Below are 72,089 nucleotides of genomic sequence, written 5' to 3' on the forward strand. Positions count from 1 at the left end.
TAACAGCACGAACAGGGTCAAGTGGCGCAGGTGGGATGGTCTAGACCCTACCAAACTGTCTAAGAACCCTTTCAGGATGATAGGGTTCAACTACATCCAGACACTTCAAACAGTCGCTGTAGAATGTGGTCTCATGACATGGGTGATGTTGACGGTAATCTCAATATGGATCCCAAGTAACCTAAGAGAGAAACACAAATGAAATCATGATGAGTGACATGGAACGAGAACACGTAATTGAACTAACATTAATTGTTATACCTCATCAAATGCCAATATGTCAAGCTTCTTCTGTAATGCCTATAGGTGTAATACCGTTGAACTAGCTTCCCGACGAGGAGTCCATCGATGCACATTAGGCAATTGTATAGTATATTCCATGTTTTAGTGAGGTCTAAATAGCCGGATAAGCTCATAAATCCATGCCTCCAACAATGTCATGTAACCAGCCATCTGTCGAATCGCTGATCTCATGGCAAATCCCAACTGTCTGTATAAATATGCTAATGCAGCTGCACCCCAAGCATATGTATGAATATCAGTCACATCCATTAACAACTGCAAGTACACAACAGGAACTCTCATCCCACTCTTGTCGCTAAACAGTGTACATCCCAATAGAAATAGTAGATGCGCTTTGGCGGCACAAACTATGGACTCCTCGGTGTCTGAATCTTTACAACCATTGAATTTGCTCTGTAACCACTCCAGCTTTATTGATTGTCCCCTAGCAGATGATAGCTCCTCAGTTGCTTCAGCATCATCAACTTCCAATGCAGCTACCACAAGTGCATGTGCCTGTTGATCTGTCAAAGCACTAACTAATCTACCAATGATAGGGATCCCCAAGATGGTACCCACATCATCCAATGTCATTGTCATCTCACCAACTGTCAAATGGAAAGTATTTGTCTCTGGTTGCCATCGCTCAACAAATGCAGAAATGACAATCCTATTCACGAACCGATATGTGCAATAGACCAAAAAAGATAGGCTTGACTGTTGCATAATGTCTCTAAACCTTCTATTGTCGGTTCTTGACCACCACCGCCACTCAAGAATCTTGGACGCATGATTATAACACCTTAAGGGGTTCCTCTCCTGCAAGGTAATTAATAATTAACATAAATAATGTGGTTCAATAAATAATTAAATTAATGAAACATGGTAAAAAATATATACTACCTTCTGATCCCATATAACTGCTGCAATATGTGCCTTGAAGCTCTTCAATATTGATGGATCTGATGGCCCCTCAGGAAACGGACCAGTGAATACCTCTTTAACTTGATCAACATCAGCAGCATCATCGTCATCCCCTGAACCATTATCAATCACATCCTCTTCCAAGATTTGAGGTGCTTCCTCCAACACAACATCATCACCCCAACCTCTATCCCGACCCCGACCTCGACCTTGGGCACGAGCAGGATTTGTTAATGCACGACGCCGTCTGTCTGAGGCACTGGGTGGAATACGCGAAGGGTCATCCATTTTTTAAAATGAAACAAAAAATAATAAAGTTAACAGAAGTAACACAAATCATTTATCTTAAAATACTCACACCTATGAAGCACCAACACTTCAAGAAAGGTGCCATAGCGGTGTCAAATGTGGGGACACAACAAGGATATGTATGGGACACGCCACATGGCATGTCCCTTTATTTAATTGAATTGCTTCTAAGGGACATGACAAGGATATATAAACACATTTAATTAATGCTCATTTTTGGTGTGCAACCACTGCTACATTCATTGTATTTTTTTTATTAATTAATTAGTAAATTGAATTGTTAAATGATGGCCAACTATCTCCCACCAAATTCAAACAAGAACTACTCACCTAATAATACTATATATCTAAAGGTGACACTAAATCTTGTGACCAAAGAGTTCATATTCAAACATATATTATTATATGTGAAAAATTGCAGACAAATTGGTTTTGACAAGCAAGAAAGTCTCAACAACACAATTCGCGTGAATTTTTCCTATATGTTTTCATTTCAATTTTGCCCAATGTTTTCAAGAGCACAAGTCATGTTTTCTAGTCATAGATGTTATTTTCATGACAACAACAGTTGAATAAAACTTTTAAGTATCATCTTCACTTTCCAGCTTTTATAAGATTTTCACCATAAAATCTTTTCAAAATCATCGAGGTGGCAGTCTTGTTGATATTAGTAAGAAAACTAATGGATCTGAGATGTCGTGTTAGTAGTAAAATAATCCCACGTCAAATGTTGGTTTTCTTTAGCAATATAAGAATGATTCATGTCAAAGTGACAATCATTTTCTTTTCCTTTTAATTTTCCTTTTAGTTTTATTTTTATTTTTATTTTTATGCACCACATCAATCGATATCATTCACAATGTACTAGCAGTATAGTTAACATAGTTGTGATAGTGAAGAAAAAGAGAGAGAGAGAGAGAGAGAGAGAGAGAGAGAGAGAGAGAGAGAAAAAAAACACTTTATAGCAAAATTGGCCGAAATTGGCTATGAAAGGCTATATCCTTTGTAAATTCGGTCGTGATTCGTGAATCAGTTATCAATCAATATGTATTGTGAACAAGTTGAGATTTTCATTCTCATCATTATGTTTAGGTGTAGGGACCTGCATTTTTTAAACTATGATTTCTTCCTGTTAATTATATGTTTTATGTTTTTTGCAAAATTAGCAACAGTGTAAATCCCAAATTACACTTCACCACGAATTTTTTTTTCATTTTTTTTTTTAAATTATTAAAGTATTTTCTTTATATGCCTACAAAGTGAGACTATTTTTTCACACTAGAGAAAACCATGCACATAGACACACTGCCATCTATTTAATAGAAAGTCAACAACAATGCGAGTAACACAAAAAACATAACATAGACTTGAATACAGAGAACACCTAAATGGATAAGATTTTAAAAAATTTATCGATGAAGTCTGTTTTTCAAAAATCTTATCCATTTATTTATTTTCTTTGTTCGATTCTACATTTAGTTTTTGTGTTCATCAACTTCTATAAAGATATATTGGCTATATCAATTTATTAGAAACTTTCCCAGTGTGTGGGAAATTAAAGGGGGGGGGGAACCATATATTGTTCGACAGTAAAGAATCGAACAAAGCATTATAGTTCAACATTCTAGGTCCGAACAAGTTCAACAATAACAAGCGGGACAAAATGATTTTGTTCGAAAGTCAAGTATCAAACGAGCCTGTACAGCTTTTGGGGTTCGAAATTACAGTGTCAAACGGTTTGGAACTGATTCATTCATGGCAATGGTAAAAGTAAAAAGTACATAAAACCCTAAAATCTAAGCCAAATGAGAACTCACCTAATGCTTTACTTGAGCACCAACAGCGTCTTTACCATTGCTTTACTCTATGTTGAGCACCAACACAGTGTTCACCGGTTGAAACAGAGAATGAGGGGGGGGGGGAGATGGAAGAAGGCGGGTGTATAGGGGTGTGTGAGTAAGTGAGGGTAAATATGGGAGTTTGTGTGTACATTGTTGTGGATGGGTGTGTGAGTATGGGTAAATATGCAAATTTGTGGTGTGTGATGAGCAAAATATATATATTTACCAAATTATTAAAGGTGTGCCTTTAGAAGTGGTTTGTCTTGAGATAAATTATGGTGTGTAAATAGAGGCACCCGAAAAATTAACTTAATGACAATTATATCCTAATTAAAAATTACTATAATAGACATCTATCAACACCCCTAATATTATATACATAAATTCTTTATACACATTGAGAGGGAGATTAATGATATGGAATTTGTGCCGGACAGATTTGGGCCGGACAGAGTTGTGCCAGACAGATTTTGGCCAAACAGGTGTTGGGCCAAGTTGTGTGGCCCGGCCTTGAAGGAAGCTGCTCGGTTAAGGCAGCGCGTTGATTGACCGAACTGCAAGGATCCGTGGTTACAAAGCCGGTCAGGTGAAAAGTCCAGCGCCAGGAAAGGCAAGGTTGGACCGAGGTACCTGTTTGCTCGGCAGGTAGGTCGACCACAGACAAGCGTAAGTAGTCCCGAGCTCGGCTTTGCCGAGATGCCGCCGAGTCCGGTCCTCATCTGAGCTTAGCTGTTGGAGTACTTGGGCATGAAGCGCAGCATGGCAGACGATGGTCGAGATGAAACTGCCCGGCTGCCGAGCTCCCAGGAGAATGGGCAGGCAGTTGGGTTAGGTAGTGCTCAGCAAGGTTTATGTTGACAGATGGGATAGCAGTGCCACGTGTTGAGAGGTCACTGGGAGTAGATTTGGGGCGCAGAAGGTATATAATCACGTCTGCGCCCCCCATACGCGGACAGATGAACATTTGGTGAGACATACACTAAACACTCAACACTCTCCCTTCTCTCTATCTATCCCCTGGTGTGTGTTCTAACTTGACCGTCGGAGGGGTTTTCCAGCCACACACCGCCGGGTAGCTCACTGCCTTTGTGTACGCAGGTGATCGGATAGAAGCGGAGCTTGGAAGAAAGGAGTACGGGCTTGCCTGAATATTTGCTCCCCGTACACACATCTTTTAGGAACAAAAATATCTCAATATACACATTTTTAAGTGCCAAAATTCATAATTTTGTTCGGCTATAGAGTGCCAAATTATTTCCTTTTTTTCGGCTTTTTAGTGCCGAATTATTCTATTATTTTCAGCTTTGTACAACCGAATGAAAATTGTTTTCTTCAGATCACATCCACTAAAGAAACTGAGGTTCGATCGGATATTATGGTGGATTTTACTAGTCATTTTACTGCTAAACAGGTAACGTTTAACATGAAATTCGTAAGTTCATAATTTTTATTAATTAGTTTGTTTAGTTTGTTCTTATGAAAGTTGTGTGACATTATATATAGGTTTTCGACAGCAAAGATGAATTGCTCACTTGGGTACGTGATATTGGAAGGGCAAATGGCTTTGTTATTGTTATAAGGACGTCGGACTATGGTGGCGGTACCAAGAGACCAAAATTTTATCTTGCTTGTGAGCGGAGTGGGAAGTATAGATCACGTAAAAAGATGAAAGATGGCTCAAAAGACTTATTGGGACAAACTGGTACAGAGAAGTGCGAATGTCCATTTGATTTGAAGGCATAAAAGTTGAAAACAAACGACGAATAGATATTGAATGTCGTTTGTGGATTGCATAATCATCGAGCTGCGGAGCATCTCCGAGGACATTCATATTCAGGGAGATTGTCAGCTAATGAAAAGTCGTTGTTAGTAGATATGTCAAAGAGCCTAGTAAGACCAAAAGAGATACTCATTACACTCAAACAGAGGGATGCCCTTAATATGAGCACAATGAAGACAGTTTATAATGTACGACATCGATGTAGGGTTCTACAGAAAGCTGGTAGATCCTAGATGCAACAACTACTGGGTGAATTAGCAAAACATAAGTACATTGAGCGTTATTAATGTGAGGAAGGCTCTATGACTGTCACAGACTTGTTTTGGGCACATCTAGTGAGTTTGGATTTGCTTCGTACATTCCGTCGTGTGTTGATTATGGATTGCACATATAAGACAAATAGATATCGGCTTCCTCTTCTTGAAATTGTGGGAGTGACATCAACTCATATGACATTCTCCGTGGCTATCGCATACTTACAAACTAAGCGGGTTGATAATTATGCATGGGCGTTACAAACAATGCGTGATCTTATAGACAACAGTGTTTTACCTAAAGTCATTGTCACAGACAGAGAGCTTGCTTTGATGAATACCAATGACAACACTTTTTCGAATGCTCGACATTTGTTATGTCGTTGGCATATTAATAAGAATGTATTGACGAAATGCAAGAATTTGAGACAAAAGAAAAATGGGACAAGTTTAACACTGCATGGAACTATGTGGTATTGCCATCGATTGAAGAGGAATATAATGATCACCTTGCAACACTGCATAAGGATTTCAGTAACTATTCGGAGGCAATCAAGTATGTTACAGTGAGTTGGTTGAATCCATATCAAGAAAAATTCATTGTGGTACATACAAACACGTGTATGCATTTTGGCAATGTTACAACCAATCAGTAATATTTGTTTTTTTTTTATTTCTTATAAATCATATTGCTATTTTTAATTATTATGCTTGACTATTTTTGTTTAGATCCATATGAACAGGGTTGAGAGTGATCATGCTAGATTGAAGAGGCAATTAGGCTCAATTCAACAACATTTGAGATTTCATTTGAAAAAATACATTGTCTACTTGAGTTGCAGCACATTCAAGTTAAAGCATCATTCGAGAAGAGTTTGACAACTATGCAACATCAATTCAAACATTCTCAATTCAGAGAGCTCCAGGGTAATGTGTCTATTTGTGCATTGAAGTACGTGTTGGCAGAGAGTAAGAGAGCAAATTCAGTTGGAATTGATGTTGCAACATGTAGGTGTGTTCTTAGGCGCACACATGGTTTATCTTGTGCTCACGAGATTGCAGATTACATGAGAAAAGGCCGTCCTATTCCACTCAGTAGCATACATGTACATTGGATGTGGCTTACTATATGTGTGCATAATCCGAAGGTTGAGAAATTGGAATTGACTTGTATTCCAGAACTTGAGATGATTTTGAAGCGGTTCAATGAGTCTGATATTGCCATGAAATTAGATATATAGAAGAAGTTGAGGAAAATTACAAATCCAACAAGCACTTTTCTTATTGAGCTTGATGTGAAACCTAATCCACATCGAGGACATAAGAAAACTGATATATCTTGTCGTCGTGACCCGTGTGCATTTGAGTTGGTTGACGATGGCCATGATAGCCAGAGCACATTAGCTTCCAGTCAGTCAAAGAAAAAGAGAGCTTCGAAAGTGCTTGATAAGAAGCAGAATGTGAAGACAAAGACATATCGTACAAGAACAAGTTTACCGAGTGCATATGCTGGTAACTTCCCACCTATGTTAATACCATTCATAAAGTTGATGAAGGATGTAGATGATGATGGGAATTGTGGTTTTAGAGCTATTGCGAGTTTACTTGTTCTTGGAAAGAATGACTGGGTGAAAGTTAGGCGTGATCTGCTATTTGAATTGAACAATTACAAAGATGAATACGTCGTACTATACGGGTCGCATGAGAGGGTTGAGGAGCTGACATACATCCTTTCATATTTTGAAGATAGCGCAAGCTTTGATAGTTGGATGACTATGCCTGACATAGGACATCTTATTGCATTATTTTATAATGTAGTCTTGTACCACTTGTCATTGTAACAGTGTCTGACTTTCTTACCTTTGAGATCACCACCAGTAACCCTAGCTGATTGCCGTGAGATTGCCATTGGATTTGTCAATGGAAATCATTTTGTGCAGGTATAAGTTATGAAAATAACGGTACATTGTTGTTTAATATTTGTGTAATTGCAAATTTGATGGATTTGGTAAAGATGTGTAAAATTTTTGGATGTACGTGCAGGTATTTTTAAAGGCCGGTCATCCAGTTCCTCCCATTGCTGTGCTTTGGCGAGTTCACCATCACCCTTGTGCATCAGAATGAGAGAATGCATATGTTAGCTACATTCAAAAATTCAAAGATAACATAGGACCTAATGTAGCTACTCGGGAGACATTTGATGTAGTTGACATAGATTGATGTATTAGAGAGTAGTCATGAGAGATTTAAGACTTTAGAGAGCAGTCATTAGTTTTTATGATTTACTAGTTCACATAGATTGATGTAATGGTCATTTTTTTTAAATACAATATCATATGAGTTATAGTTCTCTTATTTATGGAATAGATGTCATATTATTTTTACATTGTCTGAACGCAAAACGAAATGAAAATAATATTAACCAAGTGCAACTACTGTTAAAGATTTTTCATTTTAAACAATAAGTATGTAAGAAGAACTAGTAATATTAACTAGTAGTTCAATCCATCAACATCATCACAACATACATGCCTCCGTATACATAATCCAAGAAGTACATAATCCAAAGATGATAATAATATTTGTCTTCTTATACCCACTAGCACCATCAGAAACCATCTGTGCTAGCATTATGAACTACTATCAACTACGTGACCGGCGAGTGTAATGTGCTCCAAAACGATGTGTAGAAGAACAGCTGGGTATAGACCGACCCTGAGCGGATGTGTTAGGCACAGCTTCACTAATGTGTTGATCTTGAAGAAACTATTCAATTGCATCAATTGCATAGTAAAGTCTATCAGGATGTTAAACAATGTCCTCATAGCTAGCCTCAACGAAAGGATGAGTAATCTGATATATCTGTGACATACGCTACATTACAAGAACAAATACAACATTATACACAAACCTATAATAGTTTACATAAATAATTTGTAATAGTGCTCCTAAAAAAAAAAAGAATCTGTGCATCTTGGCTAAGATACTGATAATGATGAATATTTGGGTCCACCTGAGAATGACGCGCAGGGTTTTGAACATACATATGGGTAATGGTTTTGTACCAATCCATGTAACCAGGAACACAATCCCAAGGCTGTTGTACCAATGTACTCCTCCTCCGATCAGATAACACATGGTTATCCCACGCCTCCCAAATGATGTCTAAGTATGCATACATAACATTGTAGCGTGGAGCTGTGGCTGCTCGAGAGGCACGCATAGGGCCAAGTGGTGGATTAGGGATTGTTTGCACTCTGCCAAACTGTCTCAAAACTCTATCAGGGTGATATGGTTCAACTACTTCCAAACACTTTAGGCAATCATGGTAGAACGTAACTAGGTGACATGGACGGACATCTCTGTGACTCTGGTACGGGTCCTAAATAACCTACAAACAATAATAATTGTAAGATATGACAACTATAAATTTTGTATGATATTGAGTTTCAAATTTTGAAGGACTTTCTAACTTACATCATGTACACTCAACCTATCAAGCTTCTGTCGAAAAGCCTGCAACTATGTCTCTTCACCAAACTCTCTCCGAGAAGTCCAACGGTAAACATGTGGCATGTCTCGAGTGTAATTCATATTCAAGTGTGGTCGGAATCCACGAAAGTACTCATAAATCCATCCCTCAAGAAGTGTCATGTAACCGGCTATTTGTTTTATGCCGGACCTACTAGCGTGCCCCATCTGTCTATATAAGTATGCCAATATAGCAACACCCCAAGCATATGAAGATACAATCGTCAAATCGGACAACAAACTCAAATAAACAGCGGGGACCCTAGTACTAGTCTTGTCACTGAAAAGTGTACAACCCAACAAAAATAGCAAGTATGCTCTACCTGCACATGCAATTCTTTCCAATGAATCATTGTCTGTGACATTATGAAAGTATGCCATCAGCCACTCAAGCCTCACTGAATTGTTTCCAACACTAGACATCTCATGTCTAACCTCTTGCTCATTAATTTCCAAGGTATTAACTACTATTGTAATGGCCCACCTTTCTGACAACTTACGCACACTAATAGATTTGCCTACAATGGGAAGCCCTAGGATAGTGGCGACATCGTCCAATGTGATAGTCATCTCTCCAACAGTCAAATGGAAGGTGTTTGTCTCCGATTGTCATCTCTCAACAAAACTAGACATTACAATTTTGTTGACAAAACGGTACGTGCAACGAGCTAATTATGCAAGTTCTGATATCTCCACAATGTTTACAAATGTAGCTTTGTTTCCTTATTCCTGCCATAGCCACGAACAAATCTTAGACGAGTGATTATGACACTTCAAGGGCCCCCTTTCATCAGCACCATTCCAAATAGCTGCAGCAACATGACTTTTAAAACTTTTAAGGATTGATGGGTCAGTTGGCCCTCCCAGAAATGGCTGAGTAAGGATATCTTCATCAACAATGTTAGCATCATCACTAGTAGGGTCATCATCCATAACTGGTGCATCTTGTATAGGATCATCATCCATGGCAATGTGTGTGTCATCATAATGCACTCGAGCACGTCTATGTCCACGTCTCTCTAATTCCCGGAGTCTTCTATTCAAAGTTGTTACTGATTGACGTTGACTGGGACTGGCATCCATCTGCATAAGGAAAATTGTTCTCATCAACCCAATATAATGAAACAGTATAAACACTCTCAGAAAGGGATAACATCAATGCGAGTAATAAGTAACCTAACCATGCCACCTTAATGAAATCTAATATGCAGTTATAGACCATTAAATTGAAATTTTGGGTGATGTGAACTTAAGAAAATAAGTTAAGGACATAACCTTACTACTGATGAAAGAGTGAGACTAAGATTTGTTGAAAAATTATAATGTAAACATGGATATAGCAAAACTATTTGTATTCTATACAGACCATTCACCAATTAGTTTGGTAATGTTCACAACATGCCAAAAACATATTAACTTCACTTCGGCCAATTTACCAAGGCAGCAGGGTCATTAATCAATACCAACATCATTTTTCAAACAATCAAAGGACTGCCCATCACTTGTCTTTGTACATTCTATTTGATTGTAAATTTGTTGTAGCTGTAAGTATACAACCAAACACCAAATTTGGCCCCAATTTCAATGTTTTGAAAGGACAAACCCCTAATGTTCTATGTAATGCAATTGTTTTGTTCAGCTATTAAGGTAACAGCATTTTTGAAGACCTATGTTTAACTACTTAAGCTAACAATATAATGTGAAAATACCAATACTGCACAAATTTTTGTTTCTATTGTTATGCATTGAATTTTGCAAAAAATAAATAAATACATAAACATACCCATAAAATAAAATTGTTGGAAAAACTTACAGTAAAACCAATCTTGGTAGCCTATGTAACTTATGTAACTTGGTGATTCGGAACTATTGGACCGAAAAAATATACTAAATTCGGCAGAAAAACTTCAAAATTTTGTATTTTGTTCGGTTTTGATAAGTCGAAAATGTACCCATTATTCAGTTATTAAGTTCTGATTTAAAAAAATTCGGAAACCCAGTCCCGAAAGCTCCAACCCGGACAGCCATGGAAAAATCAATGTTTTATATGCCAATGGAGTGCAGATATATCCGAAAATGATAAATGTAATAACAAAATGATAAATGTAATATGAAAATCGAAAGATTTCTTACCTTAAACAAAGGATTCAATAGTTTTGAGTGGAGATTCAATGGATCTCTTCTAGTTCTTCAATGAAGGTGAAGAAAGTTCAAAACTTTTTCTTTTTTGTTTTCTCTGTTTCAATGAAGTCAATGTCTTCACAAAAGTGGGTGGACTATAAATTTCAATTAAGATCAATTAAAGTGTGTGCATTTTAAGATAAAGTGTGTGTACCATTTATGAAACATGGATGTAATTGTAATTTTAAGGGTGTGAATTGAGAAAATTAGTTCATAATCAAATTAATAGGGGTGTGTAGTGAGAAAAGATTTGCCTTGAGTTTATTAGGTGGGTGGAAATAGAATTTACCATTCTAATTAGATTGCACAGTTCATTACCATTACATTAATCCGTATCAATTTATACCGTTTTATTTGTTAATTGCAATTTAAATTTTAAAATTTATAATCCATTTTCAAAATCGTTTCTCTCCACTATAATTGATACATATATATTTTTTAACTTATAATGAATTATCAAAATAAAAATGTGTGAAAGAGATTTAATATATGAAATTTATTACAAATTAGTAGTTATATACATGAAAGATATTATGTAAATTAGTTTGTATTATATATATGAAAAATATTATGTAAATTAGTGTTATATATTATGCAAAAACCTGATAATTGGTTAGAATATTGTTCAATCTGCCAATCCGCTCAAAATCGCTCAAACCACAATTTGCTAATTCGCTAATCCGACATTCATTTTATAATTTTAATCTCAAACCGTCCGAACTGTATCGCGCGCACCCCTTGTCTCAACCCAAGTCACTAATAATTCCCAAAACCCCTACTTATTTGATTACTTGCATCATGTAATGATTTAAATTAGTGTTGATTATAAATAATTAAGTAAATTACAAATACACTTCTTAAGATCTACTTATAAATATGCCATTGTCAAAATTTTTCATTTAATAAAATTGACACAAAATATATATATATATATATATCTAAGGGTAAATTATAGTTACCTCCCTTAAGATTTCTGAAAATTACAGAGACCTCTCATGAGATTTTAATAATTACAATAATCTCTCCTATTTTTGTTGATATTACCAAGATTCTCCCAAAAGTTGACTATCGTTACACTAAGGCCTCGTTTGGCAGCTTTTTGTTTTAGCCAAAAAGTAAAAAAGTCACTACGGAAGGTGAAAATTACCCTTACAAGGAAAGCGAGATGATAAGCCCAATCAGTTGCAATCTGCGAAGAGAAACAATTTGTCAGTAATCACTCCCGACCTAAGTTAGTCAAGAGGACCCTCCGACGATCAAGTCAGTACATTGATTGGCTATAGGTAATTTCTAAATAAATATTTTCATTGAAACATGATTTTTGCCTACATTCAATCTCCCATTTTTGTTGTGTCCATTTATCTATTTATAGATGTTCTAGTTCAAACCTCTTCTGTTAGATCTTTATTTTGATCGTAGGGTTCTGCATGTTGTTTGGTCTTGGTTGGGCAGCTTGCCAACTTGCTTTATGTCCTTGATCGTTGGATCTTCGGCGTTTGGACAACCTAGATGATGCCAAGTGGAAGTGGCCAACTTGCTTCTCATCATGTCCGTTGGATTAATTTGATTAGATGATCCAGTTGTTTCCTAGGCTTAGTCTACACTATAGCCTTGTCAGATTTATGTTCCCACCGTTGGATGTCCTTAATCTAACGCTCCTCTTCCACTTTACAGATTTTTTTTCTAGATGACTATCTTCTATTCTACCATGTGTCTTTTGTTGGATGACATGTTGTTGCCATATATAGACTCATTTATATCCTTTTTGTGCATTTGGGCCTTTTTCCTTTCTCGTGGTAGAAATTAGGTTTTAAATCTGGGCTCATAATTTTTTTCTCCACAATTGCCCCTCATTCGACAACCGATCTTGGTAGGTTGCCAAAGACATATTCCCGACCAGGTTTGATTCGACGCTTAATGCGAAGAGTCATCCATCCAATGACATGTGTTTTATTGTTTATGTGCTAATGGGGCCGCAATGATAGCACCCGTCTTTTCATGCGCCATTTTACTTCTAACACATTAAATGTAAGGGCAATTTCTTTACTCTTATCATTTTGTTTACACTCTTCTTTAAGACTTCTCAAGACGCGTCTAGTCCAAATCTTTTTTGAAGCTTCCATTCTCATTCTTTGTAAGTTCTCTATCTCTTGCCTTTTCTTCAGTTTCTTGTGTCTTGCTTGCTTTTCCTTTTCCTAAAAAAATGAATTGCCTTAGGAGTTTCTTTGAGTTTAAGGAAAACCTCCTTGAGTGTAGAACTCTTCATCGTATTCCTAATGATATAGTTGTTCGTTTGTCAAAGGCTAATGATGACCTTATTGAGGAGTCTGAGGTCAAGATCCCCCTTCTTCTCATCGTTATGGTCAATGGGAGTGTTCATTTCCCCTTGCATTCTCTTCTGAGGGAGGTGCTCTGTTTATAGAGTCGCAACATCTCAACTTTCTCCTAACTTCTTTAGGATAGTAATAGAGGTAGTAGATGTAAATGAGATTCCAGGGATAAACCTGGGACTCCCTAAGATTAGTTACTATTACAACTTCGTTCCAACCACCAAGGGGAGGTTAAAATTTTATTTTAAGCCCAAAAATAAGCATCGTCAAATTAGTTCAGATGCTCTTTGACTCTAGCAAGGGAGTAAATGACGTAATTGCGATTATTGAGGGAAATTGGGAATTTTCCCCTAGCACTGATAGGGTATGGTCTATACCCAAGGTTTTCAACAATCCAAGTTGTCTACTTTCATCATTTTTTTGTTCAACATCATTTTTTTTAATTATGTCTGTTGTCTTCTATGAATCATTATTCTAAATTGCATTTTGCTCTTTTTATTTATTTATTTATTTTTATTTGTAGGTTCCGCTGTCTACTCTCATCCTAGCGAGTAGGAGGATCAAGTCAAATTTTCTCTTCTCCATCAACTTTGGGCTTATAGAGGCCCATTTGAACAAAGAGGTCAAGGTTGGGTTACCCACATCTTTCTCTCCTATGTGCCCTACTATAACACTGTAGTTGCAACTGATGGGGTCCCTCTTAGTGCCGATAGTGGTGTGGACTTCTACATTCTCCCTCACCTCCAAGAAGCTGTTGAAGATGAAGAGGCTCCCACTATTGATAAGTTGATTGCTGAGGTCCCTCTAGCCAAAGAGAAGCAAATCCAAGAATAGCTTGCTGACTTAGAGTCCACAGTTTCTAAAATTATGTCGCCGAAGAATTTTTTGTCTTTGATTGTTGATAGGAAATGCCAAAGAGATGGCGGATCCTTTACTAATTCAGCCATTTCTCAACAATCTCTGATCGTTGTGGCCAATGACACCTCTGCTACGGTTGTCTTTGATTCCCCTTCTGCAGTGGTTGCCTCTAATCCTCATCCTTTTGAACAAAGCTTTGGTGAGCGGCCAGTGGATCAATCAACAAAAAGGTGAAAGAAGCGCCGATCTGACCCTTCTCTCGTCTCTTGTATTGTTCCTTCCTAGGAGATCGCTTCTTCCAATCCTCCTTTAATTCTGATGCCACAACTGAAGGATCGACTGCTTTTGAGCACTGATTCGGCAATGGCGGATCCCGAAATAGCTGTCGCCATTGTTCGTAGCTTCATGCTTCCAGCAGACGATGGTTGGCTGCGAGAGCAGTCGGATGTGGCCATCTTTTCTCAGGCCTTGCACTTTTCTTTGGCAGTATGTATCTTTGACATTTTTTCCTTCTTTTTCTTGTCTCTTTTTGTTTGAGCTCTGCCTTATTGCTTTGTGTTTTATCGTCATAGGGTCTTTATTCTGCTAACCAAGCCATGCATTGACATGATAGGCTTGTCTGAGCTGAGACAAGCTTAAGTTTGTGAAAGAAAAGCAAGACGAGAGAGTGAAGAAGCTGGAGCACAGGATGGCGACTTCCGAAGGCAGGGTTATAGAGGTAGAGTGAAAGCTCTCCACTATTTTTGAAAAGGGAGAAGGAGTAGCTCTCCACTATTTCTGATGAACTCAAGGCCAATCAAGAGGCAACCACCAAAGCTGTTAAGGATAAGGGATATGCTGAAGCCATATTCGCTAATGACGAGTAGTTCTCTAAGTTGGAGAACCTTCTTTTTGAGGTGGGCTGTTGGCTGCTTTTCGAGCCGCCATTGTTCCGGAAGGGTCCCGGTTTATGAAGAACATCCATTATCCTCGTCCAGAAGCCTTGGTGAGGGCAAGTAAGGAGGCTGTTGGAGCCAGCAAAGAGAATCCCCCTGCAAATGAATGAAGATTTTTCTTTTTTCTATTTTCTTGTTTCTAAATTGTTTGTTTGTTTGTTTTGATTTGTTTTGTTTTTTTTTTTTTTTTTTGTGAACATTTTAATTCTATGAACAACCTTTATTTAGTTTGCTTTCTTGTTTATTTGTACTTATATATTTTGTGTTTGTGGATGGAATCTATTTTATGTGCTCTGGTTTTAAGAGATTTATTAGAATACTTGCCAATGTATATATATATATATATATATTTTTATGTTAAATACTTCTACCCTTTGCTCTATTCTCTACTCTAAGAAAGAGCTCGGCAACATCCCTGCTGATGTTACTACCCCATAGTTAGGTTTTGCTGATAGGAAATCATCATAGATTCGTTCCTTGCTATAAGCAAGAGATCAACCACATCCTTGCAGATTATACTATCCCTTGGATAGGTTTTGTTTGTAGAAAACCATCTTAGATTTGTTTCTTGTCGTAAGAAAGAGATAGCCAGCATCCCTATCGATGATACTATCCATTAGATTGGTTTTTGTTTGTAGAAAACCATCATAGGCTTGTTCCTTGCTCTAAGCAAGAGATCGACAACATCCTTGCTAATGATACTATCCCCTGGATTGGTTTTTGTTTGTAGAAAACCATCATAGGTTTGTTCCTTTCTCTAAGCAAGAGATCGACAACATCCTTGCTAATGATACTATCCCCTGGATTGGTTTTTGTTTGTAGAAAACCATCATAGGTTTGTTCCTTTCTCTAAGCAAGAGATCGACAACATCCTTGCTAATGATACTATCCCCTGGATTGGTTTTTGTTTGTAGAAAACCATCATAGGTTTGTGTAGTGGGTAAAAATTGTTCCACTTGGCTGCAGCAGTGACGTGGTGGGTTTCTCTCTACTTTAGACCTAAAAAGTCCTCACTGAAAGGTGAAGGGGGCTGACTAGAGCTGCCTTGGGTCCCTCCAATGCTTAAGTCAGTGACAAAGTAGACAAAGGTGCGAAATGATTAGATTAGGGTTTAGGTTGAAGTGGTTGTGTACCTTCGTTATACTTATTACCTCCCCTTTTATAGCTTGCTCCCACTAGCCATTGTGGGCTGTTAGGCTTCTCTACACTCCTTATGTCAACCTCGTTTCCTTAGGGATTGTGTTCTATCAAATGTGGATTTTTAGGCATTGGTTGGGCCTAAAATACAGGGACATGTGTTGATTGGGTCCACTCCCTCCTAAGGCGTGCTTCCTGCCACCTTTCCTCTGTCCACAAACTCCCCTGACCTAGTCTAGTGCTGGACCTCCTTACCAAACTCAAACCATCTAGGGCTGAATTCCCAATTCCTTGGTAAATTTGCCTTCGTGTTGTGACTGCCAGTTCAAGAATTTCAGTCCTACCTGAGCTTGATTTATTTTAGCCTCCCAAAATTGCCCCCCAACTCCGGCTTCTTTTCTTCTCTTATGTTGAAAAGGAGTTGGAGTTTTGATTGCCACTGCACAGTTTTTTTCCCATAATTCTAGGGTTTTGTGCTGGGCATTTCAATTTTCTAACGGAAAGGTGTCCCTTCATCTGACACACCACCGTTCACTTGTTTTAAGTGTGGTCAGTTAGGCCACAAGTCTTCAGTTTTCCCGCAGAGAAGAAGAGGGCAACAGTCTACACCGTCTTCGGCTCGTCCTTAGAGCCAGAGTCAGGGGGAGGGGTCAGTCGCGTATTTGTTATTAGTGTGGGCAGGCAAGGCACTTGAGGAGGTTTTTCCCTCAATTTGGTGGCACATCTAGTGCGTCTAGTGCGAGGTAAACACAGAGCCATCAACCAGCGCAGTCAGCATAGGCCTCGAGGGCCAATCAGGGAGCCATGTTGGCTCAATCCATGTATCAGGCCTATGCTTCGAGGGATGAGTAGGTAAAGCAAAGGCCTTTAGGACGTGTATTTATTGTTACCACACCAGATCAGTTGCCAACGCCTTCCATAGTGAGAGGTAACTTTTTGTTGTTCAACTCTATTATCAATGTGTTGATTGATACTGGTGCATCTCATTCATTCATATCGTTTTCTTTTATATCCGATTTGGGTTTGGAGTTTGAATTGGTGGAGTCTACTTTGTTGGATGAGACACTTATTGGGGATAGAGTGACATTAGGTCAATTATGCAGCTCTTGTGAGATTGAGGCAATGGATCGTTTGGTCTCTTCAATTTTATTGTTCTGGATATGCATGCTTTGACGTAATTCTGGGTAAAGATTAGTTGACTCATTACTGGGCTTTGAGAGATTGCCATTGTATGAGGGTGTTAATGTGTACGCCATCAGGAGACTACTTCTATTTTATGTGTGACCGAGGCGATAGTCCTACCCCATCGTTGTATGACCTTAAGGGTCGAAGAAAGTTAAGTTTTCTTTTTGCCATCACAGTAGTAAATAAGGGTAATATAATTCGAGGTGAATTGCTGAGAGTAGGTCGAGAATATCCAGATGTTTTTTCGGAAGATCTCACATAGTTGCCTCCATATAAAGAGATTGAGTTCTCAGTTGTCTTAGCATCAGGCACGGTTCTGATTTCCATGGCACTATATAGGTTTGCACCAGCCGAGTTGTGTGAGTCAAAGGTGCAGCTTTAGGATTTGTTAGATAAGGGCTTCATCTGTCCTAGTACATCAACTTGGAGAGCACCGGCTCTCATTGCCAAGAAGAAAGATTGCACAATGCGACTGTGCATTGATTACCTTAAGTTGAACTGGGTAACGGCTAAGAACAAGTAGTCATTACCACGAATAGATGATATGTTTGACCAGTTGAAGGGGTTTTTTTTTTTATTTTTCTAAGGTTGATTTAAGATTGGGGTATCACCAGCTGTGGGTAAAGGGGAAGGATATTCTAAAAATGACATTTCATATGCAGTATGGCCGTTACGAGTTCTTAGTGATGCCTTTTGGGTTGACCAACACCGAATTTGTTCATGGACTTGATGAATCAAGTCTTTTGTGGGTTCTTAAATCGATTCATGGTTATCTTCATTGACAACATCTTAGTCTACTCACTCTCCAAGGAGGAACATGAGAAACACTTGTGGGTTGTACTTGAGTTTCTTAAAGCACATCGATTATATGCTAAGGTTGGGAAGTGTGAGTTTTGGCTCAGCAAAGTTAAGTTCCTAGACCATATGGTGTCCAGGGAAGGAGTGATCATGGATTCATCTAAGATAGATGCAGTGCAAGATTGGAAACTGTAAGGACCCCAAAATGCATATAAGAAATCATTGGTATTTAACTATGAGATGAGGTGTTTTAATTTAATTATATCTTTTGGAATTGAAGCATTATCTATTGAGTTACGGATTTAAAATTGAAATTACCGACCTATATGGGTTCAGAAATCAAAATTGAGTACTTGGATATGTTAATGGGAATTTTTGGAACTATTTGGGACAATTAATTGGAAATCTAATTTGTCTGATTTGTTAATGCACGTTTGGGTAGTTAACTTTATACTGCAAATTGAAGGCATTAGAGGCTTCAGAAACCAGAACAGGGGACATATTTATGATCCTCATAATTTTTAGAGTTATCTGGGAAGTTTAATTGAAATTTGATTTCGTACGAATCGTAAGGCCACGTTTGGCTCTCTCTATTGTGTTATGTTGGTGTGTATGTGTATACTTATATTATGGGTGCCTTATGAGTGGATGGACTCATCTATTAGAATCAAAAAAAGATATATCTAGAGGAAAGGGGGAGCCACGTGAGAGAGGGAGAGATAGAGAACTCAAGGAGAAGAGGGAAGGAAGAGCTTAAGAATGAAGAGGAAAGATGGGAAAATTGATGGAATTACTTCAAGAGATTGGCTCTAGGTATGTGAAATCAACTTAACCCCTTAAGATTGATCTATTACTAGTTTAAATTCATGATCTCAAATGAAGAGAAACCACCTAATTGAGTTTTGGTTGATAGATATAAGTTTAGAAGAACTCTTTTCATGAATTGAACCTTGATTCCTTAAGAGTTGGTTAATTGAAGAATTAAAGTCATTATATTTGTTTATTTTGAGGTTATGATGTTTGATGGAGAATAATAATGTGAAATTGGTCATGTATTAAAGGGTTTTGGGCTTTGATTTACATGTAATTAAGGTTTGATTTTGAAAATGAGAAGTCCCAAATTTTCAGCCATTTTCGGACTGCAAACTGTCCAGGGCCGCACGTGCGGCACTGTTTTCCCGCACGTGCGGGAACAGCTCTGTCCAGCCAACTTTGAACAAGCATATCTTTTGCATCCGGACTCCGTTTTGAGTGATTCTTGAGCCTAAAATCAAGCCCCGGAAGTCTAGTTTCCAATGGTGGTGGTCTCACTTCCAAATTCTAAATAAAAAAATAGTTATGTCCAAATTAGTGACGACTGTTCACTTTCTGTTTACCGGTTTGTACCGTTTCTTCGTCTGAACCTTTCTCCTATCGATTCCTCCTATCTTATGAGGAATGAATTATAACATATGGAGGACTAATGAGTCTAGAACCACCATAGCTATTGAGTGAAGAATAAAAAGAGATTGGTTTTATTCTCATAATCTGTTATATGCATTGTGTTTGTAGGTCAAGACGAGGACATCGTTCCACCGCTATCAGAGACCTACCGCTGTGAGTAGTAGTACTATAGTCGCACGTTCAAGTATTGTTAATGATTCTCATTGTTAACATTCTATCCCTTGCAAGTAATTAAGTTAACAATATGTTGATTGGAAAATCTAGAGGCAATATTGAGCAGTCCATTCTGTTTACTGTTGACAATGAATACTAACTTTCTGTTATTTGCAAGATAGCTATAGTGATTCATGACGAACAAATAGAACGTATGAGGATTATGGAACTATGGTATTCCGGTATCTCTAGAATCATTCAATCGGTAAAATGTGTTTACCTTTTGTTAATAATTATCAAGAACGTTCTGTTAAACTTAAGTTAACTGCATTAACTCATGTGAATGATGCAATGGTTACCATTAGCACTCTGTTAATTGCAGGTCAACCATGTTAACATATATGAACGATTAAACAAAAGGGTATGTTACTGATTAATAGCTCAAGTGGACCATGTCATTTCTTAATGAATAAAGAGAATTTGTGTTCATCTTCGAAGAATCAAAATAATTGGAAAGTTATGTGAATCCATATGAATTTGAAGTTATTTTGTTGTGTTACATATGAACTCGAAGTTATTCAGAATCTATGACATGAACGCAAAAGTTTAACATCATTATGTGACCCACATAAGAATGTGAATTATTCTATTTTGTTAAGCGCACTGTAATGATATGATATACCAAGAAATGCTCTATTTTATGATATGTGACTCTATGAATTAATGAATGATTATCCATATATGTAAAAGTATTCGTGGCATCCTTAGCACAAGGCCCTTACCCGGGGGTAATAATACCGTGGTCTTATGGCCCTTGCCCGGGGGTAATAATACCGTGGTTCAAGTATGTTACAAGATATCTCTTGCCATCGACGGTCTCGTACGGATGGTACCACCGACGGTCTTGTACGGGTTGATTATGTTTTACCATCGACGGTCTCGTACGGATGGTACCACCGACGGTCTTGTACGGGTGGATTATGTTTTACCATCGACGGTCTTGTACGGGTGGATTATGTTTTACCATCGACGGTCTCGTACGGATGGTACCACCGACGGTCTTGTACGGGTGGATTATGTTTTACCATCAACGGTCTTGTACGGATGGTACCACCGACGGTCTTGTACGGGTGGGTTATGATCAAGCATGAACTCTGATTTCTGTTTCTGATTCAAGCATAAGTAAGAATATGTATGAATATGTTTCTATTTATCCGTTCCGTTTATGCCATGTTATAACATGATATGAATTGATCGGTCTTTAAGACCTAATGATTTCTGGTATGGAACAAAGTGCTGTACGGAACTAAGTGCTGCAATGCGAGTCACCTCTAGAATCCGTACGAGCCACCTCTTGAGTCCATACATATGTTCAAAGGCTTAATCCCAACTTTTCAAGGGCTTCATGCCAAATGTACAAGGGCTATATGCCAACATGTTTAAGGGCTTCATGCCATATGTTCAAGGGCTATATGCCAACATGTGTAAAAGCTTAATGTTAATATGTTCAAGGGCTATCGCCAATCCATTCAAAGGCTTAAAGCCATTATGTTTCAAGATTGGGCCTAAGGCCATTCTAAAATTAGTACAGAATCAGATTAATTATATGATCTTCGTATTTACATACGCATTGATATGTATTATGATTAAGTTGAATATTGAATCATTTATATACTATTATTCACTGAGCTTCGCTCACTTTGTGTTATGTCTGTTCTGTAGGTAATTACTTTGGTAGTCCGTCTTAACCCTTGATGCTTACCCTTCAATTGTCAACCTCAGTATGCCTAGACTCCCAGACCAAGCCCATGCATTTATGTGAAGTTTTGTTAAGATTTTGTCATGCACTTTAATTATTTACTTAAGGTTAAAATGTATGTATATACTCCCTTTCTTTACCAATGTTCGGATATACGCTCATTTATATGTATGGGTATGTATATAGATAAATGGCTCTTACGTATGTGATCCTGGCATGTTAGTTTTAGCTCAATGGATGTTATTCTATGTTACTTTGTAATATTAAATGCTTCCGTTCAGGCCCCGTATATTATGTATATCAGGTCATGTGTCCGTATCTGCATAGGTCATGCCCGAACTTTTAGGGGCAAGTTTGGGGCGTGACAAGTGGTATCAGAGCACGAGTTGCTATCTCACACACGAATCCATTGGGCTTAGGATGTCTAGAAAAGACTTAGGTATCATGCATGACATCCTTACTGCATATGAAAAGATGGATAGCAACGTTAAGTGTATCTGGTAACGCTAATGATCATGATCCATGTCTATTGTACTTTCTTTGTGTATATGGCGATTGGTTGTGATGCAGAATATGGTAAGTATAAAGACGGAAGATCTAGAGGGTTCGACCCCCGCACGGTTAGACAAAATGGAAAGGAAAATTATGGGATTAAATTAACAAAGTTGCGCATCGGAAGCGCAGTGAGGGTTCGAACTCATCGATAAGACAATTTATATGCCAATGTGTGACATCTGTTGTTATTTTGGGTTGGTAATTACCCGTAAGAAACAATAATAACGTGATTGTGCTTCCTAACATCTGTTTAGATGGAGTGATTAAACTCTAAGTATGGAATATTTCTAAAATCAAAGAAAACGATATATGTGATCCTCTAACCTTTATGCTATAGTTATGTCTTCCTTGCCAAAATAATGTCTAGATCTTTGATTTTGAGAGGTTACTGTATTTGAATATTTGATAAGATGTGTTTTGCAGAATAATTGAAATCATGTTGAGTATGATTGGCTGTAAGAAGAAGTTATGCATATTGAGCTTGAAACAACATGTAAAAAAAAAATTGTGATTTTGTGAACTGAGGAAATTATTGACGATTTTTGCTGGGGAACCGAGAGGATTATTGATGATGTCGAATGAGTTTTGTTTATGGGTTAACGGGATTTGTTTATGGAAATCTGTAATCTGTTTTGTTTATGAGTGGTCTATAATCTATAATCAGGATATTTTATAAGGAATGGTTAAATGACATGAAGGACCTTATCCAGGTTATGTGTTTGTCCACATGATACTTGTAAGAAAATGGGTAGTTATTGACTACTTTGAGATCAATTAAATAAATAGGGATATGATATTTTCCCATAAGAACAAAAACCCTGCCTACGGGTATTAATGACTTAAGATTGAGAAGTCATTTCTATGATATATTTCTGTGTAAACATGCAAATGTTAGATATTGCAAATTGTCAAATTAAGGGTGAAATATTTGTATGCGAATTAATTCAAGGCTTGTTCCTTTAATGTGATCTGCAAATGAGTGATCATTGGAATAGAACTTATGTGATCTGTGTTATTTAAAGGTGTCATACTACCAATTACGTTCGGTACTTCTGACATAGATGAATAATGTGTTATCCTGTGTGAGTTGACTATAGACCTGAGTAAGTAATGTCTTTGTAAAAGATACTTTTGTATAAAGGATTTTGAAAATGACTATGTTATACGATGTTTATGAAATTTATATTTTGGGTTATGAAATGTTTTATATGATGTATTTTCTGAAATGATAAAGAATGCTAAGAACTTCTACCATGTGTATGATATGATAAGCTTTCCGAATAATTTCTTCAAGATGACTAAGTATGTTACGAAACTCCGAATGTTCAGGATGTGACAAGTTTCCTGAAAGAGATAATTTGCTATACATGAATGAGTTTTCCATTTGATAATTCAATGTAGCATGCTTGATGAATGCTCTGTGTTGAACTTGAAGTCATTCTGTCTTATCTATTATAAGTTGGATCAAAGATTGTTCTGTCAAAGTTTAAATAAGTTTAATGCTATTGGGAATTATTCCATCATCTAATAATCTTTGAAAGGTTTGATAAGTTTCTGGGTGATGTCTCTGAACAACGTATTTTATGTAATTATGAAAGGTTTGATGAACTTTATGTATTACATATTTTTGGAAATGTTTTGTCCATGATAAGAACATTTTACTAAATATGGAACAAGAATATAATAGCTTTATGGTAAATGTATTATGTGTTTGATGTCATGATGTTGGCTTTAAGATCTTCCAAGCAAACACGGATTTTAAATGATTATACCTTATTGTAATTCGGGAATTGTGATCATTAAGGTTGGATACGTATTTGGTTTTACTGATAATTTACTCTGAACATGTAATTCCTTGATATGGGATTTGAGTTGTCATTTGGAGTCTGTTAGAAATCTGATTTGAACTGATAAGTCTAATTCTGAGAGTAAGCAAGGAGCCACAAAGTCATTGATCTAGAACTTATTTGTTATTCTGGGTTTAATTGTTGTAAGATGCATGTGCCTTTGAAACATGATTATCTAGTAAACATTTCCTTAACCTTCGAGGGAGTAGGAGTTGGGGTTGTTTGTGAACCTAAAGAGTTTGAACTATGTATGACAGCTCATGAGTCTCATGTAATCGAATACTTGAGTGAATCCATTTCTGAATGTCCTTAAGTTGTTATAGTATCTGGAAGGTATGACCTTTGGATCAATAACTTGAAATGTACCAGGATTGTGAATGATGAGACGATGCTTTGATGTTATTAAGTATTATTATCAATTGGGTTACCAATTAGTCAGTAAAGATGAATTACGTGTAGTTTTGGGAGCAAACTCCATTGAAATTGATTGTATAGGATTGTGAATGGCTAAATAATTGGGAAATATTATATGTCTAGGACAGAACTAGACTTGTGACAAGGTGAATCAAGTTTGGAGGACCAAACTTCTTAAGGTGGGGAGAATGTAAGGACCCCAAAATGCATATAAGAAATCATTGGTATTTAACTATGAGATGAGGCTTTTTAATTTAATTATATCTTTTGGAATTGAAGCATTATCTATTGAGTTACGGATTTAAAATTGAAATTACCGACCTATATGGGTTCAGAAATCAAAATTGAGTACTTGGATATGTTAATGGGAATTTTTGGAACTATTTGGGACAATTAATTGGAAATCTAATTTGTCTGATTTGTTAATGCACGTTTGGGTAGTTAACTTTATACTGCAAATTGAAGGCATTAGAGGCTTCAGAAACCAGAACAGGGGACATATTTATGATCCTCATAATTTTTAGAGTTCTCTGGGAAGTTTAATTGAAATTTGATTTCGTACGAATCGTAAGGCCACGTTTGGCTCTCTCTATTGTGTTATGTTGGTGTGTATGTGTATACTTATATTATGGGTGCCTTATGAGTGGATGGACTCATCTCTTAGAATCAAAAAAAGATATATCTAGAGGAAAGGGGGAGCCACATGAGAGAGGGAGAGATAGAGAACTCAAGGAGAAGAGGGAAGGAAGAGCTTAAGAATGAAGAGGAAAGATGGGAAAATTGATGGAATTACTTCAAGAGATTGGCTCTAGGTATGTGAAAACAACTTAACCCCTTAAGATTGATCTATTACTAGTTTAAATTCATGATCTCAAATGAAGAGAAACCACCTAATTGAGTTTTGGTTGATAGATATAAGTTTAGATGAACTCTTTTCATGAATTGAACCTTGATTCCTTAAGAGTTGGTTAATTGAAGAATTAAAGTCATTATATTTGTTTATTTTGAGGTTATGATGTTTGATGGAGAATAATAATGTGAAATTGGTCATGTATTAAAGGGTTTTGGGCTTTGATTTACATGTAATTAAGGTTTGATTTTGAAAATGAGAAGTCCCAAATTTTCAGCCATTTTCGGACTGCAAACTGTCCAGGGCTGCACGTGCGGCACTGTTTTCCTGCACGTGCGGGGACAGCTCTGTCCAGCCAACTTTGAACAAGCATATCTTTTGCATCCGGACTCTGTTTTGAGTGATTCTTGAGCCTAAAATCAAGCCTCGGAAGTCTAGTTTCCAATGGTGGTGGTCTCACTTCCAAATTCTAAATAAAAAAATAGTTATGTCCAAATTAGTGACGACTATTCACTTTCTGTTTACCGGTTTGTACCGTTTCTTCGTCTGAACCTTTCTCCTATCGATTCCTCCTATCTTATGAGGAATGAATTATAACATATGGAGGACTAATGAGTCTAGAACCACCATAGCTATTGAGTGAAGAATAAAAAGAGATTGGTTTATTCTCATAATCTGTTATATGCATTGTGTTTGTAGGTCAAGACGAGGACATCGTTCCACTGCTATCAGAGACCTACCACTGTGAGTAGTAGTACTATAGTCGCACGTTCAAGTATTGTTAATGATTCTCATTGTTAACATTCTATCCCTTGCAAGTAATTAAGTTAACAATATGTTGATTGGAAAATCTAGAGGCATTATTGAGCAGTCCATTCTGTTTACTGTTGACAATGAATACTAACTTTCTGTTATTTGCAAGATAGCTATAGTGATTCATGACGAACAAATAGAACGTATGAGGATTATGGAACTATGGTATTCCGGTATCTCTAGAATCATTCAATCGGTAAAATGTGTTTACCTTTCGTTAATAATTATCAAGAACGTTCTGTTAAACTTAAGTTAACTGCATTCACTCATGTGAATGATGCAATGGTTACCATTAGCACTCTGTTAATTGCAGGTCAACCATGTTAACATATATGAACGATTAAACAAAAGGGTATGTTACTGATTAATAGCTCAAGTGGACCATGTCATTTCTTAATGAATAAAGAGAATTTGTGTTCATCTTCGAAGAATCAGAATAATTGGAAAGTTATGTGAATCCATATGAATTTGAAGTTATTTTGTTGTGTTACATATGAACTCGAAGTTATTCAGAATCTATGACATGAACGCAAAAGTTTAACGTCATTATGTGACCCACATAAGAATGTGAATTATTCTATTTTGTTAAGCGCACTGTAATGACATGATATACCAAGAAATGCTCTATTTTATGATATGTGACTCTATGAATTAATGAATGATTATCCATATATGTAAAAGTATTCATGGCATCCTTAGCACAAGGCCCTTACCCGGGGGTAATAATACCGTGGTCTTATGGCCCTTGCCCGGGGGTAATAATACCGTGGTTCAAGTATGTTACAAGATATCTCTTGCCATCGACGGTCTCGTACGGATGGTACCACCGACGGTCTTGTACGGGTGGATTATGTTTTACCATTGACGGTCTTGTACGGGTGGATTATGTTTTACCATCGACGGTCTCGTACGGATGGTACCACCGACGGTCTTGTACGGGTGGATTATGTTTTACCATCGACGGTCTTGTACGGATGGTACCACCGACGGTCCTGTTTGGGTGGGTTATGATCAAGCATGAACTCTGATTTCTGTTTCTGATTCAAGCATAAGTAAGAATATGTATGAATATGTTTCTATTTATCCGTTCCGTTTATGCCATGTTATAACATGATATGAATTGATCGGTCTTTAAGACCTAATGACTTCTAGTATGGAACAAAATGCTGTACGGAACTAAGTGCTGCAATGCGAGTCACCTCTAGAATCCGTACGAGCCACCTCTTGAGTCCATACATATGTTCAAAGGCTTAATCCCAACTTTTCAAGGGCTTCATGCCAAATGTACAAGGGCTATATGCCAACATGTTTAAGGGCTTCATGCCATATGTTCAAGGGCTATATGCCAACATGTGTAAAAGCTTAATGTTAATATGTTCAAGGGCTATCGCCAATCCATTCAAAGGCTTAAAGCCATTATGTTTCAAGATTAGGCCTAAGGCCATTCTAAAATTAGCACAGAATCAGATTAATTATATGATCTCCGCATTTACATACGCATTGATATGTATTATGATTAAGTTGAATATTGAATCATTTATATACTATTATTCACTGAGCTTCGCTCACTTTGTGTTATGTCTGTTCTGTAGGTAATTACTTTGGGAGTCCATCTTAACCCTTGATGCTTACCCTTCAATTGTCAACCTCAGTATGCCTAGACTCCCAGACCAAGCCCATGCATTTATGTGAAGTTTTGTTAAGATTTTGTCATGCACTTTAATTATTTACTTAAGGTTAAAATGTATGTATATACTCCCTTTCTTTACCAATGTTCGGATATACGCTCATTTATATGTATGGGTATGTATATAGATAAATGGCTCTCACGTATGTGATCCTGGCATGTTAGTTTTAGCTCAATGGATGTTATTCTATGTTACTTTGTAATATTAAATGCTTCCGTTCAGGCCCCGTATATTATGTATATCAGGTCATGTGTCCGTATCTGCATAGGTCATGCCCGAACTTTTAGGGGCAAGTTTGGGGCGTGACAGAAACAACCTAAGAATACCTTTGAAATTCAGAGTTTCTTGGGTCTAGTCGGGTACTACCGACGTTTTGTGAAAGATTTCTCTATACTAACCTAACCACTGACTAGACTAACGAGGAAAGGGGTTAGATTTGTGTGAAGTGAGACTTATGAAAAGTCCTTTCAAGAACTTAAGGTTAGACTCACCACTGCTTCAGTTTTGATTATTCCGGAGAGGGGTTTGGGATATTCAGTTCATTGTGATGCATCTCGGGAAGGTTTGGGTTATGTATTGATGCAAGAGGGAAGGTGTAGCATACGGTCTACAATAGCTGAAAACACAAGAGAGAAACTATCCCACTCACGACCTAGAGTTAGCAGCGGTGATTTTTGTCTTAAAAATCTAAAGGCATTACCTATACAAGGAGAAATTTATAGTGTTTTCCAACCACGAGAGTCTGAAATACCTATTTTCACAAAAGGACTTGAATTTGAGGCAGGGGAAATGGATGGAGTTTATAGAAGATTATGATTCTTAGTTGCATTATCATCTAAGGAAAGCCAACGTAGTAGCCAATGCATTGAGTAGGAAGTTCGTAAGTAGTGTAACTAACATTGCCATATGAGAGTGGGAAATATTGGGTGCCATTAGTGAGCTTGACTTGCATCTGTAGGAATCCGTTGAGTTGGCCACCTTATTTACCGTAGTTGCACAACCTACCTTAGTTAACCGAGTCATAGAGGCACAATAGTGTAAACCCGAAGCAGAGGCTATCTGTATGAAGGTAGAGAAGGGTTTGAACGTTCAGTCATATTCGAGTGGGAGATATCTAGACCGACTTTATGTACCAAAATCTTGTACAGAGGAGGTACTCTGAGAGTTCCACCATTCATACCTTGCGGTACACTCGGAAGGCACAAAGATGTATCATGACCTTAGTCGCCAGTTTCGATGGAGGGGGATGAAGATGGATGTAGCCTTGTTTGCTTCGAGGTGCCTTACTTGTAAACAAGTGAAGGCCAAGCATCATTGACTAGCGAGTTTGTTGCCACTCTTACCTGTAGCCGAATAGAAGTGCGAGCATGTCACGATAGATTTTATTGTGGGTCTTTCAAGGACTCAATGGGGTAATGACGTCGTATAGGTAGTAGTCAATCGACTAACCAAATCTGCACACTTTATACCTATGCACACGAGTGACTCAGTAGATTACCTTACGATCTATATGTTAGAGATATAGTGCGACTTCACGAGGTCCTAGTGACTATTGTTTTAGAGAGGGATACATGTTTTACGACTCAGTTGTGACAAAGCCTACAAGGTGCCTTGGGCACTAAGTTAACCTTTAATGCCACTTATCATCCTTAGAATGATGGACAATCCGAGCGCACCATTTAGATTTTAAAGGAGATGCTTCAGGCTTGCGTTCTTGATTTTAAGGGGCCATAGTAGAGGCAATTTCCCTTGGTAGAATTTGCATACAATAATAGTTTTTAAGCGAGTATTGTATGGCACATTTTGAGGCCTTGTATTGCTAACCGTGTAGATCTCCTATGTGTTGGGCCAAGGTGGGTAATGCACCTATGTTAGGTCCAGAGTTAGTCCGGGAAATGATGGAGAAGATTGCACTAATTCATAAGAGGTTGGTTTCAGCTAAGAATCACCAGAAGAGCTATGCCAACCATAGAAGAAGGCCTTTATCTTTTGAGGTGGGGGATCATGTGTTTCTAAAAATATCGCCGAGACAAAATTTGAGGAGATTCGAGAAGTGTGGGAAGCTGTCTCCTAGATTTATTAGGCCTTTTGAGATTCTAGAGCGCATTGGAGAGGTGGCTTGTCATTTGGCCTTGTTGCCCCAACTTTTTGGGATTCATGACATGTTTCATATTTGTATGCTCCAAAAATACGAGCTTGATCTTTCACACATGTTAGATTGAACCGAATTAGAAGTAGATGAGAATGCCTCATACGAAGAGAGGCCAATTCAAGTGTTAGATACTAGAGATCAAGTCTTGAGGGGCAAGGCTACCCCATTGGTTAAGGTATTGTAGCGATACCATGGAGTCGAGGAGTGACTTGGGAATGTAAGGAGGAAGTCCAAGAGAAGTATCCGAACCTATTTATTAATATTTGAGACCTGTATTGAAAATTTTATTCATGTTGTAATATGTAAACATTGTAAATGTTTTGGAAACTCGAATTGTAATATTTTGTATTGGAAGACTCTGTTTTATCATTATTACTAATGTGGAGGGTCAATGGAATTAAAATCCGATGTTTATTGGTTTGATTTAAATTTCGGGGACAAAATTTCTTAAGCGGGGAGATTATAACGACGTCGATTTAAACTCAACCCATTTCATGCTCTTAGATCTGGGATTCCATGTCTGTAATCATTGTTCATGCTCTTTTTCATCTTATTTGTCACACCCCAAACTCGCCCCTAAAAGTTTGGGCATGACCACCTCAGAAACGGACACAAAAACCTGATGAATATAACCTATGGGGCCTGAACGGAAGCATTTAATAACATATAATAACGTAAAATAATATCCATTGAGCTACTACTACTATGCCAGGATCACAAACAGAACAGAATGCAGATAAGTTTACAGTGACGTGCGTCTGAAGATAGCCATGTACGTATACACATACAGACCCAGCCCTCACGGTCGGGCGTATAACGAAAACATGAGAAACTAAACGGATTACATACACATCAATCTTAACAGACTTTTAGGGTACAACTTAAAAACTTAGCAAAACTCCATAACTTGAACGGTCAACATCTAAGAGTTTAAATACTCAGGGATTGACAACTGGGTAACGGAAGCCACAGGTTAAGGTTGACCTCCAGGTTGAGTGCCTACAAAAACAGACATAAAATAAAGTGAGCCAAGCTCAGTGAATAATAGCACATAACAATTCAATGTTCAACATGAATTATAATACATATCCGGGCATTTATCAATAAAGAGAACATATGGTTACTTTGTTTCTGTATGCATAGCAAAGTATCTTCTTCAGAAAACTTGTCATATCTTGAACATTCGAAGTTTCGTAGCGTATCTAGGCATTTTGGGAAAATTATCCAGAAATCGTATCATAACATAAACATGTCTTCATAGCATTTTTATCATTTCATAAAATCCTTATCATATTAAACATTTCGTAACCCAAAATATGGATTTCATTAAACATTGTATAGCATAGTCATTTTCAAAATCATTTATACAAAAGTACCTTTTACAGAATGGCCTTGGGCCCCATCTTAAATAGAGTAGCTTTCAGCTCTTAACAGAATGGCATGAAATCCTTAACAAAATGGCATGAAGCCCTTATCAGAATGGCATGAAATCCTTAACAAAATGGCATGAAGCCCTTATCAGAATGGCATAAAGCCCTTGTCAGAACGGCATGAAGCCCTTAACAGAATGGCATAAAGCCCATAACAGAACATCATAAAGCCCTTTAACATGCTTGTATGAACTCAAGAGGTGTCTCACACGGACTCTAGAGATGGCTCACATCATAGCACTTTGTTCCGCATAGCACTTTGTTTCATATTACAGATCATACAGAATGGCCATAGGCCCAGATGTCATAAATTGGCCATAGGCCTCACAGATGTTTCAGAACGGCCATAGGCCTCATAACTTTCACATTGGCTTTAAGCCCAGTTCACATATGTATGGACTCAAGAGATGGCTCGTACGAATTCTAGAGGTGGCTCGCATTGCAGCACTTAGTTCCGTATAGCACTTTGTTCCATACCAGAAAATATTAGGTCTTTAAGACCGAACAATTCATATCATATCACAGTATGAATGGGACGAATAAACAGAATGGAATAACCTCATGGTTTATTGCAGGTTAACATAATTGTCTTATGTATATCAGAACATTAACATAAAACACGTATATTATTAGTCCCAGGGTATACAGAGGCACACGGATTCTTCCAATCATTCACATGAGTTAACATAGCTAGTTTGCGTTAGACAAAGCGTTAATAATAATTCGGAGATACATAATACCTTAATTTCATAATGCACATACATTCCATTTGCTTGTCATGACTCAATACTGCGAGTTAGCAGATAACAGAATGTTAACCTTAACGATCAATAGTAAACAACGTATGGCCCAAGGACACGTTTAGATTTCCTCATGGTTCATTGTAAATCGACATACTTGTCTTGCAATTAACAGAACGTTATAGTAACAATAATCCGGAGGTAAAGGTACCATTACATGAGCCACGTAATAGTGTAATGGTTGTGTGCAATTCTTATACGGAATCACGGGTAATTTACAAGTAGGTACATTTATAAGTTGGTACATTAATGATGATCATTAACCTTATCCGGAATACAGAGTAGGTTCAGAGCCGTACCGATGTACGCCAAAATCTTTCAATGTTCACACCGATTCCCAATCAATATAAGGCTAACATAACTACTTGTGAAGAGCAGAGCGTTAATAAAAAGAATTATTAACGATAATCAAATGTGCGATTACAGTACTATTACTCACAGCATTATGATGACGTGCTAGTTCCTCCCGGAGTGTGTCCTACACATATTCACAACTTGTAAATTAGTTCATTCCTCTTTGTTAAATCTCTTCTTAATTCATTTCACTTCAAATGAATTTTACACATATTAGTAGGCATAAAATACAAATTCTAAAAATATCCGAGGGTCCAGCACGTAAAACGGAGCAAACCATTTTTCCCAGCATGGGCCGCACGTGCGGCTGTGAGCCCCGCACGTGCGGCAAACTCTCCCGCACGTGCGGCAAAATCCTCCCGCACGTGCCTTTTAGACAGAACCGAAACTCCAAATTTCCCATTTTCCCCGCACGTGCGGCTGTTGTTCCCGCACGTGCGGCCATAACCCCCGCACGTGCGGCGATTTCCCTAGCTGAGCAGTCCGAATTTCATATAAAACCCATCTTTGGTAAGTATCAACAAGGCCTAAATTAGATCCTTTAATTACCAAAATATAACTTAAAGATCATACAATTAGAAGGCACAACATGTAACACTTGAGATGAATTAGATGTTTAATCCACCACCTAAGAACATGATTTACTTACTTTAACTTAGAACATCATATAGACAAAACTATATAAGTTTTACATGGGAAGTCTACCAATAAAAGATAGTTCTTTTATTTAAACATAAACAACTTAATTTTAGATCACTTCACAAAATAGAAACCAAGTTAAACAATGTTCATACATTAAATTCAATTCTATGCCCTAGGTTACACAATTGTGAAGAAATCTTACTCTAATTCTAGAGAGGAGCTATGGAAGATGGGTAAACTTACTTTTGAGCTTCAACTTTTCAAAAACCCCCTTCAATTCTTCTAATCTTTAACCTTTGATGAACCTCTCTAGATTCTCTCTCTCTACTTCACACCATTCTCTTCTTAAGAGATAGTTTTAGACAAAGTTCTTGAATTAAACATGTAAGGAACATAAGCATATATGTATATCTAAAGGCAAATAAGGACAAAATTCAATCGTTTAATCATCCCAAATTGAAATTTCACAGAAAATCTCGTTACAGCTTAAAAATCATGCAGATTTCAAATGTCAAATCAATTTCAGATAATTCAGCCTCTAAGGCTTCCAATTTCTGAACCAAGCATGTTAATTGTAACAGATATCTTTCATATTAAACAGATAGGAATTCATATTCCCAAGATTCACTTAATTAAACGTAATTCACATAGAACTTCACAATAAGCATTCAAAGGCACAGAATAGAGGACTGAAAAGATACCAGAATCATGTACGAGGGTCGGGTTATTACATTATTGGTAGTTGAATTGAGTAGTTAGGAGTTAGTTTTTCAAAAGAGTTGCTGTTCAGTTTTCTTCTGGTTCAATCGAGCAGTGTTTTGGTCACTCGAGCGGTCTTTGATATCTCCCAGTATTTTTGCAGGTTTGCAAAAATTTTGGGAGTAGGGTATCTTAGCTCGAATGGTCTTTCCGGTGATCGAGCGGTCTTCTTCAATCTGTAAAACTTCTGGAAAGGGGTCATTGTGCGCTCAAGCAGTATTTTGGTCGCTCGAATGGTGTTACTTATTGTGTTTGATGCTTGAGTGGTGGTTTGGTCGCTCAAGCGGTCTGTGCATATATCAGTTTGGGAAAAATGAGGTTTTGTCAATTTCTCTCTCTCTCTCTCTCTAAAAGACCTCTAACCCTAATTTCTACACACACACACACTCTCTCTCTAGTTCTTGCTTTAAAACCTCAAATACACCCTTACCCATTGATTTCTCTACCATAGCTCCATGCAGAAAAAGGTAGAGCTCACCAAAAGCTTCATTTTAATCAAAGTGGATCTTATTTTTGGCTTTGTCAAAGTTTTACCTTTGCTCTCTTCCTCTTCTACTCTTGAGGTAGGGACTTCTTTAACCTTTAGTATGATTCTTAACCTTGTTATTTGCTCTTTGAAAATGTATAGTGGTTTGGAAATTTTTGGTTAAATCTAAGGTTTGATTTTGAAATGTAAAAGAAGGGTTTTTCAAATAAATCCTTGAGAAAAGTTGTGGAAGTGTGTACATTGTTGGGTTGTGTTGGAAATTCCTTCCTTAAATATGACTTTGAAAATAAAGGAGGCTTTGTTTGGAAAAAGTCATGGATGTTGAATTATGAAAGAAAAGCAAATGATGTTGGGCTTTGAAAAGATATTGAGAATGTATCTATTGATGATGAGAGCGGAGTTGGATATTTATTATCACTCCCATTTTGAAATTTATAAGATTTTATCTATTGTTGGAAATTATATGTTGAGTAGAAATATCTATTTTGGGCTATTGGTGGAGGATAGCTTTGATTGTTGTAGAAATTGCATGAAAATTAGGTTAATTAAAACTAATTACTCATTCATTTTGCATTGAACTTTGTTTCATATTTGAATATTGAAAATGTATTATTTTTGAGAAAAATGTGTGTATACCTTAGTAAATCATGTTAGGAGGTGTGGTTGTGGTTTATATTGTTGACCTGTGTGTCCTTGGTAAAAGTTCAGAAACTTGTGCGGTTAGTGCCGATCCTTCCAATTAGTATTGGTAAAATGATTTTGATAGTGCTTATACAGCCTACTGGCAGACACGTACCTAGAAATTCCTAGTGTTTTGTATCCACTGCCCTGTTTTCTATTATAAAAGTGTATTTTTCATAAATTGAAATATATTGATAATGGCATTGCACTGTTTTAAGATGGAAAAGTATAATGTTTTAGCAAATGACATGCACGTGCATTCACCTTATGACTTTGTTAAGTTTTATACATAGTGTTAAAGTATCTCTACTGGGTTTTAGCTCACCCTATATGGAAAACAAATTTCAGGTGCTGATGATATGCCTCCACCAAGGACTTAGCTTGGGAGGACCGTGGAGCTAAAGGCTCATTTTTGTTTGTTTGTTGTAATTATCTTTTGTACAAGCCTCGACCTAAAGGTTCATCTTGTTGTAACCAAGCAATGTTTTGGAAAGATGTAGCCATTAGGGCATAAACTCATCTGTATTATCTTTTATTTCAGTTCATGCATATTTGGCATATGCAATAGATTCAGGATCTGGGATTTGTGAATATATTCTCGCATATGTCATCTTTTGTACGGTAAAGGAACATAAATGAAAGGTTAATATTTAGTATGTATATGTTTTCTATTAAATATCATGAGATGGTTTATTGTTATTATTTTAGGGCGTTACAAAGCATACCCAGATCTTTTCTGACCTACAGAGCATTTTTCATGCAACACACCGAACAACTTTGATCCTAGACGCATCTCTAAGTCTTTTCTAGCTTCACCAGATAAATTTCTGAGGAAATACACTGGACTACTGTACTCCAGCTAGACAAGTTTTATCCAGTGCATCTTATTATGACGTTCGCCATGCACTTTTCTTGAGGAGTGTCCCAAGGATCTCGGAATATGTCATCCGCATCCATGGAATCTAGAGGCATATTCCAAGCTCCAAATGCATATAAAATCACTCCCCATCTTGAGGGAGAAGGGTTCCAAAATTTTTAATCGACATCCCTAATTCCTAATCCTCTAATGCTTAATCAAATACACTGAAAGAGAGTTTGGTGAGAATTTTGGAATATTTTCTGCATACCTTTGCTTAGATGATTTAGAGTCAGAAGACCTCTATTGATCAGAGGGCGCTTGGGTTAGAGCTTGTGATCAGCTTGGGTCCTATCTCTGCTATTCTAGAGGTAATCCCTACTTTCATTTTCTTCCAAAATCTATCGCTACTCTCTTTATTGATTACATCTTTGGATATCTTTTAAATTGTTGATTGATTTGCAGCTAGCTTAGTTGGTTTGTCCCATTTTCCATCTTTTCTATAGTTAGCTGAGGCCTGTACAACGGCTTTGTCCAAACCCGAATTACTTTCTTTTCTATTTTAGAGTCAAAGCTATGTGATACGCGCACTTTGGTGATTCATATGCCATCTTGATTGTGTCTGGGCTCGTAGAATGCATTCTATACGTACCGCACGTTAGATATTGTATCTAGGATCATGAATTTATTTTTTTTAGATTATTTCTTATTTTCGCTTGGCTGGAGTACCCGATGAGTATCTCTAATCTCTTCTTCATATTTCATTTAGTTTAGCATATAGGATCATGCATTGTTTTCTAACCCTTTACACTCTTAGCATGGTGCAGAGGAGTATTTAGTGAGCTTCTTTTATCTTTGCATCCTGCTTGTGATTGCTTCTTATTATGTCCAGCATGCTACCATCAGACTACATTCTTGCTTGCTATATCTCTATGACTGCTCATTGTATGGAGGTCTCATTGCCTAAGTTGGAATAGTTCTGATCTCCTTGCTTGGCAGATTTCGCGATTTTTCATGAGATTTCTGCTTTTCAAACTCTCTTCAAAATAGCGGGAGATTATGACATTCTAAAATAAGTGATTTTATCTATATTTGTCTACTTCACATAGTAAAAATAGCAATAATAATTGGGTTATATGATCATATCATGTTAATAATTCTTATATCATAGACGAGTAGAGGCCGATCTTTGATCGGATGAGTGTGGGTGCCCAATTCATGACCCTGCCCCTCTCATAACTAAGTTCTCGAGCCGAGACACTTTAGTTACGACAGATCATGATCTTTTGGCACGACTCACGGGTTTCCTAGTTTTTTCCAAAATATTAGATAACGGTTTCAAATCTGGCGATGTAGTCCATTTTTAACATTTCTTATGATTAGTGTATTTTTTATAGATTGCATACATGGACTCTCATTCCATTCCATATTACACTTGTGGAATCAGACCAAAGATTTAGATTGTCGGGCGCTTTCGGACCCTGCCAGGTCCACTTTTTCCCATCTCGTAACCCTAGATCTAAGAGTGAGAGAGATAGAGAAGAGAGCCAGATTGGTTTTCTATTCTGTGCTTCGTTACTCTTGGTTAAGGTTTATGACTTTTCAACTTCCAATTCTTTCTCTAGATGGATCATGATTTGTTTGTTTCAACTAAATATTATCGGAAAACAATAAACAGAAGACTCCTATTAAGAATGGAGCCCTAGGGTTAATATTGATTGTGTACGCTGAGCCTATGAGTCAAAGCTATAGTTCCTTACCAATCCAAGGTAAGGGTTAGAAAACTCAGCTATTTACATTTTATACGTTTCTTATTTTCCATTCACACAGATAGATCTGGCGGTTGGAAGGGATGGCGGTCTTGCCAATCCAAAGTAAGGGTTAGAAAACTCAACTATTTACATTTTATACTCTTTTTTTTATACATACTGAACACATTTTAATTTTTTACTTTTTTTAGTCAAAAAATAAAAATAAAAATTAAAAAAGTCCGAGAATAGTATTTTTGGTTTCAGTTTTCTAAATTTAATTTTTTAAAAACTAAATTTTTTGTTTTTAGTGAATATTTTTTAAATTATAAGTAATTTTTTACTTTTTTAAATGCACTTTACTTAGATGTATCTAAATAATAAAATATTTACGAAAAATATTTTAAAAAATTAATAAATACACAAATATAAAAATGTACTAAACTTTTATATTTTTTTTTGTATTTTTCGATATTTAGTGCATTTTTTAAAGATTTTTTTTTTCACAAATATTATACTTTGTAAATGTATTTATGTTAAGTGTGTCTAAAAATTAAAAAAAAAATTACTTAAAATATTAAAAAAATTCATTGAAAACATTAAAATACGAAAAATAAATAAGTAAAATTTTCTGAAAACTATTTTTTAAAACCTGGAACCAAATATATATATCTATATATATATTGGCTGGGAGGCCCAAGAAGAATTTAAACACCCCAAAATAACAGAATTCGAACATACCAAAATAACAGGAAAGATCCCAATACTAGAAATAATAATAACTTATTGTTGATAGCATTCCAAGAGAACACACCTTATCCCTCCCACATTTTCCACTAAATTCTCAAGCCTCAATCATGGCCTATATCCCCTTCCCCAAGTTGCTAAGCACACGATAAAAAAACAACACTATATGCAACCGTACCCTTAAGTAAGAACCCTCAAATTAGTTGTAATCATCAAAACAGGGAAATAATAACTCAGTCATACAAGAGTATAAACAAAAAAGAGAAAGCATTTATTGAAATCGTCCTGAGACTCTTGAGAACATAAAATAAGTAAACACCAAGAAAAGAAAATGCAAGAGTAGGATACATCTCCAAAAACATACAGCCAATTTAGCAAACAGTAATCAGTTCTCTCATCTCGGGTAGACCGACATGCCAAATTCTTCTTTCTCAATAGCAGCAGTGAGAGATTAGTTGTTGACATTGGGCCTCTTCTTTGTGGTGTAAGGGTAGTACTCCTTCCCGTTATCAATTCTGGTGGTCTGACCCCCAGCATCGATCAATGCAGAAGTGACTGCCAGTGCTGCTCCTGCTGAAATTGCTGTTGAAATGCTTCTTCCTGCAGAAATTGAACCACCGTCAGCCAAACTAACCACAGTAATGATTTCAATTTACTCAAAATAAATATAAGAATGCCCCCTTAGAGAGATGGCTAATGTGACAAACATGGATCAGAGAATACATGGACCTATATATAACGTCAATTATGTTACTTCTAAAACCATAGAAGTTCAGAAAATAAAAATAAAAAAAACTAAAGAAATTTCCTCAAGCTGTAGCTCAGATTAAAAAAGGTAAAAACTAGGTCTCTAAACAAGCAACCAATGCTTGAATGCTCTAACATCCAAACCAAAACCCATCATTCACACACACACAAAACAAAAACAAAAACAAAAACAAAAAAAGCAATACAATGCAGGGTTTGATGATGGCACGATGTATGCAGCCGTACTCCCATTTCTGAGTTGCTCTATTATAATTCCACATCATCCCAATAGAGATTCACAAAGTGGAGATCCTTAACAACCTTTTGCCATGTCTCTCAAAACCCAAGAACCTTTGTTATAATATCCCTTTGGATGACCATACTAATCCAATCTTCTACAAGAAGGCCACAAAAATCAGACACCGTGTAAGATGAACAAATTTTCCCTCATAATGCTGCTTTGCACATACTACGCAAATCAGTATCTTTTCAGAGCACTTGGTTTCTCCTCCAATTTCGAAGCATAAAAAAAATGTTCACCATAACATGTGCGATGGACTAACCAAAGTCTTTCACCTTGAAGTGAATTGCATAGGTCGAGTTTCTCAGACAAATTACTAACTACTTTTGATAAGACGGAATGAAGAAAGAACTTGCAAGAAAAGGAACCATTTGGATCAAGAGACCCATGTTCCGGAATAAAAAAGAAACAATATCTAATAGGGAGAAGAAAAAAAAACACACAATATTAATGGATTTAGATCGTCTTCATTACATAGATGGAATGCACATCTTGAAGTTGGACAAGATTTTAGGAATTTCTGCATTTTTACTTCTAATATTTTTTTTTATATGAGATTTTATTAGGAAACTTGTAATTTAGTATAAATATTAGAGAATCATTAGGTTTCTTAACTGGGATTTATTTTATTTTCCTAATTTTTAGGTTTCTTGTTTTCCAACATTAAATTCGTTTACTGTTTCCTAATTTCAGATTTTCTCATGTTCAAGTTTACTTGGTCTCCAAGGGTTAGGTTATTATAAATAGCTATGCAAGTCTTATGAAAAATACAACTTTTGATAAATAATATGAATAATGATTCATCCCCCTAATTTTGCTCCCCCAATTTCACCTCTAAATCTAATAATGTGGAATTAAGAGAGATAGATATAAGAGGGAGAGGAGTGTTAGACCACTTCACATGGGAGTGGACCACATCATTAGAGGTGGAATTGGGGGGACAAAATCAGGGGATGTAGCACCACTCAAATAATATTTTCATAATTCTCTTCCTTGCGGGTTCAAGGTTTCATTTTTCTTGTGAATTCGAAAGCCCTTTTGTCTACTAGAACGATATCCTAGTTCCCGTGTGTATTCCTCTATGCCACATCTATTATAATCCAAAATCAACAGTCCATAATTGTTATGTCAATTTGAATTTCAAAATCTCCTTCAACTGCTTTTGAATTTGAAACAAAAATTTATTCATGTGGCTCTTTCCTCCCCATTTCATGATCAATAGTAGATTTATTTCCCCTGCCCCTCAACCAGGCTTAAAAAGCAATTAAGAGGTGCACATTAGAAGAAAGAGCACATTAAACTTGGAAGAAATTATAAGAACAATCGGGATAAAGTTACTAAATTTTGAAAATTCAAAAATTCAAAGAAAAAATATGAAAAGAAAGAGCTATCAACTTATCAATAAAAATATTTAAGCTTCAGAGCAAAGAAGACAAGGTCCACATGATAAAATACCCCAAGAATACCTAATGTCAAAAACAAGGCAGATTCAACACTAATACAAACTACCATGACACTATTGATTCATTTTTACTTGCACTGGTTTGGAACCCACAAATCTGGTTACCTTCCACACCTGCATCAGATCACTAAATGCCCAAGAGAATTAGGCTCCCTAACAATGTTTCATAACCACTTCTGAAATAAAGCTGATGCAACGCACACAGGTTTGAAGCAAGTTTAAGCTAACTTAGGGTTAGGTTTAGTGAAATAATGCTAAGGGTGGTTTAGGGTTTGGTCATGAATGGTTTGGGCTTAAGGAGACAAGAATTTGGTGACAAAATAAAGACTAATTATGGGCTGGAAGTAGTAATCTGTGAACAGAATAGGAAAAGATAAAAAGGATGATGAAAACTATGAATTACGCCTTGAATCCCTTAGGCATCACACCTAGGGTTGGATTGCATCACACAAACCCTAAAGAGGCTCAAAGCTCTAAAAATTATATAAATTCTGATTGTTATTTTATTAGAAGCAATAGATTGCTTTATGTAGGACTAGAAGACTTCCTCAACAAACTAGGACCAAAATAGGAAACTATTACAAAATCTGACTTCTAAAACCTATTTAATGTCAAATAAAACTCATAAATATATTAAACCAATACCAAGACCCATGGGTGAACACAACAACCCATTATTGAGACCCACTTCAGATATTCGGCAAATTACAAAAATACCCTTGACCCTAAAACATAAATATAAATAGATGAAAGACTCAAATTAATTTATCCTAGGTCCCAAGTGAGCCTGGCATCATCTAACACGTGCCAAATCAAAACTTGAGCCTTAGAAGCATCTTTGTCATGCTGTTTATAGACTATAGTATTATGCTGCCACTTGTCTTCATCATCTCTCCCTGGCTTGAGAAGACTCGACCCCGACAAGTTAAAAGCATGGGAAGATCATGGTCAAGGCGACGAAACTCATCATCAGTGATCCAATACAATCTGAAAGTGGACGACCTTTCCATTTAATAAGATATTTTTGATAGCCACCTCCTCTAGTAAAAACCAATTGGTGATCTGTAATGTTCTGATTCTAAAGCCCAACTTGAAACCGACTTGTATGGATGCTTCGACACACTTGTGGGCTTGTAAATGGATGAGTGATGTTATTATCTTATTTACTCCTTTTGGTACTTTGCATATTGTTTGAAGTCGTAATTTACACTTAGAACTGTCCTAGGAAAACAAAGTGAGAGTCTGTTTTGGGAATGATTGCACCTGCGACCAGGCCGCAACCAAAACAAATCTTCTGGTCCTTATGCCTTGAGAAATTGTGTGGCCCGCGGTGGGCCACGATGGAGGCCCGCGATTTGCATGGTTCAGCCTGCAAGTTGGGTTCACGCCCACGACCAAAACCACCTTCTAGTACTTTTGTCTGTGTTGTTCAACACTCATGAGTCATGACGAGTTAAGTCACGATGGTGGCCAAGACCATCGCGCCCGCACTATATAAAAACAGAGCAATGCACGAAAATATCACTTTTGATCCAACTTTCTGCGCTCTCTCTCTTGTGAGATTTTGATCTCGTTTTAGGAGCTTCAACCTTGGTTTTGAGGCATCTAGACTTGGATTTGATGTCCATCTCCTTCTCTGGTATTGCAAAGCTTGGCGGGAGCATTGTTTTATTTTCGGCCAAAAGTTGATTTGCACATTCACCATTGCTCCTAGCTTCTCCTTTTCTCTACAAGAGGTAGGGTTCTATTTCTTAGACTCTATATGAGTTTATTGGTGTACTCGTGGTAGTTCAGTATAAAATTAACATCATGTTGTTGATTTGGAAAGAGCATGTATTTGAGATCAAGGTTTGGTGATTTTGGTGGGTTTTCGCACTTGTTTCTTATCAAACTTATTTTTATTATAACAAATTGCATATGGATACCTATTTTGAGAAAACCCTAAAATTGTGTGTGAAAACCCTATAGACTTGTGAGTTTGTGTACTAGTTTTAGGAGGTGCTTAGCAATGACCACTGGCAGACACATGGGGGATTCACCGAGTCTTGGTGTTGATGTTGGAAAAATGGTGGTTTAATCAAAACATCTTAAACATGTTATATTTGTATAGCATCCTGATCATCTATACTTGCGGAATTGTATTGGTTTATGAAATATTCTCTACTGGGTAGATGTTCACCACCCTATGCGACTGAAATCTTTTTAGCTGTTCATAGTGTGCCTCGGATTTGAGGCAATGCCCCAAAATGTGTGTTTGAGCTTGAGGAGCCTTTTGATGGTAACGCTTAGGGTCCTTATTTTATTTAGGCCGTGAGCCATTTTTGATTAAGGGTTGTACCCTTTTTGTCTTGTAAGCCTTAGGGCAACTTTACCATACACTTAACTCTAATAGCTTGATTTACATACTTTATATTTATTTCACCTAGAATCTAAATATAGGATGTATGTAATGGAATTATGTTATGGAATGGATGATGTTGATTAAGCATGTATGAGAGTTCACCCTTTTATTTTCTTTTATTAATTGTCCTTTTGTCTATTATGTATTGGATTATTCACATGGGTTAGATCTTGGAAATCCGGAGTGTGACAACTTAATGTTAGCTAGCCAGATGTGAAAACCATGGGCTCGTGGGAAGTGGTTTAACCACAATGGGTTTTATCTCGCACGGTGAGGACATTTACATGTTTGTGTCCTAAATGATACCATGCTTATGTGTTGCATCTTATTTGGGTATGGTGTTAAGCTTCACGGATAGTGCTTGGTATCTATTAACTAACTTAGAGATCTCATTGGAAACACACTTGATTAATGTTGCTTCTAGTTGGAATTCTAAGAGAATTCTAGAGCAAGTAATGTCTATAGACTTAGCTCGATTATGTATTAAGTGGTGTGAATGTTAGGTTTATGTGGAGTGAGTGTGATCTAATTTGTTAACTTTGGTAGTTTGTTAAGTTGGAGTGATGTGTGAGTATCTTGCCGAGATGAGTTAAATTGTTTATTTTGAGATTGCGTTTGCTTCTTAATAGGATGTCGACATGAACTTGATGCGGTAAAGGTAGAGGTAGACGTGCTGGCAAAGGCGCACCGCCTCCTGTTATACCACCCCCAGAGGTTCTCGCTCCCGCAACACCGATTGCAGGGTGCAGATATGGCGAGAGAGATTGTGGGAGCAGTGAGAGGCACTCTGGCATGCAATGAAGTTTCGGACACTCGCACCATCTTGATCACTTGAGAGTTCTTTCAATGCAAAAGCTCTATCCCAAAAGAATAATCACCCAATGTAAACTTAATCATCTAAGAAAAATTGACCATATTGCATTCAATCAAATGACAAACACAAAACTCCCATATTATCGTTTTAGCATATGTTTTAAGCCAAACTCAAACTCAACATCATATGCTTCTTATTTGAGAATTCTTTCATTGAATCATCATATTAAGGTTCAACAAGTTAAGCAAGTAATAATTTTGAAAACTAAATTCCACCATATTTCCTAGTCCAAACTAAACCAAACCAAATCAAGCCTTAAGTCTCATCAAATGGGGTCGGCTACATGAATCATTCTTCTCCACTCAACTCTATTAACGGCCATTTAGTCAGTCGAATTAAGGATTTTCATATATCTATTTATTATACTAGCTCACGTCAATCTAGGTCAGACCCTTCCTCTAACACTTCCATCAACTGCCACTATATTGTATCTCTTCGCTGCTACATGTATGTGACCAAACCATCTCAAACTGTTCTCTCTCAATTTATCTTCTATCATTACTACTCCTACCCATTCACAAATATACCTCATTCCTAACTCTGTATTTTCTAGTCTTGCCACACATTCACATTATCATCCTCATCTCAACAACACTCATCTTATCTACATGTTTCTTAGTTGCCTAATATTCCGTCCCATACAACATCACTAGTCTAATAATCATTCTATAGAATTTTCCTTTTAGTATAGTGGGTACTCATTTATCACACAGTACGCTAGACACACTCTTCCACTTAAGCCATCCTATCTTAATTCTATGGACCACATTCGCGCAAATCTCTCCAGCCGTGGTGATAATCGATCCTAAATAATGAAAATGTTTACTCTTAAGTAGTTCTTAGTTCTCAATCTTCACTTCTCCTCTATTTCCATTGTTACTGTTACTAAAATTACACTTCATGTACTCTGTCTTAGTTCTACTTATCCTAAATCTTTTAGATTCAAATGCTTCTCTCCAAGTCTCCAAATTAGTGTTATCTCCTTCTTTAGTCTCATCCATTAACACAATATTATTTGCAAAAAGCATACACTATGACACATCATTCTAAATATTTCTCATCAACTTATCCATAACTAAAGTAAAAATATAAAGATTTAAGGTTGACTCTTGATGTAACTCCACAGTAATCAGAAATTCACTCGTCTTTCCAATAGGCGATCTAATAGTGGCCATCACACCTTCATACATATCCCTAATCACGTCAATGTAACCTTTTGTCACCTTTTTCTTCTCTAAAAAAGACATTCTTCTCTAACACCAACCAGATTATAGTGATAAAAAAGACATTCTTCTCTAACACCAACCAGATTATATCCCGAAGCACTCTATCATATGCTTTCTCAAGATCGATAAAAACCATATGAATGTCTTTTTTCTTTTCTCTATATTTTTGTATTACTCTTCTCAAAAGATAGATCGCTTCCATTGTTGACCTACCAGGCATAAATCCAAATTGATTCTTTGACACCTCTGTTATATCTCACAATTGACGTTCCACCACTCTCTCCCACACTTTCATTATATGACACATCAGCTTGATTCTTCTATAGTTGTTGCAATTCTGGACATCTCATTTATTCTTATAAATTGACACTAAAATACTCTTCCTAGTCCAAACTCATGACAAAAAAAAAAATAAACAAAAACACTTAAACAAAATGAAAAGATAGGGAAAAAAAAGAAAGAAGAAGAAGTGCAGTTTTAATCTAAGAACTAAGAAACACAGCAAACTATGAATCTAGCAATCCACAAAAGTTTCAATTCACTGATGACTACAACAAGAAGTATAAAGTCTCCTAAGTATTTTTCTTAACAAATAAAAGATATGCTCCCATACCCCTTTCAGTTTCTAGAAGAGCAATCTCAAAATAAGATAAGAAAGAAATAATGGTGAATGGTTAAAATTGAATCGTTTATGGGGCCGGGTGTAGCCAAGTGGTTTAAGGCAGTGGATTGTGAATCCACAATGCACAGATTCAGTTCCTATTGTTAGGTCAAGAAAATGCAAAGAACCATAAATAATATAGAAGATATTGAGGCTCAACAAAGGAAATAGAAGTCGAAATTGGAAATCACCCATTCCATACCAAGCTAGTGAAACTAGAACAAAGATGCATGTGATAGTGTATATAACAAAGTGACGCAGCCAATTGATGTGCAGCATTTACAGCAGAAGCCAATAGAGCATCAGCAGCTGTTCATGAAGTGTGAGTATCAGCTGAAGCAACAGCCGCTGGATATAGTCCAGCTGATGTAACTTGTCAAGTAGCTAGACTTTTGAGTTTGTTACCAAGTTAGTCACATTCCAACTGTACAACTTGTATCTCTCACTCTTATATATAACCTCCTTGTAATAGACATTTGTGAATGAAATGAATAGACTCTGAATTTCTTCAGCATCCATTAATTTCCATATGACTAGAATTCCTAACAAACATTTCTCCCTCATGAAACCATAAAAATGTCACAACCACCAAAATACGTGTTACAATATTAAACAAAATTCACAAGAGGAAAAGAATAATACAGCAATCTAAATGCGTCAAAGACAAAGTGTCACCTTTGTAACCATGAACAGTAGCCCCAGCAACGAAACCACCAACAGCTCCATTGATAAAGTCCCTCTTCATCCTATAATGCTGCAACAGCTGCTCTACACCTATGTAAACACCGCCAATCGCAGCAAAAGTCATCCCATAGTTACCCATCATTTTGAGGGTTCTCATCAACCCTGGAAGTGCAACACTTCTTTCAACACGAGGCACATCGTGCCAAGTAGCAACTATGGTACCCCAAATAGTACCGGCAGCTAAACCAGTGGTTGCACCCTTGATCGTTTTCATCATTGGGGTATCATCATCTTCCAAATACCTAAGTTCTGAAGGATCCATAGATCTCCTTTGACTAGGTAATGATCAATGTTGCAAATAGATTGAAACATCAGTATGAGGGCAATACTTGAGCAATCAAAGTGAAGTGATTTTGCTAAGATGATCTGTACCGGATTCCAGACAAAATAAACAACTGGGTATAATATAACACAGGTAACATTCAAAAACATGATCACTTTAGTTTCTACCCTGATCTTAGTAGATTTTGCATTAAGGTACATTTTTTCTTTTCGTTTTTTTCTTTTAACACTGTTTTTGGTTAGAGAATTTGGAAAAAGATTTCGAAAAGGAAAGAGAAAATGTGTGTGAAAGTAGTTGAAATATATGCATATTTTATTCACATTTCACCTACATTTTCCTTTTCTCTTTTCAAATCTCTTCACAAATCCCCCAACCAAACAAAACGCGTAAAGGGTTCTGTTCTGGTGAACAAAACAATTGCCATTTCTCAGCCAAAACTAACAAAACTTGTCTCCTATCAAATTAGAACAAGAGATATGCAGAGACCGCATGTTCTGAAAATGAACATAAAAATAAAACATGAAAGAGCAAATGTGATACATTCGGTAAATTCCCAAGGGAAAGACATTTTTCCAACACAAATTTGGATACCAGAGTGAAGAAAAGAAAATCGAAACATTTGTTTTTCGTTATTTGTGTCGTGCATACAAATAAATCTCTAACAAAATGTAACTTTTGTTTACGCTATGCACTAGTGATTCTCAAAATAAATATCTCTTTCGCTTACAAATGCACAAATCTAAAGAAATTGAAGAACATAACTAGAAATCCAAACCCTATGCACTAATTTTCTGGTTTGATTGAGATAGAGTCGTTTCCGCGATGCGTGAAAACCCTAAGATCAAAATTTTCAAGTCCATATAACGTATAGTTATCTATACAAATATATTTAGAGAGAGAGAGAGAGAGAGAGATGCTTACTACAGAGACAGATGCAAAAATTGATCTGTGTAGGTGACGATTGGAGATCGGGGTGTGAGTGAAAAAGAGGGACAGAGCAGAGACGTTGTGGAAGTGTAGGTATCGAACAGTTCAATTGAAACGCAAAATGCCCAAACCCTAGTAAAATTTAAACCATGGTTAGGTCGAGACCAACCTGTGTTTTTTTTTTTACCTTCTGGTACATCGGAAGAAAAGGAGACAACTCTTTATAGTATGACAATTTTCCCATCGAAAAATCTTTAGTACGTATGTATGAAACAATTCCATATGTACTAACAATTTTATTAAGGAGTTGGTTTTTTTTTTTAAGGCTATTTTGTTTTTTTATGAGTAAAAAATTGTGAGAAATGATGTGATTCAAAATGGATAAAAAGTTAAAAATTGGATAAAAAGTTACTTTCCAAAAGACCCCTAACTAAAATGCGATATTTTATTTTATTTTTTAAATTTTAATTTTTCCTTTTTTAAATTTATTATATTTTCTAAAAATCATGAAAAATTCTATATAAATTAATTATCTCTTTATTTTTAGAGTTGAATACTAAAAATCATATATCTACTTCCACGAGTCCTATATAAATATAAACAAATCGTATCCCTTCTTATTCACACACAAAAAGAAAAAAAAAAAAAAAAAGGGCCTCTCTATATTTTACATAAATAATGATTGAAGAACTGTTTGACTTTTTTTACTTTCAAAGGTTAGAAATATAATTCGAGCGTGCCAGCAAAAATCAATAAGTCCTTACAAAGATTAGAAAAATGTCAACCAATTAGTCAAACAATTGCTTCAAAATTCTTTTAGCCTCAATGAAGAGGACTTTACTAGTGGTTTAGTTTTTAGGAAAAAATTAAGAAGACTAATGAAAGTAAAAGAAAGAGGAAAAAATAGTGGCAAAAATCAAACTTCATTAAGTAAATAAAAGTTTACAATAGTACCTTCGCACTTCCACAGCTTCGAAGGGGATTACATCAACAAACTACTTTAGAATTACTCCTAGGAATTTGAAGTGTAGTACAGGAAAGTAAAAGACTAGAATTTAAAGGATTGGAATATGTAAAATAAATAAACTGGTTTCTAGATCTGGTTCTGGGTTCCTGCATTATTAGTACTTTCCTCTATTTATAGGCTCTGAAGATAACCGTCGAAGTGGCTGATAAGCATCGAAGTAGGTGATAACTGTCAATGTGATCTTCATGATCACTAAGTATGGCTTTGAACAATTTGCTTCCACTATTCCACTCTCACGGTTGGGTTTCCCTCCTGAATTTGAATTTAAATTGTAAGCTACTGTTTGGCCACGTCATCTTGGGTACCTTGACTGTTTCCATGTTTCGTGGATCCATTGTCACTGCTACAAGTTGCCACGCGTCTGTTGATAATTAGAGACCTTTACTGATTCCCCTAATTGCCCCTTATGATCCATGTGTCAAGCTGCGATAGGTTTGTACAAAATATATAGCCAACATTACCCCCCGCACTAATATAGCCAATACTTGGTAATATTAGTGGATCAATGCGTTTTGCCCACGTCCTAGGATGTGCATGGTAATCAATTATCCTAGAAGTATAACCGTCTCCAAGCAATGTTTAAAACACTGACCTTCCTCTTGCGTTTGGTCCTTACCTCCATTATATGTGCAAGCCAGGGATTGATACATCTTTAATGGCTAACCAAATCTTTTCCTTCATTGATGAAGTATACGAAGAGGCTTTGAACAATGATGGTCAGTCTCGAAAGAACTTCCATGCATTTATTAGCCATATTTACCCTCCTCCATTTATACAAGTTATGGAGGCTTTTGCAGAATGTATGCCCTTAGACCAAAAACTTGCCCAAATAGATCTTGAAAGCTCTTCATCTACTCAAAAACCTTCTGCGTGGGATGAAACTGCCTCATCTTCTACTAGAATTACTGGTTGGAATGTTTGGCCAACACCAAACCAACCCCAAACAAGGGAACGAATTCATCACAGACTTGTTTTTTTCGCGCAGCTCCATGCTATATTCGTATGTGTCACTTGACCGCCTCCACTGCCTCGAAGACAACCTTCTTTCGGTGTGGTATCTTTCCACCTTGCCGACAAAAATAGTACAGAAGACCCCTCATCTAATCAAAGCTTTGGAACTAAGTCCTTCACTCTTGGCTAAGAAGGCAAAGCTTTGCTCTTTTGACTGGCTAGAATGTGTGAATGAGCCCCAGTTTCTGCCTTCTTTTGGAGTGAACCCAACTGCGCCTCTCCTTCCTCTTAATCCTAATTGGATTGAGGAACTAAAACTTAACATCTTCGAAGGTCAGTATTTGACCCCATACCAAGCTCTAGTTCCTCTAACTGCTTACCAGCAGTAGAAAGCCCAAACCCTACTTGCTACCTTTTCCCACTTGTTCTTCAAAGTCCTTCAAGGTAACACCCTTTATCAAAACTTTTTATGGGCTTGTGACATTGTCTCTCGATGTCACAAACTTAATCATGTGGCCCAAGCAGAACTTCACACTTTCTTGGACCAACTCCCCCTACTGCTTAACTGGCACAAAAATGCCTCCGCCACCAGTGCATCATTGGAGAAGATCTCTGCCATTCATTTTCAAACCCAATACGAGGCAAAGAATCTTCTTGAAGAGTATGAAGACTTCCAGAACCATGATTCATAGTATAAAGAAGATGCCAATATGGGTGATATGTATAGGATGAATAAGATGGATGAAGTGGAGACAGCTTTAAAGCAAACAGAATTTGAAATGAGGACCCAACACCTTTTTTACCAACTACGGGCTCACTAATTAGATAAGCCAAATTTGGATAGGATAGAGGAAAGGCTAGAAAAGGAACATGTATTTATTGAATTTTGCTGGACAAAGTTCCATGACCTTATCCATTCCTTACTTTTACAAGATTGAGAATGTAGCCAAATAAGCCCTCATAGTGTAAACATTTACAGTAATAGAATTGGGTTATGTGTTCCAATTATATGGTTTATGTTTGTCAATATGAATAACTTTTGTCTTCCAACTTGTTCCCATAATTAACAAATATCAACCCATCTCTTTCGAAGCCTGGTCAAGTGTAATGAAGTATAGTTCCCTCAAAAAGTGATAACATCTTCCTTCGAAGGGCTTTGCTCAGTAGAAAGTCCAAGAATTTACTTTCATACTTTTGAATTTAAAGACAAGGGTTTCTCTTCTACCAATTTGCAAGTCTTTTTAATCTTTAAAACTTTTATATCAATTCAGCGAATACTAGTTTCACAACCAAGTACTCAAAGGCACACTTTCTTTCAAAAGAGAATAAAATACTCCTTCGAAGGAAATCTTATTTGGTAGAAAGTCTAGGAACATACTTTTAAGACCTTCGAATTGTTAAACAAGTTCTAACTTTACTCGAGTTAAGGTATAGGCTTCAAATTTGTAGCCAAATACTGGCTTCGAAGCCAACTATTCATTTCAAAGCCAAGCTAAACACTTCGAAGTATATTTTCTTTCCTTATAAGGTAACAAAATGTTGCTTTTGAGGAAATTTTCTTTATAAAGATCAAAAATGTGTTTTTAGGATCTCTAAAATAAAGGCCTTGATCCCACATAGGTCAAAATAAAATTCAAATAACCTGGGCCTATTTGACCCATTAGGTTAAATGGGTAATTTGGACAAAAAAGTATAAAGCCTCAATTTCCCACACTCTTACCTATTTGTTTGTCTAGTCTTTACTCTCACTTCTATTGTTGCTAACTTCACTCTTTACCTTTCTCTTCTCATTCTCTTCCCTCTTCTTTTCATCCCTCATTAATGGCTTCTTCTTCTTCTGCAAAAATACCAGTCGTTGAACATCTACGTCCCTTAGTGGCTTTAAGGAGGTGCATTAATGACGAGATAGCCAAGTACGAGATACTAGAGGTTCAAAGTGCGATGAATGGAAGAATTTTCGTCTCTCGCCACCACGATCAAGGGGAGTATTGTGATAACTGTAGACACCCCATTTTTGACCGACCTTAAGACTCAGATGTCATCGTTTGTGCACGCAATGATCGCGCATGTTTGTGCTCGTTTCGAGTTTTTGGGGCTTTCGGCTGAGCGCTTTGTCTCGGGACCTCTTAACTCTCTTCTTCTTGGTTTATTTTTGGACCATGCCTTGGTGTCTTTGCCTGGAGGAAGATAAAGGCTTGTAGGCCACTTTTTGTAGCTGTAGGCTACTTTTCCCTCTTGTAGGCCACTTGTAGTGGCCCGTAGGCTGGTTTCGGGAGTTTTTGGCTAAACGCCTTGTCTCGGGACCTCTTGGGTCTTTTCCTTTTGGTTTGTTTTTGTGCCATACTTTGTTACCTCTTGCCTAGAGGAAGGGGAGGGGCTGTCGGTCAGTTTTGGCATTTGTAGGCCACTTTTTCCTCCTATAGGCCACTTGAAGTGGCCTGTAGCCTAGTTGAAGTGGTCAGTCGGCCACTTGAAGTGGCCTACACCTTTTTTTCTGCTTTTTTAGATATTTTTGTTGCCAGCTGTGCCAGTTGTTGGGTACAAAAGGCATCCTCCATACACGTGTACGGAGGGATTGCACCAAGCTTCTAGTTTGTTGAACAAGCTTGAGGCTTGGAATTCTATAAGAGGGAAGATCCCTCTCCCTTTCCAGGGGTTCAGAAATGTGTGGAGCAAAAATATCTACTCTCTCTCTAGAATTCTCACACTCTCTCCATATTTGTGCCTTAAAGTGTTGTTTCTCCATACTTTTGCACACAAACACCTACTCAAGCACCACCATCATTGAGCTAAGGTTCTTGGAAGCCTTATTTGAGTGGTTTTAGTTGGTCTTTTGCCTCAGAAGTTGCTGTTTTACTGTGGTTCTTCAAGGGTGAGTAGTTACCCACTTTAAGCTTTGTTTTGCTTAAGTATTTGGGCATCCTTGTATGCTCTTTTAGGCCTAACTTGCAACTTCCAAAAGTTCTCCTTTTAAGTGCTTAGAATGTTTGTTTGAGGCCTCTTAGGTGTTGAGGGTGTTCTACCCTCTTATGTGCCTTATTTGTTTAGGCTTGGTGCCATCCTTTAAGGCCTTTGAGATCACCCTTGTTTATCCTTTTCACCACTGAATTCCAAAGGAATTTTAGTGGTGTAAAGTGGGTTTTGAGACCCAAAATGGATGGGGGTGGTCCGCCCCCTTTATGCCTTGTTTGCATGTGTAGTTGGCTTAACACTTTGGCATGTTTTTCTACCCTCTTGAGGCTCTATCTTAGCATGTTTTAGGCCTCATTTTGCCATGTTATAACTCTATTTTGGGTTGGTTTGGCCTCATGTTGTTTGCTTTTTACACTTGTAGTGTAAACTTGTTCACTAGCCTAACATGCTTCATAGGTTAGCTTGTTATTCTAGCATGTATTGGCTTCACCCCAGCATGTTTTTGGTGTTATTTTGGCATGTTTTAACTCTGATTTTAGCTGGTGGGGTCATCTCTTGCTTGGTTTTTGTACTTGTAGTGCAATCCTCCTTGTAGGCTTAACATGCATCATGCTTTGTGCCTCTAATTCTAGCTTGTTTTAGCTCTGCTCCAGCAAGTTCTTAGCCTTGTTTTGACCTACTTGAACTCTGTTTTGAGTGGTCTTGATCATTTGGAACTTGCTTTGTATAGCCATAGTGCAATCTTGCTCACTAGTTTTGAGTTTCAAAGTCTCTAGCATGCTTTGCTTGAGTTGTGTGCATGCTTTGGCCTCATTTCTCACATGATTTTAGTGTGTGTAGTGTATTCATACTCTCACATGTTTCACACTTTCAATGCTTTTGGAGAGTTGTGCCTTATGTCTTGATCATGGGCTAATTTGTATGCACGCTTGCCTAAGCTTTTGGGCTACCATCTCAGCATGTTTTTGGTCTTATTTTACCATGATACAACTCTATTTTTGGTTGATGGAGTCACCTCTTGCTTGGTTTTGGTACTTGTAGTGTAATCCCATTCGTTAGCCTTACATGCTTAATGTTTTGGCTTACCATTCTAGCTTGTTTTTGCTACACTCCATCATGTTTCTAGCATTGTTTTGACTTGCCTTAGGACTATTTTAAGTGATCTTGGTCCTTTGGGGCTTGCTTGATATGGCTATAGTGCAAGTGTTTTAGCTAGTCTTGAGTTTTGGGCACCTTAGCATGCTATATTTGTGATGGTTGCATGTAATTTCAGAGCATATACATGTGTCATGTTCTCACTTCTTTCACTCCTTGAGAGCTTTTGAGAGTTGTGCCTTAGTTGTGAACTACCAAAGAAGCATGCTTTTCTACTCCTTTGAGCCTTAGTTTGAGCATGTTTTGCCACTAATTTGCCATGATATAGTTCTGTTTTGGGACTAGCTTGGGTGCTGGTGCATAGTATCGCATAGTCCTAGTGTTATGTACCTCACTAGCTTTAATGCTTGAGTCCTCTAGCATGCCATATTTGTGTTGTTTGCATGATATGTCATCATTTGGCATATGATTTCAATGCCTACATCTCTGCCATACTCTCTCATTTATCACTTCTTCATTGTGTTTGTGAGTTGTGTTTAATGTATGGCTTTCTAGCCAATGCATGAACATGTTGTTGTAGCTTTTGGTGCCTCATTTCTAGCATGATTCTACCATTGTTGTGGCATGAGGTAGGTTTGACCATTTAAGCATTATAGTGCATGCTTCATGTGTGATACACTTCACTTGCCTTGATGCCTTAGCTCCTAAACATGCCATGCATGCATTGCTTACATGATAGAGCCCTGTGCATACCACTCTAGCATTGATAGATAAGCATGTTGTTTGCATGTGTGTTGCATTGCATTGTGTTTGGATCGGGCGTTAATCCAAACACGAGAAACGAGAGGTGTTTCATACTTGAAGTGATGAAACGCGCCTCATTTCTTTGTCGCCGTCCCCCTTGATTGTGCATGATAAGGTGGAGGCCTCTCGAGTCCTATGTGTTATTTGTGCATTCATAGACTTGTATGAACTCGGCTTCTCAGCCATCGTGCATTGTGATGCTCGGTTGGTGGCCCTAGAGTCGAGTACCACACCCCTTTGAGCTTGAGAAATGATAAGGGGGGTGGTTGTACACAAATACCCTGCAAATGCCTTGCTTTGCCCTTATTGAACTTTGTTTGTAGCAACAATTGGCCGACCGGCCAGAGGAAGTGGCTGACCAACCACTTTAAGTGGCCTACAGCCCTTTTAAGTGGCCGACAAGTGGCCTATAGTCTCCCCTGGTGGCCGACAGCCCACCAGTTTGAAGGTGGTTCAAAGTTATTCTGGTTCTAAAGCAGAGGCAGTCTGGGAATTGGTTCAGTATTCAGGAATCAAAGCAAATGCAAACAAAGGCAACCGGTGGCATGGCAACGAGATTTCAGGAGGAAGCAACTGAGCATGCATACATTCCTCGCCTCGAGGCTCCTTTTAACTACTTTTCTTAGCTAGCTAATTCTTTGGTTTTGTACTTAATTAGTTAACGTGCTTAGCTAATCAATTTGTGTTGTAATAACTAATTAGATAACTAGGATAGTTAATTAGTTGTGATTTGTAATAGTTAGCTTAATTAGCATAGTTAGTTAGCTTTCATTTCATTCGGACCCTCCGTCGAGAGGGCACAATGTTGTAATAAGTGTGCGTGAGTGTGTGAATGTCTTCCAAACCCCACATCTTTCTCTCTTTTATTTACCAGCTTTTGATGGTTAGTTTTAGGGCATGTTTCAATTAGCATACTTATGCTTTGCATGCGTGCATCATTCATTCGTATTGCATGCACTGGGCTCGGCGCGTCATTCAAACTACATTGAATTTCAATACTTACTTGAATACGTGTTTCGAAGCATGTTATCGAGTGTTGCATTTATATGACATCTTAGAATACCCGAGCCTATTTAGCTGCATTTTGCATGTGTTGCATTAGGCATCTTAACATAGCTACGATCATGCATTAATTTCTAACTAGTTTTCTTTCTTTGGCTTGGAGTACACTGTGAGTGTTTATGCTTTAGCATCCTTGCATGAGTGTAAGTGACTACCATGATAGCATGCTTGCCATGAGGCTATTTGCTTAATTGCTATAACTGCATGAATGCCTGTGGATAAAGGCTTCATTACTTGAATTGGAACAATTCATCAAAGTGTGAGTTTTAAGCCCACTTGTTTGTGGCAAATCATGTTGCTTTAAGCCCACTTGAGGGTGGCAAATCCGCATCTTAGCCTCCTTGAGGGTAGTAACTTCAAACCACTTTTCGAAAAACAAACATGAGATGTTTTGTTCCAACTTAAGTGATTTGGTCTATACTTGTATGCTGTGCGCATCATGTAGTAAGTTAGGTTAATAAACTGGAACAAGAATGCATGTGTTTTCAAAAACAACATATCATATTAGTAGAGGCCGATCTTTGATCGAGCGAGCGGGGGTGCTCATTTCAGGACCTTCCCCTCTCGTACCCAAGTTCCCGAGCTGAGGCAACTTTGGTGATGACGGACACGTGGCCTTTTGCATGAGTCAGGGTTTTCTAAATTTTCCAAAAACAAAATATTTAGGTGGCGACTCTGAAATCTGGCAAAGCAGTCCATGTTTGGCGCTTTTTTATTCAAAATTGATTTTTCAAAACCAATTGCTGGATTTGGACTCTTTGGTGATTTATCAGTCTTACATTGCACTTTGCGAGATTAGATTCAGAACCGTGATAGGAGTCCGAACTGTAGTAGCTAAGAACCCAATTCGCGCCCTTTCCGAAAGGGGGGTGTGCGGAGCGAGTTCGAGTAGTCTACAATAACCCAACCCGAACTATGCTTAATTAGGTATATGATTATGTGTTTGATATGAATTTGCAAGTTTGAGTATAAGAAATATGTGAATTGGGAAAAATATCTGTTAAAAGTAAGAATATCTATTACAATTGAAACTTTGAACTGAAATTGAAGGCCATAGAGGCGCGATAAACAAAAACTGACTTCATAGCTACGATTAGCATGATTTTTAGAGCCTTTGGTGAGATTTTGAAAAATTATGATTCGTAATGAATAAATTAAGATTTTTGAGTTAAGTTGTATATGTTTAGCCCCTTTTGTTCTTTATTTGTTGAAAGAGAGCTTCAAAATGTGAGTTAGAGAGAGAGGAAGAAGACAAAGCTAGGGATTTGAAGGGAATAAGGGGGCAAACCATAGATTTGAGTTAAGGTATGGAAATTTACTTATAAATTTTGTCTCCAACTCATCTTCATCAAGAAATCATAAAGAAATTAGGAATTTTGAGCTAGGGCTTTGAGTTGTGTAGTGACTAGGGCTAAAGGCATGAAATTGGGCCTTAATCTCTACACCATTGTTTGATTTGAGTTCATTTTTATGATTGATCCATGAAACAAACCCTAGATGGTTTACATAAACTAGGTTTGTGAGAAAATCATTTATGAATATATGTATTTTGAACTTGTGTATGTAAACCATGAAATTGTGAAAAGATGAGACCATGAAACTGTTGTTGATGTAAAATTGATATGTTTAAGGTGGAATTACACTTGTATCATGCTTAAATATCATGTTTTTGAGTTGTTTTTACATGGATTTAGGCTTGGGAATAAGAGGAAAACATTTGCATCTTGGAGCCATTTTCGGACTGCCTAAGTGAGCCCAGACCGCTCGTGCGGCTTTGGGTTCCACACGAGCACCCAAGATTAAAGCCTAAACCCACTCCTCACTGTGTGCTCGAGCGGCGGCCATTTTTGCACGTGTGGAGCCAGACTACACGAGCGGCTGGACCGGCCGCACATGTAACAACCCCGATCCATGATTACCGATTAATCCATGACTAATTATGCTTAATAAATAATTAAGATGAAATCCTGAATTAATTACATGTGTGATGCATTAATTGTGTTCCTATCTATCTATCGTTTTTATTTTGCGAATTGAAGGCATTTTCAGCATCCGATCACGGAATTGACTTGATGTGCTAGTTAGAATTTTTAGAACCTTATGGTTAGTTTAATTAAAATTCAATTCGGAATGCATTAAATTAGAATAATTAATGTCAAATTGCTTAGCTTAAGTTAAGATTAATTAAATGTCCTAAGCAAGCCTATATAAGGCCTATACACATCACTTGAGTCACCTTTTTCTCATCATCTTTGGGCCTTCAAGAGACAAACGTGAGAGAGAGGAAGAGAGACCAAGGGGTTTGAGATCAATACTAGAGCTTAGAAGAAATTGCTAAAGAATTCAAGAAATTGGCTTGGAACCTTAGAGAATTCACTAACTAGAGCTTCATTGAGAAGTTGAGCTAGGAATTCCACCCTTGAATTGTATACTTATGATGTCTAAACCACAAATTCATGAGCAATTAGTTGAGTAATGCAAGGATTGAGCTAGAATGGGTGAACTTGAGCCATGTCATGCATGCATGCACAATTTCTCACGTGCATGTGCTAAGTCTACCTTTGTTTTGAGAGTTCATCTTGTGTTGTATCATTTTATACCAATTGATCATGTTTTGGGAGCTTTAAAGTCAAGATAAAACATGCATGTTGTGTTTTTAAAGAATTGAGTTTAGTTTTGAGCATTTGGTATGCTTTTGGGCCTTGATTTCATGAAATGATCTTTAATTCTCAATGATTTACAAGTTTACAAATGTTTTCTCAAGTTTTGAGGTCCAAGGGGTGCATTTTACAGCTTTGCATTCAAGTTTTGAGCTTAGGAGTGCAATCTGGAAATTCTAGATTTTGCCCATCCGCTCGCGCGACAAATCCTACGCTCGAGCGACCACCTTTGTTTTTGCACCTCCGCTCGAGCAATCGGAAGTTCACTTGAGCATGAAACGCAAGCTCCCAAAAGTTACATGTCTTGCAGACTGCTTGAGCGACAAGAGTTGCGCTTGAGCAAAGGCATGAGTCTCACGCTCGAGCATCTGTCGAGCGTGAAAATCACACAACTAGTACTTTTACAGACCGCTCGAGTAAAAGAAGGTGCGCTCGAGCGACCACTCACATTTTGCATGTCCGCTCGAGCGAAAGAAGTTGTGCTCGAGCGGGACCCTTGTTTTCAGCAAATTTTGTTAAGTGTTTCTAAGTGCATTTTAGCATCCTCATTGCATCCTAGGCATTCCTAGGCCAAGATTATGACATAATAATGAGGATAAAGGCTAGAAACACACTAAGAACAAAATGAAACGAGTTATGTATGATCAAAGCGTGTGTTTCAGTATATGTATCTGTTATGTTTGTGTAAGTCACACACCGTGAGTTGTTGGTCCATTGGTTTACGATCAAGTTATCTGTGAATCTATCTGTGAGTAACTTAGTAAAGCCATGCTCGATAAGAAGTATTTTCTGAATATTACGATATGATATGAACTGTTTTTGAATGGTAGAAAAGAATGTGTTTTGATTACATTAATGATGATCCACTTTCTTGAAATGTAATTGTGGTATCCTTAGTAGAGGCCCTTGCCCAAGGGACATAATATTGTGGCTTATGGTCATGAGGCCCTGTAGACGTCCCCGAACGCCCCGGCAGGATGAGTCCCGTTCTGTTCATATTGGGTTCACTACAGTTCAAGACTCAAAGTCACAGTCCTGTATCTAATCTCGCAGAGTGCAATGCAAGACCGATGAATTATCAAAGAGTCCAAATCCGGCAAATCGTTTTTGAAAACAGATTTTTTGAAAGAAGTGCCAAACATGGACTGCTTTGCTAGATACAGAGTCGCCACCTAAATATTTTATTTTGGGAAATTTAGGAAACCCTAACTCGTTGCCTAAGGCCACGTGTCCGTCATCACCAAAGTTGCCTCGGCTCGGGAACTTGGGTACGATTGGGGAAGGTCACTTCGTGAGCACCCCCGCTCGCCCGATCAAAGATTGGCCTCTACTAACCATGATATCTAGTTTTGAAAACATTATGCGTTCTTATTCCGATTAATTAGCTAGAATTACTATGTGATGCGCACAACACAAAAGTATAGACTAGATTGCCTAATTTGGAACAAAGCATTGCATATCCGCCCATTTGAAAGACATGAAATTTGCTACTTGCAAGTAGGCTAAAATGCGAATTTTAATGAGTTGTTCCAACTCAAACAATCCAACCTTCACCCACAGGCATTCAGGCAGGCATATCACATAAGCATATAGCCACATGGTAAGCATGCTGTCATGTTAACATTCACATTTATGCGAGATGCTAAAGTACAAATACTTACATCGTACTCCGCGCCAAAACAGAGAACTCGTTAGCAATCATGCATGATCCAAGTCCATGTTAAGTGCCTAATGTATCGCATACAGAATGTAGTCTAGAATAGGCTCGGCTAATCCTAGGACGGCATGTGAAATGGAACGGATAACACGTATTCAAGTTAGATTTGAAATACTATGCAGTTAGTATGATGCGCTGAGCCCGGTGCATGCAATACAGATGAATGAATGCACGCATGCATAGCATAAGGTATGCTAATTGAAATATGCCCTAAATCTAACCATTATAAGCAGTTAAATAAAAGGGAGAAAGAAATGGGGTTGGAAGACATGCACACACGCACCCACACTTATTACAAATTTGCCCTCACTTGGAGGGACTGAATAAATAATACAAGCCACCTAATTAACTAACTCACAAGCTAATTAATTATTACAGAACCAAATTGAATAACTAGCTACAACTAATTATTACACAACTTAATTAATTAACGAATCAATTAACTAATTAATGAATGACAACAAGCAGGTAGGGAAAGCAGTAAACGGTGCTATTCCAACTCTGTTTGAAGAAGGGAGGCATGCATGCTCGCTTCGGTTCTTCGCCTCAAAACACCTTCCGGTTGCTCTTTAGAGGCTCTGTTTGCAGGGTGTCTTCCAGTGCTTGTTGCTGGACCTTACCAAAACACTGCAGGGGAAGTCACCAGTGGCCTGCAGGCCAGGAAAGGAGATCTGCCGGCCAAAGATGGTCCATTGCCGGCCAAGGGTGGCACACTGCCGGCCATAAATGGCAGGCTGCCGGCCACTGGTGTGCTGTGACATCAAACTACAACGAAGCACAAATAGAGAAAATGGAGGGTTTCCCAAGGACATGTACGCACCATGGCACTCCAAATCACCTCAAAACATCAAAGGAGAGGCCTTGTCGGATCCACGACCATCAATCACGCATCCTGATGCATGATGGTCAAAGATCCAACTTGTGCAAATCAATATGAAAATGAATGCACAAATAAAGCAAGTAAAGCCTAGAACTCTATCATGAATCATCAAGAGCTTCGGCGACCGAGAATTGAGACACGTTCCATCACTTGAAGTATGAAACGCCCCTCGTTCCTCGTGCTCGGATTAACACTTAATCCAAGCAATGCAACACATAAGCATGGCAAACATGCAACATGACCTAAATGTACAAACATGCAACTAAACCAAGCATGCAACAAGCATATAAGCATGATGTGAGGTGATGACCTTGGACAACATGACAAAATGCAACATGAACATGTGAGCATGCAAGGTATGCAAAGCTAAACAAGTATGCGACAACATACGAAATGAAACAAGCATGCGACAACATGGTAAGATGGGCTTACACCAAAGATGGACGGCTCTCAACTAGGTCCAAATCAGTAGCCAATGCGATGATTTAAGCCAAACAACACACTCAAGCATGTGAAATGCGAAAGGTTCATCAAAGGGGCCTAAAAGGGCAACTCTCAAAAGTGCCTAAGAAGTGACAAATGTGCAAGTGTGACAACACTATATGCACTAAAATGAGATGATAAATGATGCCAAATCATTTAAATAGCTCAAGGATAGCATGCATGAATCACCGAAACACGAAGCTTGCAAGGCCAATAACACTACAGCTACACAAAGCATGAAGGATATGGCAAGGGCAACCCAAAATAGTCCTAGTACATGTTGATATGAGACTAAAACATGCGAGGAAGTAAGCCAAAGCAAGCTAGCATACAATGCTAAAACATAGGACATGCAAGGCTACAAGAGAGGCAATGCACTACACCTATGAGAACCAGTCGTAACCAAAAACAGAGTTACATCATGGTATATTAGGACCCAAAATGTACTGAAATGATGAGCCAAAGACTTAGGCTAAGTGGCATGCGCAAAAGTCCATTCTTGAGGCATAAAGCACAAGCTATACAAAGTATTCAAGGCATGTCAAATGCAAGTTTATGACAACATTTCATGGACTGAAATAGCATGTGGAATGAGGGCAAGGCATGCAAACATCACATGTATGGCATGATAGAGGCCTCAAAACCCAAGACTAGCCTAAGCATTTACACTATAACTATGCAAAGCATGAGTGATATGGCCATGGCAGCCCAAAACAGTCCTAGAACACTTCAGAATAAGCATAAAATCAAGTTTGAGCAAAGCCAAAATATGCTAGTATGATGAGTCAAAACATCATGCACAAAGGGCTAGTAAACACGATTTGTTCTACACCTATATGGAGCATGCAAAGGATGATTAAGCCAACTATGGATAGGGTCATAACATGCCAAATGATGACCAAATACATGCTGAAATGTAAACCAAACAGGCTAAAATGACATGGCATGGCATGGATCATATGAAGCTAGTTTAGGAGATTTACACTACAAGTGCATCATGCAAGCATGGGGTAACAAAACCAACCCAAAACAGGTTCATGGAATGGTAAAACATCACCAAAAATGGACTGAAATGGACTCAACAAAGACTATGCACACATGCTACTTTGATGAGCTATGAATGGAGTCACACTACACATGCTAGATGCAAGTAGAATATGACCAAACCAGCCATGGACAGGGCCAAGGAAGGTCCTAAAAGTCACAAAAATAGGTCTGGACCAAGCCTCAAAAATGCATAGAGGGATGGTCCTTTGGAAGGCCAAAAATGCAAGGAAAGAGGAACACAAAGAGAGGGGACTACCCCCTCTGATTTAGGACCTCAAAACCACACCTCTACCACCAAAATCCCACTGGATTTCAGTGGTAGGAAGGCCAAACCAAGGCTAGCTCGGAAGCCTCAAAATATGGCTTAAAACAAAGCCAAACAAAGCATGCAAGGGGGCTACACACCCCAAACAGCAAAATGACCTTAACCAAACTTAAAAAGCACTTAAAAACAAGACTTTTTCCAGTTATAAGAAAAGCCTAAATCAATATGCAAAGAGGGCTAAAGCAAGGTGCAAGAAAGTGAAAAAATTGGGAAAATGCTCACCCTTGAAGATCCTCTTCGAAACCAGCAATTTCAGGGGGTGGAAACCAGTTTTCAGAGCTTAAGAATCCTTCCCAAGAAGCTTAATCCAATGGTGGTGGTGTATCTCTATGTGTTGTAGTGTAAAAGTGCAAGGAAATCTAACTTCTAAGCACTAAACTCAAGCAATATAGAGAGAAAGAGAAGTTTTTCTCTTCAAAGTTGCAGAACCCCTGATATAGAGGGAGGCATCCTCCTTATATAGAAGGATGAAAAGCTAAAGCTTCTTCAAGAAGCTTTGCAAGGGCTTCATCCCTCCATACACGTGTATGGAGGGGAGCAAACAAAAATCCAGCTGGCTCAAAAGATCTGGAGAAAAGCCAGCTGAGACAGGGGGGTTGCCGGCCATCATCAATGGTCGGCAGTGGCTCATTGATGGCCGGCAGGGCCTCATCAATGGCCGGCAAGAGCAAAGCCATGGCCGGCAGTGCACCACAGGGTCCACTCTGAAAGGACCTAGTCAAGGTCCAAAAATGGGGCAGAAAAGATACAGGGTCCGGGAAGCTCGAACCGGTGACGTTCCGCCGCGATAGTCGAGTACTCAACGAGCAATCGAACTAGTTGTTGGGTGTACCTGCAAGTACAACCAAGTCTTGAGGACGGTCAAAAATGGGGTGTCTACAGGCCCTCGTCCGGGGGAGATAATACCGTGGCACAAGCCCTCGCCCGAGGGAAACAATATCGTAGCCCACGTATGAGATATGTTACCCGATACCGAAGGTTCCAATGTGGAACTTAATATGCTTGACCAAAGAGATATGTTTAATGCTAATGGATACACCACTTCATGATATGAATATGTTTATGACTCTGTTTCTAATACGAATATACTTATACTTTTGTTCAATAAGAGATTTGAAAGTCATATCTATGAAGGACATCATTCATTAAACCCCTTTGCTATGTTATTATTCATTGGGCTTCCGCTCACTATTTATATTATGTATGTAGGTGACCAGACGCATGACTAGGCTCAGGGTTGATGACTTGGCGTCTCAATTTTGTCAGCCAGCCATTGTGCCTCCGAGGAGGTTCCTTTTTGCAAGCGGGTCAAGTCTAAATGGCTTATGTTTAAGCCTTTGTCTTCTTTTTGGTATAGAACAAGTTCTGTTCATCTGTACACTGGGCTAAGCCCCACTTTTGTTTTTGTATATGAGAATGATGCACGACTAACATAAATGTATATATATGATGTCATATGTGTGTTGTTAAAGTTTTAAATTACTGTCTCATATATGTCAACACAGCTCAGTGGACTATATATATATATTTTCCATGTTTGTTTCCTCAGCCCCTTACATTTTATGATATTATGGTCAGAGGCCTTTAGTAATCCGAGGATTATTGGCCGGTTACGACGCTAAACCTATAGGGACGGGTTTGGGTGTGACAGAGTGGTATCAGAGCACGAGTTATACTGCACGCACGAGTCCATATAAGCTATAAGATGTCCCATACAGAATTAGGGACATTTATCTGCATGTGTGAGTGGGTGATAATCTCTAAAAATGTGAAAACTGAACCTGGACATGAACATATAAATAAAAAAAAAACCGAACAAGATTATACCTATGTTTATTATTGTTTTGTTTACCTATAGCACATGGAAAATACAAGAAGTAATGATGCCACTGAATCCTCTAAGGCCCGAATGAGCCGCATAGAACAAATGCTTGCAGCTTTGATTGAAGCGCTGACACAACAACAGAGGCAACAACCTTTGCCCCCTCCGCTTCCACCAGTACAAAATGAACTAGATAACAATGATATAATTAACTTAACCCAGAAGTTTATGAAGATGAAACCGCCAACTTTCTTGGGTGGTATTGAACCCTTAAAGGCAGAAACATGGTTGCTTGAAATGAAAAAATTATTTGAAGTGTTCCCTTGCTCTACGATTCAGAAAGTACTCTTGGCCACCTACACCTTAAAGGATGAAGCCCGGTGATGGTGGTTGTTAGTTCGAAATAACAATGGGGAGATGACATGGGCTCAATTCAATGAAATATTCTACAACAAGTACTTTCCCCAATGCTTCAGAGATCGGAAAGTGTTAGAGTTTCAAGAACTTAAGCAGGGCAGGATGTCCGTGGCCTAGTATAAAACCAAACTCACTAAGTTGGCTTGGTTTGCCCCATACATGGTGGATACTGATTACAAAAAGGTGCCAAAATTCAGAGGCGGCATAGATTTGGAAGTGTTTGACCGAGTAGGCGTCTTGAAGTTGCCTACTTATGTGGAAGTCTTAGACAGAGCAATAATGGCGGAAGCCACCCTGGCAGTAATGAAACAAGCCAAGGCACCAATAACAGAATGGAAAAGTAAAAGATCTAGATCCAATTTCAAGAAGGGCCGGTCATTTTAAAAAAAAACATAATACGGGATCCTCCAGTAGCTCTAGCTAGAGTAGTGGCTCTATTCCAAATTGTCTAAATGTGGAAGAAAGTATAGAGGAGTGTGTTGCCGTGCATCTGGTGCCTGTTACCGGTGTGGCAAAGTTGGCCATATGATGAAAGATTGTCCACTTGGGTTTGAGAATGCCAATCGCCCTGCAGCAAGTTCAGCTGGGTCTGCCTCGGTGGCAAGATCAAATGTAAGAACTAATGCCAGGGGTAACACTGGGAATGAAACGTTAAGGCAAGAGAGAGTGTTCGCACTAGTGCCCGGAGATGTACAAAACACCGAGTCTGTGGTGTCAGGTATAATTTTCATTTGTGCCAAAAATGCATATGTCCTGATAGATTCTGGTTCTACACACTCATTTGTGTCGCATGCCTTTTCTCAAAAATTAACTAGACCCTTAGAATCCATGAATTATTTATTGTCCGTATCTACGCCATCTGGGGGTTTTATGGCATATGCATATGTGTATCCAGCATGTGATATTGTGATTGGTAATGTGACGTTGTATGTTGACTTATTGTTGTTGGGAATTGATTATTTTGACTGCATATTAGGTATGGACTGGTTAACAAAGTACTGTGCGACTATTGACTATGTGAATAAATCTGCTGTATTTCGTCCAGCTGGTTTACCTAAGTTTGTGTTTACTGGGAAAGGGGTAGTTCCTCCCCATACTTGATTTCTAACATGAAAGCTGTTAAACTGCTTTAGGAAGGGATTGTAGGGGTTACATGTGTTGTGTTTTGACTGAGAGTTCTGATAATTCTAATGTGGAAACTATTCCCGTTGTTTGTGAATTTCTCGATGTGTTTCCGAATGACTTGCCTGGAGACTTAATTGATAGGGAAATTGAATTTACTATTGAAGTAGCACCTAGAATACAACCTATTTCTAAGACCCCTTACAGAATGTCAACTTCAGAATTGAAAGAATTGAAAACCCAACTTCAAGAACTGCTAGACAAGAAATTCATCCGCTCGAGCACTTCACCTTGGGGTGCTCCAGTTTTGTTTGTTAAGAAGAAAGATGGGTCCTTAAGATTATGTATAGATTACCAGGAACTAAATAGAGTAACTATTAAGAATAAATATCCATTGCCCAGAATAGATGATCTATTTGACCAACTCTAGGGAGCACAAGTGTTCTCCAAAATAGACCTTAGATCCGGGTATCACCAGTTAAAGATCAAGACTGAAGATGTAGAGAAAACTGCATTTAGAACTAGATACAGACACTATAAATTTTGGGTAATGCCATTCGGAGTAAATAATGCACCTGCAGCATTCATGGACTTAATGAATAGAGTGTTTAAACAATTCCTTGATGAGTTTATTATTGTGTTCATCAATGATATATTATTGATTTATTCTAAAAGCAGGAAGGAACATGAAAATCATTTGAGAATTGCTTTACAGATCCTAAGGGAAAAGAAGTTGTATGCAAAACTGTCCAAAGGTGAATTCTGGCTTGGTAGTGTGGCATTTTTGGGGCATGTAATCAATAAAGATGGTATCTCGGTTGACCCATAGACCAGCGAGGTTACTTCAATCTCTCCCTATTCTAGAATGGAAGTGGGAGCATATAACTATGGACTTTATTGTGGGCTTACCCCGAACACCCTGAGGTATGGATTCTATATGGGCTATTGTGGATAGATTGACTAAGTCTGCTCACTTTTTGCTTATGAAAACTTTTATAATGCTGATGAACTTGCTGCTGTGTACATTGTTGAGATTATTCGATTACATGGTGTTCCGGTTTCCATTGTGTCGGATAGAGATTCTAAGTTTATGTCAAGGTTTTGGCAAAGCTTACAAAAAGCAATGGGGATGGAGTTGAGGTTTAGTACCACTTTTCATCCACAAACCGATGGACAATCTGAAAGAACTATACAGACGTTGGAGGACATGCATCGAATGTGTGTTTTGGATTTTCGTGAAAGTTGGGAAACTCATTTACCTTTAACAGAATTTGCTTATAACAACAGTTTCCACTCCAGTATTGGAATGGCACCATATGAAGCTTTGTATGAGAGAAAATGTCGAACTTCGAATTGTTGGACCGAGGTTGGGGATAGGTCGTTGATTGGCCTTGAAATTGTGCAAGTTACTACGGAAAAGATTCAAATCATCCAACAGAGATTGAAAACTGCTCAAAGCCGACAAAAGAGCTATGCGGATCAAAGAAGGAGAGACTTGGAGTTTGAAGTTGGGGATCATGTTTTTGTCAAAGTCACTCCAATGAAATGGCACACAAGATTTGGGAAAAAAAAAAAAAATAACCACCCCGATACATAGGGCCGTTTTAGATTTTTTGGAAAGATTAGGTCTGGTTGCCTATTGGATTGCTTTACTACTAGGCATGGAGCAAGTGCACAATGCGTTTCATGTATCAATGTTGCGAGGCTACCTTCGTGATCCTTCTCATATTATTGACTATTATCAAATTGTGCTAGATGATGGCATGGTTTATGAGGAGAAACCCCTTCGCATCCTTGATTGGCAAGTCAAGCAACTACGGAACAAGACTATCCCAATGGTAAAATTGGAAAGGAGGGAGCATCATGGAATTGAAGCCACTTGGGAACAAGAAGAATACGATAACGATACCCGAAATTGTTTTTAACTTGAGGTAAACAAGTTTGAAGGACCAAACTTCCTAAAGGGGGGGGGGGAGATTGTGATAACCCAACCCATACTATGCTTAATTAGGTATATGATTATGTGTTTGATATGAATTTGAAAGTTTGAGTATGAGAAATATGTGAATTTGGAAAAATATCTGTTGAAAGTAGGAATATTTGTTGCAATTGAAACTTTGAACTGAAATTGAAGGCCGTAGAGGTGCGATGAACAAAAATTGACTTCATAGCTATGATTAGCATGATTTTTAGAGCCTTTGGTGAGATTTTGAAAAATTATGATTCATAATGAATAAATTAAGATTTTTTGGTTAAGTTGTATATGTTTAGCCCCTTTTGTTCTTCATTTGTTGGAAGAGAGCTTCAAAGTGTGAGTTAGAGAGAGAGAAAGAGGAGAAAGATAGGGATTTGAAGGGAATCAAGGGGCAAACCATAGATTTGAGTTAAGGTATCAAAATTTCCTTACAAACTTTGTCTCTAACTTATCTTTGTCAAGAAATCATGAAGAAATTAGGAAATTTGAGCTAGGGTTTTGAGTTGTGTAGTGACTAGGGCTAAAGGTATGAAATTGGACCTTAATCTCTATACCATTGTTTGATTTGAGTTCATTTTTATGATTGATCCATGAAACAAACCCTAGATGGTTTACATAAACAAGATTTGTGAGAAAATCATTCATAAATATATGTATTTTGAACTTATGTTTGTAAACCATGAAATTATGAAAAGATGAGACCATGAAATTGTTGTTGATGCAAGATGGATATGTTTAAGGTGGAATTACACTTGTATCATGCTTAAATATCATGTTTTTGAGTTGTTTCTACATGGATTTGGGCTTGGGAATGAGAGGAAAACATTTACATCTTAGAGCTATTTTCGGACTGCCTAAGTGAGCCTATACCGCTTGTGCGGCCTCGGGCTCTGCACGAGCACCCAATATTTAAGCCTAAACTCACTCCTCACTATGCGCTCGAGCGGCGGCCATTTCCGCACGTGCAGAGCCAGACCGCTTGAGCGGTTGGACTGGCCGCACGTGCTGCCAAACAGGAAAAAAATTGTATTGTTTTGTCTTGCTACCCCCAGCCTCTGGAATGCGTTCCCAACCTTATTTAGCCCCTTTTGGGAGTGAAGTGATGAATAGAAACTCATTAAAGAAGGTTGTGAATAATGAAAGAAAAGAGTACAATTGAAGTGAATTACTTTTCGAATATGTGTGTGACATGTTTGGTGTAGGTCGTGTGCTGGAGGAAACGCCACAAGTTCAATCCCATTGTGAGTAATAATACTATTTATATGTTCATTATTGTGTATCTCGAACCATGAACGGTGAAGGTTGTCGACATTGTGACTTGTTTGAAACGAGAAACCTCATTAATATTATATGACGTGTGCAACGTTAGGCCCGAGGCCATTTTGAAATATGATTGGGCCCGAGGCCGTTTTGTTATATGTTGTGCCCGAGGCCGTTTTGAAATATGATTGGGCCCGAGGCCATTTTGTTATACGTTAGGCCCAAAGCCGTTTTGATATATGATTGGGCTCGAGGCCATTTTGTTATATGTTGGGCCCGAGGCCGTTTTGAAGTATGATTGGGCCCGAGGCCATTTTGTTATATGTTGAGCTTGAGGTCATTTTGAAGTATGATTGGGCCTAAGGCCATTTTGTTTATACGATTTTGGGTATTGTGAGAATCTTATGACTAACTATTTACACTGTTTTACTATATTGTTACTCATTGAGCTTCGCTCACCCAATCTTATGTATGCACATGTAGGTAATCCGCAGCATGGAACACACTTCTAGAGTCAGTTTTAGGAGCCATTCTTTTTGAGGCCCAATCGAGTCACACCTCCGAAATGGAGTTTCATCTTTGACTCACATCATACTTTGACTTTATTTTGTTTTTTCTATTGTGGTCTTGGGTTTGTAAACATTATGTACAAATTTCTTTTGATACTTATATTCTTTTTGCATGGGCATATAAATGATGTGGATGTGTTACTTTTTGCTCATATTGGTATAGTTCAATGGACTAATTCTTTTTTGGTATACTGCCGCTTTTGGCCCCATTACTATAATTACTCTGTATGTTTGTTTGAGGCCAAAGGTAATTAAGTGATTATCAGCTGGTTGTGACCTAAACTTTTAGGGGCGAGTTTGAGTCATGACAAGTATGTTCTTGGCCCCATCTTTAAGGAGGTTCCTGCTACACTTCCTCCCTTGTACCTACACTTGGAGGACCACTACCTCCTCCATGAAAGACGCTTCAACTGGGGAAGATGGAGGGTTAATCGACTTCACCGTTGCTGGCCCGCATTGAAGACTGGGTAGGAAGAGTGGTACGATAGAGTAGTTGGAGCCCGAGAACAAGACTTGGAGGACCTTTGCATTCTTGATGCCCTTTAACTATCTAGGTTCGTAATTCCTGAGGACCCTTTTCTTATCCAAGTTGCTCTCTATTTTTGGAACCCTACATTGAACTTTTTTCAATTTCGGTGTGGCATGATGGCCCCCACCGTTCTTGATATGTGCCACCTTCTAGGGCTTTCACCTACTGGTGACCCCTTTTGTCCTTATTATCCAGACCTTACAGTCTCCTTCTCTGTTCCTTCTTTCAATTCTTCTTATAATGACTTCGTAGCCTCTGAGAATAAAAATGAAGGACCTGTGACCGACTTTGGGTTCTTTTCTTTCATTCTTTACTAGCTTTGTAAATTCCTTTTCTGTACTTCTTCTTAGAAAATAATGCCTGAATTTGTCCTCCTTGCCAAGGCTTTGGCTTCAGGGAAAAGAACAGCCCTAGCCCCTTATGTTCTTAGCCATGTATACAGGGTTTGCTCTCAATTGAATTAAAAAGGGTTTGTTATTCTTGTGTTATGTTTGAACTCCAATCCTTTGGATTTTGATGTTATGGAGTATGGTAATTGGAAGTAGTATAAGGGAAAAACAGAAATGAAATGAGGAATATTAAGATGGAAATGAAATAAGTAATCATTTGGAATCGAGTTAATAAATTTAAGATGATGTCCTTTCTAAGTGTACTTGTTTTCAAAGAGAATTTCTGGCTTCCTAATGATGAGAGATATCATTTATGGCATGGAGTTTTCTTAATGGTTCAAGTGAATTTTTTTTTTTTAAAAATGATACTCTTCGTATAATATTTTGAACTTACAAAATGTCACCTTATTATATGGTATCACTGTGCATGCATGATCATTTCTATCTTTGTGTTAGCTATTGTTGTAGAACTATGAGATTCATATTAGGCATTAGTGCTCACCCCTCGTTGTTTTATTCTTTTTCAGGAAGAGAAATTCAGATTGATTAGTCAAAGAGTTATGGAGTCCATGTATCTTTTATGTATAATTTCATCGTAGATGTGAAAGAAATGAATATTGTACATTGATGTTTGTAATTATTGATTTGTAGCTCCATAGTGGAAGCTTGAAATTTATTATTGTTATTGTTGTATTTATTGAGAGAGAGAACATGTGTTATTATGTTTCTATTACTCAAGGGTAATAGGTATTACTAAAAAAAAAATTGGACCTAATTTCCAAGCTTTTGGTAATGTTTCCAAGTAATTAAAATTTGGGGGCGTGACAGTATATATGCATTGTACTTGTAACTCGGATAGTTTGATTAAAACAAAACCTTGACAAGATCATGTT

At 37.8% G+C, this 72,089-nt stretch overlaps 2 protein-coding genes and 2 long non-coding RNA genes across 5 annotated transcripts; 2 read left to right on the forward strand and 2 right to left on the reverse strand.

Annotated features, from left to right (window-relative positions):
• The first annotated feature begins 5,803 nt into the window (after positions 1–5,803).
• Positions 5,804–7,514, forward strand: LOC145803415 (uncharacterized). The gene is made up of 5 exons (XM_082896686.1): positions 5,804–5,956; positions 6,233–6,496; positions 6,632–7,075; positions 7,235–7,330; positions 7,434–7,514. The coding sequence occupies exons 1-5, from the start codon at positions 5,804–5,806 to the stop codon at positions 7,512–7,514; spliced, it is 1,038 nt and encodes a 345-aa protein (XP_082752812.1).
• A 5,806-nt stretch (positions 7,515–13,320) lies between these two features.
• Positions 13,321–15,456, forward strand: LOC145804092 (uncharacterized). Its single transcript, XR_014345691.1, has 3 exons — positions 13,321–13,796; positions 13,956–14,776; positions 14,863–15,456. It is a non-coding gene; the product is annotated as an uncharacterized LOC145804092 (long non-coding RNA).
• A 15,295-nt stretch (positions 15,457–30,751) lies between these two features.
• LOC145804093 (uncharacterized) lies at positions 30,752–33,989 on the reverse strand. The gene is made up of 3 exons (XR_014345692.1): positions 33,947–33,989; positions 32,689–32,727; positions 30,752–31,018 (listed from the first exon to the last, which is right to left on the reverse strand). It is a non-coding gene; the product is annotated as an uncharacterized LOC145804093 (long non-coding RNA).
• Positions 33,990–38,773: 4,784 nt separating this feature from the next.
• LOC114297023 (outer envelope pore protein 16-3, chloroplastic/mitochondrial) lies at positions 38,774–48,405 on the reverse strand. 2 transcript variants are annotated; one of them, XM_028241373.2, is made up of 3 exons: positions 48,144–48,405; positions 46,871–47,214; positions 38,774–39,123 (listed from the first exon to the last, which is right to left on the reverse strand). In XM_028241373.2, the coding sequence occupies exons 2-3, from the start codon at positions 47,199–47,201 to the stop codon at positions 38,975–38,977; spliced, it is 480 nt and encodes a 159-aa protein (XP_028097174.1). In that variant the 5' UTR covers positions 47,202–47,214; positions 48,144–48,405; the 3' UTR covers positions 38,774–38,974. The 2 variants fall into 2 exon arrangements, with proteins under 2 accessions (XP_028097174.1, XP_028097175.1); XM_028241374.2 differs by having other exon boundaries at positions 46,871–47,305; positions 48,144–48,329.
• Between the last annotated feature and the right edge of the window lie 23,684 nt (positions 48,406–72,089).

This window comes from Camellia sinensis, chromosome 12, assembly GCF_055761805.1.
Source record: "Camellia sinensis isolate YWXY chromosome 12, ASM5576180v1, whole genome shotgun sequence".
Taxonomy (NCBI): domain Eukaryota; kingdom Viridiplantae; phylum Streptophyta; class Magnoliopsida; order Ericales; family Theaceae; genus Camellia; species Camellia sinensis.

Excerpts from the sequence above, each read along its gene's own strand:
- LOC145803415 (XM_082896686.1), top strand. The coding sequence starts at position 5,804 with ATGCAAGAATTTGAGACAAAAGAAAAATGGGACAAGTTTAACACTGCA. Across the intron at positions 5,957-6,232 it reads AGGCAATCAAGTATGTTACA|CACATTCAAGTTAAAGCATC; the intron begins GTGAGTTGGTTG and ends CTTGAGTTGCAG. Across the intron at positions 6,497-6,631 it reads TTCCACTCAGTAGCATACAT|AAGAAGTTGAGGAAAATTAC; the intron begins GTACATTGGATG and ends TTAGATATATAG.
- LOC114297023 (XM_028241373.2), bottom strand. The coding sequence starts at position 47,201 with ATGGATCCTTCAGAACTTAGGTATTTGGAAGATGATGATACCCCAATG. Across the intron at positions 39,124-46,870 it reads TACTGTTCATGGTTACAAAG|GAAGAAGCATTTCAACAGCA; the intron begins GTGACACTTTGT and ends CAATTTCTGCAG.